The sequence below is a fragment of the Aquarana catesbeiana genome, linkage group LG10 (assembly GCF_042186555.1).
Source record: "Aquarana catesbeiana isolate 2022-GZ linkage group LG10, ASM4218655v1, whole genome shotgun sequence".
NCBI lineage: Eukaryota > Metazoa > Chordata > Amphibia > Anura > Ranidae > Aquarana > Aquarana catesbeiana.
This window is the reverse complement of record NC_133333.1, coordinates 208,009,951-208,081,557: the sequence shown is the minus strand read 5'-3', so window position 1 is coordinate 208,081,557 and position 71,607 is coordinate 208,009,951. Positions and strand designations below refer to the sequence as shown.

The 71,607-nt window shown below is 43.1% G+C and overlaps 3 protein-coding genes and 1 long non-coding RNA gene across 4 annotated transcripts; all 4 read left to right on the top strand.

Annotated features, from left to right (window-relative positions):
• The first annotated feature begins 31,656 nt into the window (after positions 1-31,656).
• On the top strand, positions 31,657-32,724 carry LOC141110141 (uncharacterized). The gene is made up of 3 exons (XR_012236245.1): positions 31,657-31,737; positions 31,827-31,953; positions 32,621-32,724. It is a non-coding gene; the product is annotated as an uncharacterized lncRNA (long non-coding RNA).
• A 3,943-nt stretch (positions 32,725-36,667) lies between these two features.
• Positions 36,668-44,167, top strand: LOC141109881 (sortilin-related receptor-like). Its single transcript, XM_073601137.1, has 6 exons — positions 36,668-36,847; positions 37,173-37,302; positions 38,811-38,945; positions 40,613-40,762; positions 41,446-41,592; positions 44,038-44,167. Exons 1-5 carry the CDS (start codon positions 36,668-36,670, stop codon positions 41,535-41,537), a joined length of 687 nt encoding a protein of 228 aa, XP_073457238.1. The 3' UTR covers positions 41,538-41,592; positions 44,038-44,167.
• An 82-nt stretch (positions 44,168-44,249) lies between these two features.
• On the top strand, positions 44,250-59,377 carry LOC141110139 (sortilin-related receptor-like). The gene is made up of 8 exons (XM_073601356.1): positions 44,250-44,382; positions 44,899-45,068; positions 45,289-45,409; positions 49,930-50,034; positions 53,099-53,171; positions 54,665-54,747; positions 54,848-54,944; positions 59,153-59,377. The coding sequence occupies exons 4-8, from the start codon at positions 50,029-50,031 to the stop codon at positions 59,341-59,343; spliced, it is 450 nt and encodes a 149-aa protein (XP_073457457.1). The 5' UTR covers positions 44,250-44,382; positions 44,899-45,068; positions 45,289-45,409; positions 49,930-50,028; the 3' UTR covers positions 59,344-59,377.
• A 1,507-nt stretch (positions 59,378-60,884) lies between these two features.
• On the top strand, positions 60,885-65,326 carry LOC141109880 (sortilin-related receptor-like). The gene is made up of 3 exons (XM_073601136.1): positions 60,885-61,025; positions 63,263-63,427; positions 65,126-65,326. Exons 1-3 carry the CDS (start codon positions 60,885-60,887, stop codon positions 65,324-65,326), a joined length of 507 nt encoding a protein of 168 aa, XP_073457237.1.
• The last annotated feature ends 6,281 nt before the right edge of the window (positions 65,327-71,607 follow it).

Here is a 71,607-nt window from a genome sequence, read left to right as displayed (position 1 = left end):
TGATAAGAAACATGGAGAACAATAACAATATGTGACCAATAGAACTCCCCATCGTAATATTTGATTCTGACAGTGACATATTTCAGCTTTCTTAATTTTGCTTGTAAACCTGCCACTATGTTATGATTGGATCGGGTTGTAGCATGGTACCTGGTATAGTACATGCTCAGGGGGACTATAAGTGAAGGCAGATCCTTCCACTAAGCAGTCAGTGTGATAAAAGTATTGCTATGACCCACATGAATGTGTGGTGGAAAGAATGTAGAGTTGTGTGTTCTGAACTCCTAACAAGGTCTGTATAACCTGGAAAGAGTTTTGTCTGTAAAGAGAAGGCAAAGCTGTGTATACTCACCATATCTATGAGATCCTTGAGGTGAACATCCTTGTCCTTTGGACGAATCCGGTGCAAAGGAAGGCCTGGCGTGGTCCCCTGGGTTTTCTTCATCTCTCTGATTTCATGCACGCTAACGGACATCTGATTCACTATCACTCCCAAGGAGTAATAGTCCACTGTGGTGTTGTATGGGTGCCCTTTTAGGATCTATAGAAACATAAGGAGAGAAAAAAGGATGAGAACATTCCTATTCCAGGCAAAGGATAGACGGGACTCCATGCTAACATATATGATGTATGAAGCCTCCCAGGAGTCCTAAAATTTTGCTCAAAATACATCAAACTAAGGCGGAGCTTGTGAATGTTGGCGGTGGGGCTTACCAATTATATATAGTCAAAACTTTTGTTTTATATTTTTTGTATAGAGTACAGAAGGGCTGAGACCCCTGCCAGTTTATTTTTGCTGTCTGTGTGCCATTGGGAGAATTTCCCTTCACTTCCTGTCCCCGGGATTCAAGAGGAAGTCGAAGGAATTCTCCCAAAGTGAGAGAAACTCTAATGCCGCGTACACATGGTCGGATTTTCTGATGGGAAATGTTTGGATGTGAGCTTGTTGTCGGAAAGATCAGACTGTGTGTATGCTCCATCGGACATTTGCTGTTGGACTTTCCGCCAACAAATGTTTGATAGCAGGTTCTCAAATTTTCCGCCAACAAAACGTTGTTGTCGGAAAGTCAGATTGTGTGTACACAAGTCCATCGCACAAAAGTTCACACATGCTCGGAATCAAGCAGAAGGAGCCGCACTGGCTATTGAACTTCCTTTTTCTCGGCTCGTCATACGTCTTGTAAGTCACCGCGTTCCCACATTTGTAATTGTTGGCCAACAATTGTGTGACCGTGTGTATGCAAGACAAGTTTGAGCCAACAAGCTTCGAACAAAAATCCACGGTTTTGTTGGCGGAAAGTTTCATCATGTGTACGCGGCATTGGGATCTTGTCCCCAAACAGGTGTCACCACTGGAAGACTTTCCTCTATTCCTGTTCTGGGGACAGCTGTAAACATTTTGCATCCTGTTGTATTTTCTTTCTCGCTAACAATGGTCACCAGTACACATAAAGAGTGTGACTTCCCTTATGAGGACACCAATAAAAACCTGCGAGAGGGTCTAACCCTAGCCTTTTAGTCTGCATTCATACATTGGCCTTTTTTTGCTGCACATCTTGTGAAGGTTGTCGCCCCCCAAAAAAAGTTCAGGAGCTTCTTTTAGGCAGCATGCTTCAAGCAATGCGGTTTACCACAATTGCAGCGCAGTTGATCACGTGACAATCGCGGAAGAACCGCACCGCGTTTTTAGGTGGGATTCAAATAAATGGCATCCTAAATGTACATTGTGCGATTTGTCATTCACACCTGGGTATTTGGAAGTCAAGATTCAAAATGTCCATGTGTGAATGTGGCCTTAATGAAAGGGGAGCCCCTTTATCTCTTCTCTATATTCCGTAGTAAATATTACAATTCAGTCTAATATCCGGAATCTTACCTCTGGGGCCATGTAACCGTGTGTCCCCACACATCCTTCGATCTTAACGTTCTTAGTGACTCCGGCCACTGAGAGACCAAAATCACTGATCCTGATGTGACCGTTGCGGTGCAGTAGAATGTTCATGGGTTTGATATCTCTGTGAAGAAAAGAAGTGAACCGTTAGCTCTGCATATCCCACATTATAATAAAGAAAGAAAAGATACAAATATACATGTATACAAAGAAGAATGAAGATTGATGGGTGGACATTGGCTTCTCTTATATCCGCCTACAAGGAAGATCTCTGTCCCGGAGTTCCCAGCTCCGCCCACCTGCTATATTCATCATGAGGAGGTCTCACTCCTCTTGCTGGATTTGATATGAATCCTCCATTAAGCAGAATATGGCATGAGCAGGGAGAATTGTACAGCAGATGGAAGGAGACAGCGCAACTGGGAAGTCTTCCTGATTTAATAAAACATACCAGAAGCCAAGGGGTGATTGTTAGTAAAGGAGGGGGGAGGGGGGAATATGGGAAAATGGGACTTTATATGAAACACAACACTTGGGGAGATCGAATCACTCAATGATCGTAAATAAAATATTTATTAATGACACAATTGAGTGCAATAGATAACATGATTGGTAGAAAAATAGATGACACAAAATAAGGATAAAAATAATCACGTTTATCTTTATTTTGTATCATCTATTTTTCTACCAATCATGTTATCTATTGCACTCAATTGTGTCATTAATAAGTATTTTATTTACTATCATTGAGTGATTCGATCTCCCCAAGTGTTGTGTTTCATATAAAGTCCCATTTTCCCATATTCCCCCCTCCCCCCTCCTGTACTAACCAATAGGGATGGAGACCTGTGTACTGGATAGTCATGGTCTCATATAAAGTCCCAACATTTCATCTTTCTATTTTAAGGGGTGATTGTTAGTCAGCTAATTTAATACTTACCTATGGACGATCCCACGAGCATGGAGGAATTGCAGGCCACAAATAATCTCGGCAGTGAGACATCTGAAGGAGAAGGAAAAATGTGAATTAGTATTCAAAAATATCACAGAGCAATAAAAGGTAAAGATGAAGAGACTTCCCCCTATAGTACATAGGGGTGTGGATGGACGGGGCTCAGTGGGAGTGGCCTGGTTGTGTCACTGCCTGTTCTCAGTGGTCAGCCACCCCCCCCCCGACTCCATCACAACGCCGTCATTGGACTTACCTTATGATGTTGTCCTCAAATGGAGCTAAAGTTAATATCAGTTCAAATAAAGACCCGCCACTCAGGTATTCCATGACAAAGAACAGATAATCCTGTGTGAAAAGAAGAGATAAAGGTTACATTAGAGACAAGTAAGATTTCACTTTGTGGAGGAATATAGGAAGGCAGGGGGTAAAGTACAGGAATAGGATAAAAAAAGCCTGGGAGATAAAAAGACTTACCTCTGTTTGGAATGTTGTAAATAGACGAGTGATATATGGCTGGTTCCTGCACTGTTCCAGTATGTTACACTCTTCATTGTCATCGGCGGATTCACATCCTTCCAGTTTAATCATCTTTATCGCCACCTTCAGTCGAATGGAGGGATGGGAGGCCAACATCACCTTCCCAAAGCCCCCTTCTCCAAGTTTTTTATGGATGGTAAAATCTTTCCATGTCCTCTTCTTCACGCTTTCCTCATCCTCGGTGTCATTGGTGGTTGGGTCATTGTTTGCTTCTGGGGAGAGTAAAAAAAAATATATATATTATTTCTTTTCCTGCTATTTGAGGTTTACAAGTCTATAGGGGACAGATGGCTGCAGATAAACGGGTACAATTTATGTAGGAGGATTTGTTTAATCTCTGTGTATCACCTGAGGCCAGTCACTTCACTGGGTATATGGAGGGTGTCCAATCACTTTAAATGCGTTTCCTTTTACATAAGTGAATGTGATTGGTGTTGTTGGAAATGATCTGGTGTCACTCGTCTCTCTTTATGGGAATTCTATACATGGACAATGTGGGGGTTCTGCGCTCCCCCCCCCACCCCCCCGGAGTCCATTCTCAGTGCTCAGCTTTCTGTGCCAGGACTAGTGTAAGTGCTTCTAATTCACCCCGAATAACCAGATTTCTACTTTGTGGTCACCAAGAGATGGAAATCCTAATGTGACCTCTGACTGTGCTGAGATCTTGGTGATAAAGACCACCGATCTGCTACATTCCATACACAGGCTGTGCTTCCTGCTTAGTATGCCTGTGATTTTCTCTTCCTCCCTCTCATTGCAATCCCATCATTCTGCTTATCCTAATTATTAATCATTCCAATATTCTATATTGGTTTTATCTTAGCCGTTGTACAACAAGGGGGGCTACCTGAACTCTAGTGATGATCTATAGACAGAAATATATATATATATATATATACTGCACTTATTAAAATGGTATAATTAACCACTTCACTACCCGCCCATAGTCATATGACGTCCACAGATGGGATCTCCCATCCTGGGTGGACGTCATATGACGTCCTGGGATTCCCGGCCGTCTAGGGGGCGCGCGCCCGCCGCCGGGAGCGCGCGCGCCCGCCGCGTTCCTCGGGACCCGGTGCGTGTGCCCGGCGGCCGCGATGTCCGCCGGGCACCCGCGATTGCCCGTTAACCGGGCCGGCATGTGGATCTGTGTGTGTAAACACACAGATCCACAGCCTGTCAGCTCTGAGGAGAGCGATCTGTGTTCCCAGAACGGAGGAACACTGATCGGTCTCCTCCCCTAGTGCGTCCCCTCCCCCTTCAGTTAGAATCATTCCCTAGGAAACATTCTTAACCCCTCCCCGCCCCCTAGTGGTTAACCCCTTCACTGCCTGTCACATTTACACAGTAATCAATGCAATTTTATAGTATTGATCGCTGTATAAATGTGATTGGTTCCAAAAATGTGTCAAAAGTGTCTGATGTGTCCGCCATAATGTCGCAGTCACCAAAAAAAATCGCAATCGCCGCTAAAAAAATAAAAAAATATTTAAAAAAAAAAATGCCATAAATCTATCCCGTATTTTGTAGACGTTATAACTTTTGCGCAAACCAATCAATATACGCTTATTGCGATTTTTTTTTACCAAAAATATGTAGAAGAATACGTATCGGCCAAAACTGAGGAAAAAATGTGTTTTTAAAAAAAAAAATTTGGGATATTTATTATAGCAAAAAGTAAAAAATATTGTTTTTTTCAAAATTGACGCTCTTCTTTTGTTTATAGCGTAAAAAATAAAAACCGCAGAGGCGATCAAATACCACCAAAAAAAAGCTCTATTTGTGGTGAAAAAAGGACGTCAATTTTTTTTGGGTACAACGTCGCACGACCGCGCAATTGACGTTTAAAGTGCGACAGCGCTGAAAACTAAAAATTGGCCTGGGAAGGAAGGGGGTGAAATTGCCCGGTATTGAACCGGTTAAACAATAGAGAGTGGTGTGTCTGCAGGAGCAGGGGGGCGAGTCCTGTTATGGACACTATAATAGAAGGAAACCTTTTTTTTTTTTTTTTGCTCCTGCAGCCCCCCCATACAGAGCCCAGAACACGACTGTCCACATGACTACCAGTGACCATGATGGGAATGGCAGTGATGGGGGCAGCCGCTCTGTCAGCCTGCCATGTGCAATCATTTAGTTTACAGTTGGGCTGTCTGTCAGGTCTGTGCATCTCCTTCACATCCGATACCAGTCAGCTCACACCTGTCACCTTCAAATCTGATTGGCTGCCCAACGGTCAACTGAAGAGTCGGCCAACTGACAAATGCTGCTGTTAATTGCATTGTCTCAGTATTTCCTGCTACAGGAAGGGTCCCGATGGAAAGATTTCCCTTCATTATCTGTTCTGTATACACAGCAAGACTTGGGAAGAAATATCTCAGTCCCCTCCTAGACCGTTGTCACCGAAAGCCGTGTCCCCATCAGAAGATTTCCCCCTCTATTCCTGTCCTGGTGGATCTTCCATCACTTTCCCTCCTGGTGTCATTGGTGATCATGAATCTCCCTAATGGAGACCTGACAGGGCTTCTAACACTTCCCTACTCTATGCAGTGACCCTTCTAGGTGTATATAGCAGTGACCCCCAGTGTATATAGTATATATGTAGGAGACATACATTATATTACTCTACAGTGCTTGCATTATTTTGTCTAGTATAATACTTACCAATGACCTCATCTTTTGTGAATTTTGGTTCAGGAATGGGCTGAAGTCCGTCTTCAGCTTCCTCGCCCCCCCGCCCATTTGCCCTCCCCTCACCCCTTGGAGGGGTGGTATCCTCAGGTGGGCGGTCCTCTGTTATGGGGTTCACACTGAGAAGTACGTTTTCCTCTTTGTTGGTGATCAGAGGATTCGTCACATTGTGTCTTCCCTTCTTCTTCTTCAATAGCTGTCTAATTGCCCAACACCCACCCTTCTGGGGGGTAGGTATTATAGGCTGGGTGGTAGGTGGGTGATCCTCTGTTATGGGGTTCACACTGAGAAGTACAACGTTTTCCTCTTTGGTGGTGATCAGAGGATTCGTCACATTGTATCTTCCCTTCTTCTTCTTAAATAGCTGTCTAATTGCCCAACACCCACCCTTCTGGGGGGTAGGTATTATAGGCTGGGTGGTAGGTGGGTGATCCTCTGTTAAAGGTCCCACTTTCAGTAATAAAACAGATTCCTCTGTGATGGTTTTCAGGGAATCCTGCAACTGATACTTTTTATTTCTCCCAAAAAGCCGCATCATTTTCAAATAATGAGCAACAACGCAGAGAAATTCAGAATCGCCTCCTTCTCCTTCAGACACTAGACTCTGACTGAGCTCCAACTGCCACAAACTGGTTTATCTTAAGGTTCTGCTGTGTTGCCATGACAATAACTGCCAATATGCAAATGAGGTCACATGGCTCTGCCCACTGCTGTGTTGCCATGACAATAACTGCCAATATGCAAATGAGGTCACATGGCTCTGCCCACTGCTGTGTTGCCATGACAATAACTGCCAATATGTAAATGAGGTCACTCCCAACTGGTAAACGACACATTTTTTCTTTGGTAAACAAATTAAATTTTTTTTTTTCTAATAAAAATACATTTGGGACATCTGTGGTGTATTTAAATCTGCTTTCTTTCATGTTTAACCAGCCTTGTTTTGGATTTTAGGTGTTTACATGTTTAAAACAGTTTTTTTTGCTAGAAAATTACTTAGAACCTCCAAACATTATATATGTTTTTTTTTTCTAACACCCTAGAGAATAAAATGGCGGTTGTTGCGATACTTTTTTTTGCACCATATTTGCGCAGCGGTCTTATAAGCGCACTTTTTTTGGAAAAAATTCACTTTTTTTAATAAAAAAATAAGACAACAGTAAAGTTAGCCCATTTTTTTTTTTTATATTGTGAGTTATAATGTTACGCCAAGTAAATTGATACTGAACATGTTACGCTTCAAAATTGCGCCCGCTCGTGGAATGGCGTCAAACTATTACCCTCAAAAATCTCCATAGGCATCGTTTAAAAAATTCTACAGGTTGCATGTTTTGCGTTACAGAGGAGGTCTAGGGCTAGAATTATTGCTCTCGCTCTTCCGGTCGCGGCGATACCTCACATGTTTGGTTTGACCACCGTTTTCATATGCGGGCGCTACTCGTGTATGCGTTCGCTTCTGCGCACGAGCTTGTCAGGACGGGGTTTTTTTAAAAAAAATTACCTCCTCTGTAACGCAAAACATGCAACCTGTACAATTTTTTAAACGTCGCCTATGGAGATTTTTGAGGGTAAAAGTTTGACGCCATTCCACAAGCGGGCGCAATTTTGAAGCGTGACGTGTTGGGTATCAATTTACTTGGCGTAACATTATATCTCACAATATAAAAAAAAATTGCACTGTTGTCTTATTTTTTTATTCAAAAAAGTCATTTTTTTCCAAAAAAGGTGCGCTTGTAAGACCGCTGCGCAAATACGGTGCAAAAAAAGGTATTGCAACAACTGCCATTTTACACTGTTCAAAAAAAAAAAAAAATCGTGTCACTTTTATTCCTATTACAAGGAATGTAAACATCCCTTGTAATAGAAAAAAGCGTGACAGGACCTCTTAAATATGAGATCTGGAGACCTCCGATGTCATATTTACACTAAAATGCAATAAAAAAAAAAAAAAAGTCATTTAAAAAAATGACATTTAAATAAATATGCCTTTAAGAGGCGTGGGCGGAAGTGATGTTTTGACATTGCTTCAGCCCAGCAGTGTCATGGAGACGAGTGGGCGCCATCTTAGCCTCACTCGTCTCCAGGCACAGGACAGAGATGGATGCGATCGCCTCTGCCGCTACCGACGGCTCCGGTAAGTGGCGGAGGGCACTGGATCGCGGCGGGAGGGGGGCCCTCTCCCGCCACTGATAAAAGTGATCTCGCGGCGCATCCGCCGCAGGGACCACTTTTATCAGAAAGCCGGCCGCCGCCGGCGGTCCGGAAGTGGTTTATACCTCCAGAGCATCATAAAATCATTTTATTCCTGTTTGTAGACTCCATTCTCAAAGCTGTTACACCAGCATGAGCTGTTCTGTTTTTAGCTCAGTGACCTTTCAAAGCTGCTGGCCGTTTACTGAAAAATAACTGACACTTTTTTTTTTTTTTTAAACCACTTGGCACCCAGGCCAATTCTGACATTTCTCTCCTACATGTAAAAATCATCATTTTTTTGCTAGAAAATTACACAGAACCCCCAAACATTATATATGTTTTTTTTAGCAGACACCCTAGAGAATAAAATGGCGATCGTTGCAACTTTTTATCTCGCACAGTATTTGCGCAGCAATTTTTCAAACGCATTTTTTGGGAAAAAAAAAAACAGTATCTAGTTAGCCCAAACTTTTTGTATAATGTGAAAGATGACGTTACGCTGAGTAAATAGATACCTAAAATGTCACGCTTCAGTCAGGCTTTCCAATACTTTTGGTAATATAGTGTATGACAACAGAAGGCCTCTGTAGAAGTGATTAGTAATTGTTTATTTTTCTTTTCCTCTTCAGTCGTATCACAGCGGCCATTTTTACTTCTGGAACATGTGACAGGAAGTTCTCAGGATACATCCATGATCCCGGGGTGACAACACTGGAAATACCAGTAAACTTAACGACGCCCCCAAAAGCAGGTCGCAGAAAGCAGTGCGTTTCGCTAAAATCGGATCCCATGGGTACAAACTCCCATGGGACCTGATTCCAGTGCGGATGCAGTGCGATTTGAGCCATGTGAAATGATGGGCTCAAATCGCACTGCACATAATCACATGTGATATGCACAGGAATGCGGTGCGATTCCTGTGCGAATTACATAGGATGTGACGTGTCCCATCAGTGTGAACCCGACCTATAGCCGACCTAAACTCATCCATTTAACTTTCCCAAAGCAGCTACATTTAGATCTGGTTCACACCGGGACCGCACAGGAACTCATGCTGCATTCCCGTTCTGATTCCTGCGCACTCCCATGTGGTGAGATTTTTCAGGTGCAAATCTTATTGGGATGTGGAAAAAGTAGCACAGGGACTAACTATTAAAAAGAAAGCTGGTCATCAAATCGCATCGGTATCATGGTGCCTGCAATGTCACAGAACTGGCCTTTCCTGCAGCACATTGTGGTGTGTCGGCCTTTAGCCGGGTTCACATTGAGAGCTGAACTTCAGCTGAACTCGCACCATTTCAACCCGGCAATGCAGTCCGACTTTAGGGGCGATTTGACAGACATCTGTGCGGGTTCATACACAAATGTCTATTCAAATCGCCCCCCGAAGTCGCCAGAAGTAGTACAGGATCTACTTTTGGGAATCGGTGAGGCGCCGCACCAATTCGGATGGTGCCATTGCCGGCAGTAACCACCGATTTGTCATGTGATGTGACATGTCAATTTGGATGCCAAATCGGCCCGATGTGAACGTGGGATTAAGACATCTGGTGATTGATAACTGGCACATGATTGATAAATGTCTGGTGTCATCTCCATGGCATCTGAAGGTTGGTTAGAAGCTAAGATGGCCACTTCTTTGACAGTAGGTGATAGGAAGGTTTAGTACAGGCATGTTCAAAGTCTGGCCGCGTTCCGGTTTAATGCGGCCCCGCTGGTAATTTGAATATATATATCTGTTGTGACCCCCAAGGAATCGACTCATTGGGGGGGCCACAAGAGATATATACCGTATTTATCGTTCTGGCAGCCTGGGAGGGGACAGGGAAGGGGGCGGGACGAGCGCTGTCAGATTACATACAGGAGAATCTCCTGTTTGCTCGGCAGCCTCTGTAATAGGAAGTCCCGTCTCCTGGGCTGGCATTGGATGACTGTTCTGTCTATCATAGAAGGCGGGACTTTGTATTAAAGAGGCCGCCGAGTGAACAGGAGATTCTCCTGTATGTAATATGTTGGCGCTCGTCGCGCCCCCCTCCCTGTCCTCTCCGAGGCTGCAGATGGGCATCTATCAGGCTGCACTGATGGCAATGGTGAGATCCCAGCAGAAGATAGTGAGAGACTGATGGATCCAGCCTTTTATGTCGTGCCCCTGAGGGCTTTCACACCGAGGCGATGTGCTGGCAGGACGTTAAAAAAACTCCTGCAAGCAGCATCTTTGATACACCGCTCCTTCACCGCTCCTCCCCATTGAAATGAATGGGCAGTGCGGCCAAACCGTCGGCAAAGCGCGGCTACGGCCGCGCTTTGCGGGTGGTTTTAACCCTTTTCCGTCCGCTAGCGGGGGTTAAAAGCGCCCCGCTAGTGGCCGAATACCTCCGCAAAAACTACGGTAAAGCGCCGCTAAAAATAGCGGCGCTTCACCGCCGACGCCCCAGTGTGAAAGTAGCCTTAAAGAGGTTGTAAACCTCCCTGTATTATTTGTATCCGTAAGTAGAACAAAGCTTACCTGTAGGTATTGTAAATATCTCCTAAATGTGCGCTGTTTAGGAGATATTTACTGTATACTGCGCCGATGATGTCATCGGCGCAAGCTCCCTGAAGGAACGGTCGCCCGCGCTGTTTCCTCAGAAGCGCATGCCGCATGCCCTTGAAGGAAGACGGGTGAAGGTGGATGTGTAAAAGGGGGCTGTGATATAAAGAAGGGGGCACTGTGATATAAGGGGGACTGCACTATAAAGGGGCACTGTAATGATTACAATGCAGTCCCGTTTTATTACAGTGCAATCACAGCCTCCTCCATCACAATCCCCCCCCCCCCTTCCTCTCTAACTTGACACTTCCCTGTTCTAATGTCTGCCTCCCCTGCACAGGACTCGTACCTTTGGTAGGGCAGAGGGTGTGACCAGTCCCTGCATCCTCTTCTGGCCCCCCTGCCCACCAGACAACGTCATCCTATCAGCAGGGCAGGGGGTGGGAGGAGTTCCCTATTCCGATCTGCAGCTCCTCCCACCCCCTGTCCTGCTGATTGGATGACATCGCTGGCCTGGTGGGCACAGGAGCTGGGAGAGGACAAACAGGCATGGGTTGGGGACCCCTAGTTTAGTGGATGTGGTCTCTCGGATAACTGCGCAAAGATCAACCGTACTTGCGGTGCTTCAGTTTTTACTCTGTGTGACCATCTACATATTGCAATAAGGCCCTTTAACACGGAGTAGACTCCAATTAGATCAGCGGAGGATCTGTCTGCTGATCCCCTGCTAATTAGAGCAGAGCAAGAGGATGACAGGTCTGTGTCCGCTCAGTTTATGCAGAGGGGACACAAACAGAACCCCCTCTGCTCTATGGCGGGTGTAAACACACTCCGCCATCTGTTTACACCCTGCGGCCATCTGACCCACCTAGACGAAGGGGGACTGATCCCCTTCCATTTATTTTAGCAGGCCAGATCAGATTGGAGATAGGTGGGTGTAAACGGACACAAGTCTGTTCACACTGAATGCGACTGTTTCTGGGATGGGAGAAGCACTATAATAGTACAGGAGTCGCATATTGCCAATAAATTTCACACTGCGACAGAGCAAACTGTCGCAATAGATGCACCAATATTGATAAATGTCCCCCATTGTTCTAAAATGTAGTCCCTGCAACAAGGATAAAGACGTGACTGAAAACATGACAAAAGTTCTAACCCTTCCACACGCAATTCAAACTGAATACTACTGTGTATATTAAAGTGAACCTGTGGCAAGATGGTGCCAGGTCCATAATGCAGAGCAGGCCAGGTTTCTTGCAACAGGTAGACTTCCTGGCCAATAGAAAAGCAGAGAAGAGAAGGCGGGCCAGTGGTTGACTAGGTAAGTACTATGACTTTTTTAAAAGGTAAAATAAATGGTCAATTTCAACCTCTGCAGCATAATACTTATGTTTTCTTTATTGCGAAGAGACATCCTTGTCTGTTCAGTATCTGCAAAGCTGTCCGTTTACACCCAACTACCATCTAAATGGAAGAGAACAGAGACCTCTCTCCCGTTTTTTTTCTTTTTCAATAGATTTTTATTGGATTTTCACATGATCAAATAGATAACATTTTTTTTTTTTTTTAGCGGGCCTGGTCGGACCCAGAGGTAGGAAAGTGTAAATGGATATCTGAGTCCGTTTACTCTCAGTACCCCATAGAGCAGGATGGGCTCTGCATGTGTCCACTTTGCAGATACTGAGCAGACATGGATGTGTCTTAGGCCCCCCTCTGCTCCGATTTCACCCGCTTGTTCATAGGAATGAATGGACTTCCCCATCAGGTCCGCCTGAAAAACCGACAGACGGACCTGATTGGAACTCCTATGTAAAAGGAGCCTTAGAAATGACTGAAGCCACAAAAAGCTGAAGTCAGCAGTGGCCCCCTATGCTTCCTCATTAATTGTTTCCTTTTAAACCAAACCTCTATTTTACCCATCAATCCATGAAGTAAATTAGCTGGCAACCTAGTAAATTCCAAGTTTCAAATACTTTATTAGGTTACATTTAAAAGCAGCACAATACAGCCAACATGTTTCGGCCATGCAGCCTTCTTCAAAGATGCTTTGAAGAAGGCCGTATAGCCGAAACATGTTAGCTGTATTGTGCCACTTTTAAATGTAACCTAATAAAGTATTTGGAACTTGGAATGTACCATGTTGCCATGTAATTTTCTTCATGGATTGATGCCTTCTAAGTACACACTCCAGCCATGAGCACCAGCCCTCAGCAATTTATGAGAAAAAAAAAACAGTTGAGCGTTGGCAACGTTTTTTAGTCTATTTTACCCATGCAGGTCAGGGCAGCAGGTTCACTTTGATGCCCTCACTCCCTGTAGCACAAACTCACTCTTCCTTTGCTCTCCTGCTGCTCTGTTCAGCTGTTCAGAGGTGCTTCCAGGTATGATAAAGGCATGTGACAGCACAGGGCCAATCACTGAGCACTAGTGATATCACATGGGGAGGACTCACAGCTCAGTGTGACCTATGATATCAGCAACTCACGGTCATTTTTACACCTTGTGAGAGATCAAAGAAAAGTTGACCATGTGATGCTGCAAAGTTGGTGCACTGGTTGCTTTCTCCTACATGGGCAAAGCACATGTTCACATTAAACTCCTATGCACCAGTGCAGTAACCAATGATGTCCAAACAAAGGCCACGCAAGCCAGTTTTGCACACAGTTTGCGCATGATTAGCACATATCTGTATTATATTGAATGCAACAGCAAATTTCTTTTCACAGAAGAAAAAGAGCTTCAAGCCAACCAAATCCAGCAACCGAGGAAGCCTCCAGAGATACCAATCTCTATATGAATGTTACGGTCAGTATGTGTGTTTTAAATAATTATGACTTTTTTCAGTTTTTTTTTCCATTTTTTAATTGAAGGCTGGGTTCACACTATGGGGTTGATTTACTAAAGGCTAATTGGCTGTGCACTTTTGAAAGTGCAGCTGCACTCTGCATGTGCAGTTGCTCCAGGGCTTGGTAAATGAGGTAAAGCTTCACTTTACAAAGAACAACCAATCACATGCAAGGAATCTAAAAACAGCATTTTTGCTTGCACATGATTGGATGATGAAAGCCAGCATAGCTCTCCCTCATTTACTAAGCTCTGGAGAAACTGTACTTTCAAACAGGCACAGTAAATGTGACTTTAGTAAATCAATCCCTATGCATGGCGCAGGGCATGGCAGGGGGTCCGGTGCGTCCCTGTTCACAGGTTCAGGTCCGAATTTTTGCCTGAATTCGGACCTGAAATGGAGCCAGTTATGCACAGGACCCTTCAGCTGTGCGCTCCGCGGCCGCCCCGGAGATGTGGGAACCGGCTCCATTGAGAGCCGGCCACACTCTCCTATCATGCGATTTGGATGCGGGGAAACCCACATCTTATTCACATAAGTATGAACCCAGCCTAAAAGTCCTTATACAATTAAAATTCTGGTTGTCTAGAAAGTATAGCTAATGTTCAAACTTTTTTTTTTTTTTTTAAGAGTAGGTAATGGATAAATGCCTCTTTTTTTTTAATCTACACTATATTGCCTAAAGCAGTGATGGCGAACCTTGGCACTCCAGGTGTTTTGGAACTACATTTCCCATGATGCTCATGCACTCTGCAGTATTGTTGAGCATCATGGTGTAGTATGGGTCTATATTCATATTATAACTTTAGTTATTGAATTACAAGAAACTTAGTAATAGTTTTATAAGTAATAACTTCTATCTATATACAACATGTTTAATGCATGAGACATCTGCTTCATTATGCTATGGGAAGTTGGGAACCTTTGACGTTTTCTTTATTACACATGGGAAATGTAGTTCCAAAACATCTGGATTGCCAAGGTTCACCATCACTGGCCTGAAGTATTGGGACACCCCTCCAAATCATTTGATTCAGGTGTTCCAATCACCTCCATGGCCACAGGTGTATAAAATCAAGCACCTAGGCATACAGACTGCTTCTACAAACATTTGTGAAAGACAGGGTCACTTTCAGGAGCTCAGTGAATTCAAGCGTGGTACCGTGATGGGTTGCCACTTATGCAATAAGTCCATCCGTGAAATCTCCTTGCAACTAAATATTCCACGCTCAACTGTTAGTGGTATTATAACAAAGTGGAAGCAACTGGGAACAAGAGCAACTCAGCCATGAAGTGGTAGGCCACGTAAAATGACAGAGCGGGGTCAGTGCATGCTGAAGTGCACAGAAGTCGCCAACTGTCTGTAGAGTCAATACACTTTATGTGGCCTTCAGATCAGCACAACAACAGCGCAAAGAGAGCTTCATGGAATGGGTTTGCATGGTCAAGCAGCTACATCCAAGCCTTACATCACCAAGTGCAATGCAAAGTGTCGGGTGCAGTGGTGTAAATCATGAAGTGATGAATCACACCTCTCTAACTGGCAATCTGATGGACGTGTTTGGGTTTGGTGGTTGCCAAGAGATCGGTACTTCTAACCCATCATTACTTCAAAAATAAAGAAAAAACAAAAACCCTTGGCTTTAGATACACTTTAACCAACCACTAGTGATACTGCAGCTATCCCCAAAGTGGTTCTAAAGCCAAAGGGTTCTTTACCTAATGCATGCTCTGTATTAAGGTAAAACCTTTCAATAGCAGCTCTCCCAGACTCCCCCCTCAATAAACTAACATGAGTCTCCTGTAGGAGCATGCCCACCTGATTGCCCTCATAGAAAGCGGCTTTCTATGGTGACACTTAGAGAAGAGGTGCTGAGAGCTCAGGGGGATTGAGGGGGGAGGTTTGAGGTTGGAATCCCTGACCCCCGAAGAGGAGGTAGGGGGCTGCTCTGTGCAATACCATTTAGGCTCCGTTCACACCTAGGTGTTTTTGGGCGTTTTTCTGCTGTAAGCCTCAGCTCTAAAAACTCCCAACAAGACAAATCCCATTCATTTCAATAGCCCCTGTTCACATCTGAGCGTTCTGTCGCCTGAAGCAAAAAAGGACAGGAGCTTCCTTTTAGGCAGATTACAGGCGTTTTTCTGCTTTTTATGTTGGTGACCTTTTGACCTGTACAAGATCACGGCAAAAATTGCGGCAAAATCGTGCGATTTTCTGCCTGAAAACAATACGCTCAGGTCTGAATGCAGCCTTAAGAGAGGCCTCAATTATGCATTGGTACCTACTGTAGGCACTATTGCTAAGCCATATGATCAATATTGGATAATGGTATAAAGGTGGCATAAAGCCCTTGTGTTTTCTTTTTGTTTTTTTTTTTAATAACGAGATACAGTCTTTACATAGGCTGACCAAGCATCAAGGGTACATCAAGGGTTCATAGAACTCCATCAGGTTACACTTCTGGTAGCTCCTTTCATAGATTCTGGGACATCTCCAACTAGCAGTAGGACGACAGCTAAGTGTAGTATTTTATTGAAAAAAACCCAATAAAAAAGACAAGTGGAGAAGTGTGGTTCAAATTTTTTTTTAATAAACTTTATTTTTAATACTACACTTCCTTGGAGCCCTTTGGTGTTTGCTTTTCGTACTGAATCACTTCCTGTACTGTTGCATGTATTTTGAATCTTGAGGGCAGAGCCAAAAATGACTAATTGATAGCTGGCCGTACCTTTGCAGTCTAATAATAACTGTACCCCAAAATTTGTAGGTGCCCCATAATCCAAAACCTGTTGTTGAAAGTCCTTATGCAGCATTGCAGACAGACAACAGATGTCTGGACTATGAACAACTCCAGGTAACAAACTTCCTAACAGCTCCAATTCTTGTACTTATATTGTTCAAAGAGACCCTGTCACTAACCCATGCCTATTTAAAGGAACATGTCTAGTTAAATAACTCAAATGAGGTTTATTTGTTTGCCCTTGGTGTGCTGAAGCAGATCATTTATTTTTGAATCCCCTCTGAAGCTACAGAGTCTTTCAGCTCCAGATCCATGGAACTGCTCCCTGTTCCCCGGTCCTGATGTTGGTCAAGGTCCTGGCAGGGTCTGGAGAGGCCCCACACAATTTCCACATAGTGTTAATGCAGTTATTAGTCATAAACTAGTTTTCCGATCGCCCTATAGCAGCTTTACTGCTGCAGGGCGGCCGCTCTGCGCAGGATCACGCACAGTGGCGGAACTATAGGGGTCGCTGCAGTCGCACTTGTGACTGGGCCCTGCCATTCTGCCGCTGTGGGGGGGCCCAAGACCCGGCATCTCCCCCTGCACCTCTGGCTTGCCGTTTAGAATGCAGTGGGGGGAGGTGGGAGGCAGCGATCGGCAGCTCTATTGTGCCTGTGGGCGGTGGGATCTCCCTGGAGCTTGTAGTTCTCTTCCCGAGTGTCAGTGTATACAGTGGAGAGAAGAGGAGAGGGGCCTCTGACCCGGGCAGGTATCAGTTTCACTTTCAGTGAGTCGCTCTGCTTGTACACTGCTGCTGATACATGCCCGGGTCAGAGGCCCCTCCCCTCTCCACTGTATACACTCGGGAGAAGAACTACAAGCCTCATGGAGATTCTCTGCCTGTGGACACCATAGAGCTGCCGATCGCCGCCTCCCACCTCCACCAGCCAGGTACATGGGGAACCTCTTGAAGGAGGGGGGGGTCAGCTGTCTGGGGACCCTGATGTAGGGGGGGGCTTTCTGGGGACATTAATGTAAGGAAGGGGCCCTTGATGTAAGGAGGGGCTCTCTGGGGACCCTGATGTATGGGGGGGCTCTCTGGGGACCCTGATGTATGGGGGGGCTCTCTGGGGCTCCTGATATATGGGGGGGGGCTCTCTGGGGACCCTGATGTATGGGGGGGCTCTCTGGGGACCCTGATGTAAGGAGGGGCTCTCTGGGGACCCTGATGTAAGGGGGGCTCTCTGGGGAGCCTGATGTAAGGGGGCTCTCTGGGGATCCTGATGTAAGGAGGGGCTCTCTGGGGACCCTGATGTAAGGAGGGGCTCTCTGGGGACCCTGATGTATGGGGGGGCTCTCTGGGGACCCTGATGTATGGGGGGGCTCTCTGGGGACCCTGATGTATGGGGGGGCTCTCTGGGGACCCTGATGTATGGGGGGCTCTCTGGGGATCCTGATGTATGGGGGGGGGGCTCTCTGGGGACCCTGATGTATGGGGGGCTCTCTGGGGACCCTGATGTATGGGGGGGCTCTCTGGGGACCCTGATGTATGGGGGGGTGCTGCTGTCCTGCTGCTCTATCCCTCACAATTTCTGATTCCCTGCTGTCAAAATGACAGCCAGGGATTGCTGTGTAAATAAACAACAATTGAGGAAAAGAGGGGGGGTTTTAGGGACTTTTAGGAAGCCATGATCTGGTGAGATCATGTATTTCCATCCCTAGGGACTTTATATGATGTCATGACCTGGTAAGGACATAGACATCCATCCCATTTATATTTGAAGGAAAAAGGGGTATATAACCATATACCAGGGGTTTGGGACTTTGTATGAAGCATATGACAGCCCAGAGAATAATAGGGTGAATAATGGAATTTTATTGCACATTGCATTATACATACATATTCAAAATAGCCCAGGTAATATTGACATACAAAAGTAATGAGACTATTGAGCACAGTTCATAATACATATGCTGATAGCAATAAAAGTATGCATGAATCACAATGATGATTCTACATTGGTAATAACTTGGTCATATCAAATGGTAAAAATATTTGGTGGAAATATTTAAAATTCCCATGTTCACCACAGAATAAAGGTGTATGCCATTGATAAGAAAGGATATAGTCTGCAGGACCTATGGTCTCACTAGCCTGTGGGGGTACAAAATACATAATAACTTGAGGTTCTTGTAACACTAGTGGAAACACGACAATCAGATGCTCTACGCGTTTCGTGGCTTCTGCCACTCCTCAGGAGCAGAAGCGTGTAGTTTCTATAAAGTTGAGAAATTTAAAAAATTTTTTTGAAAAAATGGAAACCAGTAAACATATAAGAGCAAGGTTTAGGGGTACAATTGGAACCACCATAACCAAGACCTACTTACTCAGGTAGGGCCTGTTGAAGGAGTAATGGCGAGGCCCCACAGACAGTCTGGGAAACAACCCCCCACCGGGAGCTGAGGTGGGCAGCCACGCGGGTAGGGAACGGGCGGCACTCACGGCAGGCACGGCAACCGAGGACGGGGGGGGAAGAGGGGAGAATGTGACGAGGAGGGGGGGGAAAGAACAAGGGGGGGAAACAGGAGGGGGAGGGAGATGTGAAGATAAGGAAGGAGGTGAATGGGCAGAGAGGGGTGATGGAGTGTAGGTGAGTGAATAAGGTGAAGCCGAAAAAGTAGTGATGAAAACATTGGGAAGTGCCAATTACCTTGTGTAATAGGAGGAACCCAATGAAGGGAACCAGAGTAACCATTGAAAAAACCAATCCATGTTTCCTGTCCCCCCCCCTTGTTCTTTCCCCCCCTCTTCCTCGTCACATTCCCCCCTTTTTCCCCCCTCCCCCCCCCCTATTTTTTCCCCCCCTCTTCTCTCTGGAAGTTCTTCCTTTCTCTTTTTCTCCCTCTTTTGCTTCCCTCTCCCCCCTTCCCTCCTCCCCCCTGTTCCCTTACCATCATTTACCCAACAGATGTACAGGTGTTCTATGCATCCCTGTGGAGGCAGTCCTATACTTTTTAATATGGGGTACAGCTGCTGCACACACAGCTGTGCTGTAGCTAGTTTGACATTCATGCAAAGCAGGGATAAGAAACAAAGATCTTTAGTAAAAATCAGCACACAATACACATTGTTAGGCACACATTTAACCCCTTGATTATTCAAAAGGGAGATATTGGGGGTCTGTTTAGAATTTGTAATAAATATTTAAAAGGTTACATTGTAAAAATATAAAAAATAAAATAAACAGACCCCCCCCAAAAAAAAGGCATTGTAAAAAATAAGAAAAAATATAAATTGTAAAAAATGATAAAAAAATAAAAATAATCTACTGATAGTCCACACCTCATCAATGCTGCATATTCGTACCGCTGTCACATGACGTTAAAAAAAAAAAAAAAAAATCTGTATCGATGAGTTTTTGAAAAAAAAAAATCGGCACTTGTACTCGGTCTTAGTGGTATCGGTGTAACCCTAGTTTGTACTGTAGACTCTCTAACTTTCACGCAAACCAACTATGTCAGGAAGTGCAAAGAAATAATTTGCTGGATGTATACTTTAAATTGGAGTCACTGTTGTAAGTTGAAATACATGACAACATGCACAGGAATATTTTATAGTTTAGAGAGTAAGTCTCCTAATTGTTATGCCACAATTGCCACATAACACCCCCCCCCCCACCTCCACATCCACCCTTAATTTAGTGTATGTAGCCCCAACATAAATCACTTTGATGACTCCTCTCTTGTGTCTCCAGCTGTCTCCCATACCTGTGAGCCATCCAGCTTTCAATGCCATGATAGCCACTGCATCCCTCAGAGGTGGGTGTGTGACGGCGACTCTGACTGCCAGGACGGCTCTGATGAAGATCACAGTATCTGCGGTACGTGTAGGGGATCCTGTGAGTTGTGCAGCTCACAGCACTCACATCTCTGTCCTCCACTGTCTGTTTCCTGATCTCTGTTTTGTGAGCTGTAGATCTGAAATTTTTTTAGGGGTTCCCTGAGATCTCAAACTTTTTGTCAAGGGTTTTGCCAGGGTAAAAGGTTTGAGAAACCTTGGTCTAGGAGGAGAGGATAGCTACTTACTGACATACAGCAGGACCATAGAGAGATGTAATTATCCTTCAAGTCAGCAGTGCACACTTATGCAACCATATCATTTTATTTTTCTTTCCCTCCACATAAAAGATTTCAGTTTGTTCAACAAAAACAAAACAGAAACCTGACATTTTAACAGGGGTGTGTAGACTTTTTATATTCACTGTATGTGTGTATGTATGTGTGTGTGTGTGTATGTATTATTAAGTGTGTTAGGCTGAGGGTTTCAGGTGAAGGTAGAATTCAGATTTGACATTGGCTTTAGTGTTGGGCATGATGTTTAGGGATAAGGTTAGAATAATGGGTTAGGGTGAGTGTTCTGGTTTAGTTTAGGGGTTAGGATGAGGGTCATGTTAACGGAAACCAGAATTGGGGTAGTAGGGGCAGTATTTGGGGTTTGATGTTTAGGGTGAGGGGTTAGACAGGAGTTGAGGCATATTTGAGGATTAGGGGTTAAGTTGTGGTTAAAGGTTATGTATTGGAATGAAATAGTTAGGTTTTCTGGTATGGTTGTTGCTACACAAAACATTAACTAAATATGTCAATGCAGAATACATGTTGATGATGAAAATGGGTGCTGCATTTTATGTGTTTTTCCAGAAAATTATAGTGATGAAAGCGCCCTTACAGTGATACTGCAGAAGGGTTGGTGTATGGGTCACGGCGTATGGAGCAGATGGAAATAGTTTGAGTCTTCTTATGCCTAAAAACATCCCATTGTTCCTTTTCTGGACAAAATAAGCTAAATAAATTGTGACTTTAAGTGAGATAGTAACAGTCTGGTCTCCTTCCAGAGAAGAAGTGTAATGGTTTCCACTGCAGCAATGGGACGTGTATCCCTCTGGGTAAACACTGCAATGGTGTGAAGGATTGCCCTGGAGGCGAGGATGAGCAAACCTGCGGCAAGTAAAAGCTTATATCTATCCTGGTTTTTCATGGGTACTACAGTTATTAGAGGAGCTTGGTTCCCAGGTGCCCTCTTCTGGCAGGAAACCTTACCTTTCTGTCTGGCTTAAAGAAGAAGCCCATTTTTCCTCTCGCTTCAGAATATTAGTTTGGGCCAGCTTGGTTGAAATTATATTAGGTAATGTTGTGTATGCTGAAATACGGTACAGCAAACTTATGGTGCATACAGTAAGCCTGGCTGTCAGTGGCAGCTGGTGGTAATTTTTTGGGGGGTGAGGGGTTGTTTGGCAAACAGTGCACCCACAGTCCCAGACCCGATTCCTGATTGGCGGGGAGGAGATTCAGTGTGAAAATAGTGGATATTCATTCTCTATTGCCACACAACTGGATGGACTCCGTTTGCAGTGCTCTGCGCCCCGAGCCCACCCTCTTTTGAAGCCTATTGGAGCCATAGTCCAGCGTCCTGTATGGGGACCAGGTGCATGGACAGGGTGGTTGGTGCTGTGCTCCCTTAATGGATGGGCCGCCCCTGCTTGCTGTGTTCCCTGCCTGTGTGCTGCACACTTTTTTCTGTGGCCAGAAAGAAACCGAGTCAGTCGGCATCTCCGCCATTCTGGATTGGCCTTATACATAAATCAATGAATACAAGACAATTGACAGAGGTGGAGAGATGTAATGGGGTTGATTTACTAAAACTGGAGAGTGCAAAATCTGGTGCAGCTCTGCATAGAAACCAATCCACTTCCAACTTCAGCTTTTTTAATAAAACTTTAACAAACCTGAAAGCTGATTGGTTTCTATGCAGAGCTATGCCAGATTTTGGACTCTCCAGTTTTAGTAAATCCACTCCATTATGTGTTTATATAATTAAACACACACACTGTACAGTATATTTAGCGGTTTGCCTGGCATTCAGTTTTAATTTTACTTGCTAGTTTCTATTTTTATTCTCCTGTATCATAACACTCATCACCATATAACATCTGTCATTTAGAGCCCCTGTGTACACGCTACACGGATTTTGTGTGCAAGAACCGTCAGCAATGCTTGTTCCACGCCATGGTATGTGACGGAGAGACAGTGTCGTGACGGGTCTGATGAGGATCCTGCATACGCTGGATGTTGTAAGTAAAATACAGTTCTGATCATTTCTCCACTGTGCTGTCAGTTAATCTGATGTAACGCAGAAGGCGGGCCTTCACAGGGCATCTGTGTTCGAAAAGTCGGAATGGCTGCTTTGTCAGCTTTACCTCTTCATAAAGATGTTCAGTTCTTTCCATGTTCTTCCTTTTTTTTTTTTTTCCTTTCTAATTTGTGTTTCACCAAATTCTGTTCAACTCGCCTATGACAGAACAAGCCTAGAGCTAAGCAACAATAATGGTGAAAGATCTGAGAGATTAAACATATCAGAAAGTCTGCAGGAAAGTCTGCAGGAGCCGAATATGTACAGTCTTGACAAAATAAGGGAAAGGGGGGGAAATGTTTGAAACCTTTATACATTGTAAAGAACTCATCCAGACAAGATGCAAAAGTTACTTAAATAAGGATTAAGCTTTCCTTATATTTATAAATCTTTATTACATTTTTTAATCTCCATTTCCCTTGCAAATGTGCACCTGCTTTGTGCCTGTGCATTATATAAAAGAACACATCCATAGCATCCTATTAGACATCCATGTTCCTCCCTACTGGCCACTGGGTGTTGCAGACATTAGCTGTACAATCTACTAAACCGTTGCTTGATATACACTCTCAGACCTAGTTCTAGAATATATTTGCACAGCTAAAGTCTGCACTACCCAGCAGCAAGGAGGGAGGAACCTGCACTACTAAAGGGATTACTGGTGATGTGTCCTTTAGCTTAGGTTCAGAGCTTTGTCACATGTGGAATTTTCACACGACTGTTGGACAATGAGGTACATGGACTACGTGACTGCAAGATAAGAGCCAAAAAAATGATTTGCGCTTAGTAAGGTTAAGTTTATGGAAGTTTATAATTATACTGCTCTTATACAATAAGTCGTTTTTGTGGGCTTACATACACTTCAAGGCTTAGACTAGTTCTGGAGAGCAGTATTTACAATATGAATCTAACATTAAAAACAGACACAACCCCAAACAGGTAGAACGTTCAGAACTAACCTTAGAAAGTATCATTTTAGTGCACGTGTTTGGGTGGGAGGCTGTAAGGAGAGATGGCTGAGCTGCAGTTTTTCCACCACCTGACTACCCCCCCCCCCCTTAAACTTCAATGGTGGCTGAACAGGGTTGCAATACCTTGTGACAGAAATGATACTCTGTCACGATCAGTGGGCTGTACTAATGCCAACCATGACCCATTACGGTGAATGGGACTGCACTGCAGCCATGAATCAAATGATAGGCTTGCTGTTGTAATATTCCTATTCAGAATCCCCAAGCATTCAGGAGGCAGCAGTATCCTAAATGGCTGACAACCACTTCTGTACCATTCACTGAAAATAATTTCCCCACGGATCGCGAGAGGTCCTTAGAGAAGTTGATGTTTGTAACAGATCTCCAGCACAGGTGGTAAGCCAGGCAATAAGTGAATTTAAGCTTATAAAGCCATCTAAAAGCCTCAAAAATATTTTAAAAAAAGGGTTAATCCTTAGAGGATTCCATAAAACAAATGTCCAGATTGGTTCTGTCTGCGAATGTGCAGAATTCTGTGGCTGAAATGCTGGTCACAAGAGTTTCTTTGCAAGAAACAGCTGGAACTGTTGCCCTTTGAGGGGGAAAGACTGTTTGGAATATCCTTGGAAGTCTTCATTCAGAAGGTCACTGTGGGTAAAGGTTCCGATAATGGCCCACAAATCATATTTAAATTCATGATAGTAATTAAAAAGTTGAATATAATACAATTCTATATAAAAATATCTTTTTTTTTTTTTTTTTAAGACTGTAATTTTTAGGTTTTGGCACCAAAATTTCGATTTTTGGTGGACGGCTAATATTTTCCAAGCTATTATTGATTGTTATCCACCATATTACCAGCATTCTTTGACCCAAACATTGTTGGGGTTTACATACACTTTCTAATTATTAGCAGTAAACGAACAATGAATCTTTCAGCAGGGTACAATGGATGCTTCAAAAGCCAGTTTCTGTCCTACCTTTGTAAACCTTTAATTTGTGTCTTCTCGCCTGCCAGCACGAGGTCCAGAATTTAAAGAGTTGTGATCCTCAGAGCTTCTCATGTCTGAATGGTGTCTGTATTAGCCTGGAGTGGAAGTGTGACGGGATGGACGACTGTGGAGACTATTCGGACGAAGCAAACTGCAGTAACTCTCCATATACCTCTTCAAATAGGCCTTTATTTAACCACTTCAATACCAGGCACTTTCACCCCCTTCCTGCCCTGGTCAATTTTCAGCTTTCGGCGCTGTCACACTTTGACAATTGTGCGGTCATGCAACACTAAACCCATATGAAATATGTATATTTTTTTTTCATACAAATAGAGCTTTCTTTTGGTGGTATTTAATCACCATGTTTTTTATGTTTTGCTAAATAAACGAAAAAAGACAATTTTGAAAAAAACAAAATTTTTTCTTCGTTTCTGTTATAAAATTTTTCAAATAAATTATCTTTCTTAATAAATTTTGGCCAAAGTGTATTCTGCTACATTTCTTTGCTGAAAATAACCCAAATCCGTGTATTATATTTAGTCTATGGGAAAGTTAGTCCATGAACTGTGATACAGGGGGTCCCCTAGTTACAAACATCCGACTTACAAACGACTCCTACTTACAAACGAAGGGAGACAACAGGAAGTGAGAAGAAATCTACCCCTAGGAGAGGAAATTCATTTCTGTAAGAGTTATTATGAGAAAAAGGTACCTCTACTGATGCTTTAACACCAAGGCTTGTTTCCACAACAACCCAAAATTTTCAAAATCCAATTGTCATTGGGACAGAAAGTGAGGTGAAATCTTCTGAACAGGGGCACAGACAGCAAAACAAATGTTACAGGGGTAATAACCCTTCCCTATGTTATCCAAAAAGCTTAAAAATAGTTTTTTTGGCTGGAGCTACACTTAAAAAATGTACCTGTTCTGACTTACAAACAGATTCAACTTAAGAACAAACCTACAGTCCCTAACTTGTTTGTAACCCGGGGACCCCCTGTATATAAATCTGAAAATTGATCAGTCCTGATGTACCAAAAGCCTATCATTTCTTGAGGCCCGAAAATGCCAGGACAGTACAAATACCCACAAATGTCCTCTTATTGGAAAGTAGACATTGCAAGGTATGGCAAAGATGTAATTTTTGTCACCATTGTTTGTAAAATTAGGAAATTTTAGTTTTTTTCACAATATTTTTTCTTGTATGGCGGTGTTTAGGGACACTGGTGACAGTATGTTAAAAAAAACAACCTTTTCTCTTTTTATTTATTTATTTATTTTTTTAAGCACACTGTGACCAGAGCAATAGTGTTACCATGTGGAAGTGATCCAGATTTTTTTTTTATTAACACATAATTGCTTATACCAGTGAATTTCACTGTTATAAGCAACCATTTTTACTGAATGAAATATATTCAGAATAGATGGTACAAGTGGGTTGTCAATGGCCCTGTCTGTGCCATGTGATCACTGTGACCAATCGGAGATCAAAACAATGAATGGCATGAATCAAAGCCATTCATTGTGTACAACTGTTATGTGATCTGCTGTAACTGATCATTGATCACATGGTACCGGCTGCTGGTAAACTGATCGAAATCCACCAGACACAGTGGATGACAGTTTGCGCTGAAGCCCGGCCTGTGGCGTGTTTTGGGAAGACATATGACGTCTACCTGGAATGACGAATGTCCCGGCCACCATTTGACTATAGGCCGGGCGGGAACTAGATAAACAATGTTACCACAACATTTCATATTCCTGTTGTGTCTGTTGTACCATGTACTTGTGTTAAAAAGTATCCTGTTCGCTTTGTATTGCTTCCTTTGTGTGATCCTGCCAGTCCCCCCATTTTCCTATTTAAAAACTGACCATGCTAGGCATGAGAACACATTCTTCCCAGCATGCCTGTTCTCAAATGGTCAAGATTTGTGCTGACACACCTTTTGTCTTTCACTATCCTGTGTTGCAGTGGAATGTGGATAATATGGGAAAATATAATAATAATGTTGCACATGTGTTGGGTTCTGCTATGGATAAACTCTGCAGCCTCTCATGGATATCCTGTTTCCCACTGTCTACTCCAGAGAACCCTACAGATACCCCTGCCTGCGCCCGCCTCTACCAGTTCCAGTGTGAGAACAGGCACTGTATTCCTACAGGATGGAAATGTGACGGGGAGGACGACTGTGGGGACTGGTCAAATGAGAAGGACTGCGGGGGTAAGTGTTGTCTGGTGCCTCCAATTTTAGCAAAAACTGAAAGATTTTGGAACAGGGGGAGCCGCAGCACCCCACAGAGGGGTGGGAAAACATAGGTGGCTGGGTACTCTGCCACAAAGACTGCTGTTCCCGAGGCCTGGAGACAGCTAGTTACTCATCCTGATACAGAGGGGAACAGAAGAATCGCATGCACCCCCACCATCACCACCATTTTTTTAAAATAATCACATTTTGTTTCTTTGCCGCCTGAAATGAAGACCGTTTTTTATCCAGCTGTATTTAATAGTGCAAGTTATAACATCCAAGTGAAAGCAATAACACCAACATGCCAGAATAAAAAAATCAAAACCAGATTTACTGAGTTGGAAAATGGACCACCACCTTTTGCTTTATTTACAGCCTTCAGGATATTACCACCTCCATGCTTTACTGTAGGAATGGTGTTATTTGGATGGTGAGCTGTGTTGGATTTCCACCAGACATTGTTTGGTGTTGAGGCCAAATAATTTAATTTTAGTCTCATCTGACCACATTATATGCACCTTGAAGATTCTAAGGCCACATGGAAAAAGGTGAGATGGTCAGATGAGGCAAAAATTGTATTTGGCTTCAACACCAAACGATATGTCTGGCGGAAATCCAATACAGCTCACCATCCAAATAACACCATTCCTAAAGTAAAGCATGGAGGTGGTAATATCCTGTTATGGGGGGTTTCTCTGCCGCAGGGACTGGAGCACTAGTCAGGATAGAGGGAAAAATGGATGGGTCAAAATACCGTCAAATTCTTGAGTAAAATCTGCTCCCCTCTGCCAGAAAGTTGTCAACGGGAAGAAGGTTTACCTTCCAACATGACAATGACCCAAAGCACACAGCGAAAATGACCACACAGTGATTGAAGGAGAAAAAGATGAATGTCCTTGCATGGCCTAGTCAGAGCCCAGACCTAAACCTCATTGAAAATCTGTGGAATGACTTGAAGACTGCAGTCCACAAACGGTCACTATCAAATTGAACTGAACTTGAGCAATTCTGCAAAGAGTGGGCAAATAATGCAATGTCTAGATGTGCAAAGTTAGTAGAGACATATCCCAACAGACTAAAGGCTGGAATTTGAGGAAAAGGTTCAACAAAATACTGATATAAGGGGGTGATCCTTTTTTCAACTCAGTTATTTCTGTTTTTGATTTTTTTTTTTTAAACATTTTTTTCCCTGACATGCTGGTGTTATACCGTTTAGATTGATGTTATAAGTTGCACTAGTAAACACAGCTGGATAAAACAAACGGTGTCTGCTTTAATTTCAGGCAGCAAAATGTAATTATTTAAAAAAAAGGGGGGGGGGTGATTCTTTTCTATACCCACTGTGTGTATGTATATGTGTATATATATATATATGTATGTATATATATATATATATATATATATATATATATATATATATATATATATATATATATATATATATATATACTCTGAATTTGCTCTCTTTTTCATGTAACGTCCTATAGGTTTCCAGGGCAGCATTACTAAAATTTGTCTTTCTTTTACTTTTCACTCATGCTTTCACCTTACACTGTGTTAATTGTATTCTTCCAAAGATTTTTCATCATGCAGAAGCACCACATTCCATCCACATACAAACGTATAAGTATCTGTATATCTTGATGTGTAAATGTTTTGTGTTTTTTTATAGAGAGTATTCCACAGACCACTGTGAGACCTTCCACGTGTCCTGCCAACCATTTCCGCTGCGACAATGGGGTCTGCATCATGAACACCTGGGTGTGTGATGGCTACAAGGATTGTATCCATGGCTCTGATGAGGAAGGTTGCCCCACAACTGGTATAATTTCTATTAATGAAGTAATGTAATCATAATGTGTATGATTGTCTTTAAATGCAATTAAGAAAATCAAGCAAATTTTCAAAGAAGAACTTTTCTTTTCTCCGTTCAGTCCAGACTCTGCTCTATAGTAGACCAAGTTAAATTCAGAAACTCGCACTGCTTGCATTTAAAAAGAAAATAATTTTAATGAAATATTAATGAATGCAGATCTGCATTTTTATTTGTCTCTCTTATATCGGCTATGCAATCAGATTTAATTTGTTGCCCTTCTTCTGCTGTTGCTTTTCTTCCCTCCCCATCCATTCCAGTTAAGGTTTACAACCACCAACATTCTGACACCATGAAAAGAATTGCCCATCCAAACCTGGTTTCTGGTGCCGTGGGCTGCAAATAATGTAGTCTGGTGCAGTTTTTAAGTGGAGTACTACAGAAATAGGTGCAGCCAGATTCCATCCAGTGTTTTCTATGCCCACTTTTCAGCATGGCAATTCTCTAATAGACATGGCATGAAACCTCACAGGAAGCTGCAGGAAAATGTTAATTTTCAGGCATCACAAAGAAAATGGTTTGGGTTGGGCTGAGGGAGGTGCTTCTGTTGGTTCTAGAATTCTGCTTGTTGATCTCTTAATAACGTATATGTAATATCAAGGCTGATGTATATCCTTGCTCCATCAAATAGTGAACTCCACAGTACCCACCACCACATCACATGGCCGCTGCAACCTCTTTGAGTTTGAGTGCCAGAAGTCAAAGTACTGTATACCCAAGTAGAAGCAATGTCACGGCTTCAGAGATTGCCAAGATGGAACAGATGAGCTTCGCTGCCGTAAGTCTCCCACCACTGCATGAACCCACAGCCTCAAAGTGTACTTGTCATTTGTGGACTTGTTGCTATGTTTTTGAACAAAATCAGAATATTGGTTGCCTTTTTTGGGGAGTTTATTGTAAGCCACACTGCTCCACCATGGTGCCTCTATAGTTATGTACTAATCTCTGAGTACCAGAACTTGGAAGTATATAGCAATGGTGAAAATGCGGCTTTCCCCATTAATGGCACATGATAAATTCCTGCTTAGCAGTGCTATACGACAGCTGTGCCTTGCTGATCATCTTGTCTCACTGCAAGGGTCTCCATGGTTGAGAAGAGTGCTTCCTGCAGCCTTTAATGACAGGAAGCACCCACAGAAACCATCCTTGCCCTAAGACTTTGGTTTGAGCAACTTTTTTTGTAATTCATGGAAATAATTTTAAAGGTACTTTCTCTTCTGTTTATTGAAGGACACAGCTGGATATTTAGGACCTGATATTAAGCCACCTGCAGAACTGGGATGCTAGGTGCAGCAACACAAGAAGTCCCCCTAGGGTTGCCCCTGCTGGTGGCCACACCTCCCATCTGCAACTCACAACTAGCCTAGCTCTTAAGTTAGGTCAAAAAAAGCCAAGGAAAATTCCCAGGAAAATTCTAAGCTCTACTTACCAACTAGCCTGCGACCAACCAAATTGACCTGTCTAAGAGTATGCATTAAAAACAGAGCCTCTTAAAAGTTAGAGGTAGGGACCACAAGTAACAGAGTGCCTTGATGGGGATTAAAGCTTACACATGTATTTGAAAATGTGTGCAGACTAAACCCCTGTTTTTAATGCGTACTGTTAGACAGGTCAGTGTGGTTGGTTGCAGGCTGGTAGGTAATTAGAGATTGGAATTTTCCTTGGCCTTTTTTTAACATATGTTGCCCTCCAATGCTCCTTGCTGCAAAGGCCAATTATAGGTAGGGGCAGTGGCTAACTTTTTGTTCTTGGGAATTGGGACCTGGAAATTTTTGCTGCTTATTTCCAGGTTTTTTATTTTTTTATTTCCATCTATGGATTTTTGTTTTCATTCTCCTGCAGAGCAACAGCTGGAGGCCCCAGGTTGCCTACCCCTGGAACTGTACCTTTTTAATTAATGTGAAGTTTGCATGACAGTCCACTTAAGACTGATCCATTCAGCAACTCGTGCTGCTGTTCCACAAGTCTAAAGTAGCCAATAGATGCTTTTGGGTGATAAGGGGACAAAGAGGGGTGGCTCGTAGGGCCTTGGAAATTCATACTGGGTGTTTCGGCAACAATTAATAATCAACTATAGATTTTTCATATAATCTTTTGCTCAACAAAAAAAAAAAAATAGCACATAAAGTTAAAAAAAATTTAGCACATACCTTTTCAGTTAGTGGTTGGCTAATGCAGTCAATAAAAGCAATCATTAAAACAAACAATTGTGATGCTACTTGTGTGGCCAACATTACACCTTCTGTGCATCTGTGATCACTCTAACACTTTTCCTTTCTCATCATCTAGAGAAAGCATTTATGTGTGTATTGTCAATAGACAGGTAAGCAGAGATTTCATATGAGACCAGTGTGTATTGGGTCAAAGGACATAGAGGCAAAAAGGACATCATAAAAGGCCTGTGTTTTTTATGTTGGCTGTCGATGTGTATGTGTGTGATTTTGGTTAAGCTGCAGGGTGTGTGTGTGTGAATCTGTTAGGTCAAGGTGCGCAGAGGACGTCATATGGGGCCAGTGTGTGTGTGTGTGTGTGTGTGTGTGTGTGTGTGTGTGTTGTGTCAAGGTACAGGGAAGCAGAGAGGACGACATATTGGACTAGAGTATGTGTACGATGGGTCAAGATACAGGAAGGCAGGGAGGGTGTTCTATGGGGCTAGCATGGCATGCTGGGCAAAGGTACAGGAAGGCAGTGAGGACATTCTCTGGAAACAGTATGTGCGGTCAAAGGACAGGGAGGCAGAGAGGACATGCTCTGGGGACAGTGTGTGCGGTCAAAGGACAAGGAGGCAGAGAACATCCTCTAGGGACAGAGTGTGTGATAAAAGGACAAGGAGAGGTACAGAGGACATAATTTTGGGACCAGTGTGTGTTGTCGAGAGGGAGGGTGTCATCTGGAGTGTATGTCAGCAAGAATCTGGAAGGGAGAAAGGAGGGCCGCTACATTTTCTTAATTACGTAATTTTTATTGGCAGCCACTCACAGACCTTCTGCCTGCATTAACGGAACACTGTGTGAAGACAGCGAGGCCTGCTTACCTCTGTCGGACCGCTGTGACGGCTTCCTAGACTGTTCTGATAGTAGCGATGAAAATAACTGTACCGGTATGCAGATGTTCCTTTTCTCTTCATTAGTTGCAGGCGGTCGTGGGGTGAAGAGACAAAATGGCTGACCTTGCATTTCTCCTGTACAGATGACAGCGTAGTATACAAGGTACAGAACCTACAGTGGACGGCTGATTTCACTGGAAACATAACCCTAACCTGGGCTCGACCAAAGAAGATGCCTCTGGCATCCTGCGTTTATTCTGTCTCTTACAGGTAATACAGGCAAGAAAGCTTGCAAAGTCTAACTACCAAGGCTGGATAGTGTTGGCCGAAGATTAGCTTGAGTGGTGATTGGGAGTATATAGAATGGATTAAATGTACAGCACAGCATATTGAGGAATAGGATGTTTAGCACAGTAAATTGAGTGAAGGAGTGTGTAGTATAGTGAAAAGATTGTACAGGACAGTATGAAGAGTGCAGTTCTTTTGGTGTATGCAAAACTATGAGATGCAGAGTATAGAAGATGCAGCAAAGTGAAGATTTGTGGAGTATGAAGACTGTAATAGGAGAAGTGAGGGGTTTGGTCTAAGGAAGTCCATAAGAAGTAAAAGAAGGGGTCTCAAACTGGTGGCCCTCCAGCTGTTGCAAAACTACAAGTCCCATCATGTCTCTGCCTGTGGGAGTCATGCTTGTTACTGTCAGCCTTGCAATGCCTCGTGGGACTTGTAGTTTCGCAACAGCTGGAGGGCCTCCAGTTTGAGATCCCTGCCATAGAAGATTGTGGCCACCAGACAACGCCAATTACTGAAAGTTCGGTTTCGACTAGACTGGCATCTTAAGAGAGCTTTCTTTCTTACTCCAAGATTGCGATGTATGCTGCAAGTTAGCTAGTCATTGATCAGTTTTATCTATTTCAGTTTTTCGCTTTCCTATCTGCAGGGTTATAGGGGAGAGTACATGGAAGACGGTGGACACACACAGCAACAAGACAGCCTTTGTGTTAAAGATCCCGAAGCCGGACACTACCTATCAGGTCAAAGTACAAGTACAGTGCCTGAGCAAAATACACAACAGCTATGACTTCATTACCCTAATGCCGCGTACACACGGTCGGACTTTTCGTCTACAAAAGTCCGACAGCCTGTCCGACAGACTTCCGGCGGACTTTCGGCGGACTTGCAGCAGACTTTCTAACGAACGGACTTGCCTACACACGACCACACAAAAGTCCGACGGATTCGTACGTGATGACGTACACCGGACTAAAATAAGGAAGTTCATAGCCAGTAGCCAATAGCTGCCCTAGCATGGGTTTTTGTCCGTCGGACTAGCACACAGACGAGCGGATTTCGGGGTCCGTCGTAGTTACGACGTAAAGATTTGAAGCATGTTTCAAATCTAAAGTCCGTCGGATTTGAGGCTGAAAAAGTCTGCTGAAAGTCCGGAGAAGCCCACACACGATCGGATTACCAGCCAGCTTTAGTCCGTCGGCGTCCGTTGGACTTTTGTAGACGAAAAGTCCGACCGTGTGTACGCGGCATAAGGACTCCTGAAGGGTGTAAGTACACACAGTGAACACCATAAATTCTAATAACTAAGTATTGACAGCCACCTCCACATTGTCACATTGATGTCAGAGCTGAGCAGATAGAACAACTGCCAGCGAGTTGATAATCTCATGCTATCAATGGATTAAAAATGTATTAAGCCCACTTTTAATTTAGGCTAATTTTTCTTTTGCAGCAGAATGTGATTTTTTTTATTTATTTATTTTTTTTGTAATCTAGTCCCTGATGCACCTCAGCACCTCAACCTTGTGTTGAATAAAAATATTCCATTCACCATCACTGGCTGCTGGTCTCCCCCTGCAAACACTCATGGGCTCATCCGAGAGTATGTGGTAAGTACTTATATGAACAGAACTATCTTTGTAGAGAACTAAAGTGGGGTGGGAGGGCATGATTGTCTCAGTCTTTACTGACAACTGCAGAGCTGTAGGATGTTAGGAGAGCTCTGAGCAGAGTTGAGAAGTTGCATCTGAATACCCTAAAATGCCATTTTTATTTTTGCATTCATTAAATATATGACCATGTTCACGTGGTGTTTGCAATGCTTGCATCCCAAGAAGAAATAGAGTGCCTTGAAAAAGTATGCATACCTCCTTGAAGTTTTACACATTTTGTCATGTTACAACCAAAAACTTAACTATTTTATTGTAATTTCATGTGATAGACCAACACATAATTGTGATGTGAAAAGAAAATGATAAATGGTTTTCAAAAATGTTTACAAATATGTGAAAAGTGTGGCGTGCATTTGTATTCAGCCCCACTGAGTCAATACTTTGTAGAACCTCCTTTCGCTGCAATTACAGCTGCAAGTCTTTTTGGGGATGTCTCTACCAGCTTTGCACATCTAGAGTGAAATTTTTGCCCATTCTTCTTTGCAAAATAGCTCAAGCGCTGTCAGATTGGATGGAGAGCATATGTGAACAGCAATTTTAAAGTCTTGCCACAGATTCAATTGGATTTAGGTCTAGACTTTGACTGGGCCATTCTAACACATGAATATGCTTTTGATCTAAATCATTCCATTGTAGCTCTGGCTGTATTTTTAGGGTCGTCATGCTGGAAGGTGAACCTCCGCCCCAGTCAAGTCTTTTTTTGCAGACCCTAACAGGATTTCTTCTCAGATTGCTCTGTATTTGTCTCCTACCATCTTTTCATCAACTCTGACCAGCTTCCCTGTCCCTGCTGAAGAAAGGCATCCTCACAACACGATGCTGCCACCACCATGTTTCACGGTGGGGATGGTGTGTTCAGGGTGATGTGCAGTGTTCGTTTTCTGCCACACATAACGTTTTGCTTTCAGGCCAAAATTCAATTTTGGTCCCATCTGACCAGAGCACCTTCTTCCACATGTTTGCTGTGTCCCCCACATGGCTTCTCACAAACTGCAAACGGGACTTCTTATGGCTTTCTTTCATTAATGGTTTTCTTCTTGCCACTCTTCCATAAAGGCCAGATTTGTGGAGTGCACAACTAATAATTGTCCTGTGGACAGATTCTCCCCCCATTGAGCTGTGGATCTTTGCAGCTCCTCCAGAATTACCATGGGCCTCTTGGCTGCTTCTCTGATTAATGCTCTCCTTGCCCGGCCTGTCAGTTTAGGTGGATGATCATGTCTTGGTAGGTTTGCAGTTGTGCCATACTCTTTCCATTTTTGGATGACGGATTGAACAGTGCTCCAAGAGATTTTCAAAGCTTGGGATATTTTTTTAAAACCTAACGCTGCTTTAAACTTCTCCACAACTTTATCCCTGACCTGTCTGGTGTGTTCCTTGGCCTTCATGAAGCTGTTTGAGGGCTTCAGAGAACAGCTGTATTTATACTGAGATTATAATTACTATTTACTAATTAGGTGACTTCTGAAGGCAATTGGTTCCACATCCTGGCGGGCTCTGCACGTGGGCTGTGCGAACATGCCAGAGCGCATCCTTAATAAATGCTGCAATATGTTTACTCTCATCTATTGAGGGACACAGAATTAGACAAAACAATTGGGTTATACTGCCAGCTACAAGATTATTGGTCACTAGAAAAGTTTTTAGTTTTGGGGCCTCAGCCTTCCTTCTTACCTAAAGTGACCAACTTTTCCAATTGTCTGTTGAGGGACACAGGAATTTAGGAACAGTTGGGTTATACTGCCACCTAAAGGAGGTTGGTACACTGGCAAACAAAGTTTTAAGGCCTCCTCATAAAACCCCGCTCTGCCCAACATGCCATCGTTTTTTGCTAGTGTTCTAAGAGGTTGGATGCTTCCCCATTAAAGCTGTTTAAACAAATGTCTAATAAAAAAAAATTCTATTTTTTTTTTTTTTTTTTTTAACTCTGAATTTTTTTCAGAGCCTTCAATTAAGATCCATACACTGCTCCTCGAGCTGGTCTCTACATAGCTACCCTGTTTCCCCGAAAATAAGACCTAGCGTGATTGTCAGTGATGGCTGCAATATAAGCCCTACCCCCCAAATAAGCCCTACCCTGTTTCCCCTAATTCTAGACCTAGTTCTAGAATATATTTGCACAGCTAAAGTCTGCACTACCCAGCAGCAAGGAGGGAGGAACCTGCACTACTAAAGGGATTACTGGTGATGTGTCCTTTAGCTTAGGTTCAGAGCTTTGTCACATGTGGAAACTAATTTTCACCCGATTGTTGGACAATGAGGTACATGGACTACGTGACTGCAAGATAAGAGCCAAAAAAATGATTTGCACTTAGTAAGGTTAAGTTTATGGAAGTTTATAATTATACTGCTCTTATACAATAAGTCGTTTTTGTGGGTTTACATACTTTAAGGCTTAGACTAGTTCTGGAGAGCAGTATTTACAATATGAATCTAACATTAAAAACAGACACAACCCCAAACAGGTAGAACGTTCAGAACTAACCTTAGAAAGTACCATTTTAGTGCATATGCACGTGTTTGGGTGGGAGGCTGTAAGGAGAGATGGCTGAGCTGCAGTTTTTCCACCACCTGACTACCCCCCCCTTAAACTTCAATGGTGGCTGAACAGGGTTGCAATACCTTGTGACAGAAATGATACTCTGTCACGATCAGTGGGCTGTACTAATGCCAACCATGACCCATTACGGTGAATGGGACTGCACTGCAGCCATGAATCAAATGATAGGCTTGCTGTTGTAATATTCCTATTCAGAATCCCCAAGCATTCAGGAGGCAGTAGTATCCTAAATGGCTGACAACCACTTCTGTACCATTCACTGAAAATAATTTCCCCACGGATCGCGAGAGGTCCTTAGAGAAGTTGATGTTTGTAACAGATCTCCAGCACAGGTGGTAAGCCAGGCAATAGGTGAATTTAAGCTTATAAAGCCATCTAAAAACCTCAAAAATATTTTTTAAAAAGGGTTAATCCTTAGAGGATTCCATAAAACAAATGTCCAGATTGGTTCTAATGTCTGCGAATGTGCAGAATTCTGTGGCTGAAATGCTGGTCACAAGAGTTTCTTTGCAAGAAACAGCTGGAACTGTTGCCCTTTGAGGGGGAAAGGCTGTTTGGAATATCCTTGGAAGTCTTCATTCAGAAGGTCACTGTGGGTAAAGGTTCCAATAATGGCCCACAAATCATATTTAAATTCATGATAGTAATTAAAAAGTTGAATATAATACAATTCTATATAAAAATATCTTTTTTTTTTTTTTTTTTTTTTTTTAACACTGTCATTTTTAGGTTTTGGCACCAAAATTTCCATTTTTGGTGGACGGCTAATATTTTTCAAGCTATTATTGATTGTTATCCACCATATTACCAGCATTCTTTGACCCAAACATTGTTGGGGTTTACATACACTTTCTAATTATTAGCAGTAAACGAACAATGAATCTTTCAGCAGGTTACAATGGATGCTTCAAAAGCCAGTTTCTGTCCTACCTTTGTAAACCTTTAATTTGTGTCTTCTCGCCTGCCAGCACGAGGTCCAGAATTTAAAGAGTTGTGATCCTCAGAGCTTCTCATGTCTGAATGGTGTCTGTATTAGCCTGGAATGGAAGTGTGACGGGATGGACGACTGTGGAGACTATTCGGACGAAGCAAACTGCGGTAACTCTCCATACACCTCTTCAAATAGGCCTTTATTTAACCACTTCAATACCAGGCACTTTCACCCCCTTCCTGCCCAGGTCAATTTTCAGCTTTCGGCGCTGTCACACTTTGACAATTGTGCGGTCATGCAACACTGAACCCATATGAAATATGTATATTTTTTTTCGTACAAATAGAGCTTTCTTTTGGTGGTATTTAATCACCATGTTTTTTATGTTTTGCTAAATAAACGAAAAAAGACAATTTTGAAAAAAAACAAAATTTTTTCTTCGTTTCTGTTATAAAATTTTGCAAATAAATTATCTTTCTTAATAAATTTGGGCCAAAGTGTATTCTGCTACATTTCTTTGCTGAAAATAACCCAAATCCGTGTATATTATTTAGTCTATGGGAAAGTTAGTCCATGAACTGTGGTATATAAATCTGAAAATTGATCAGTCCTGATGTACCAAAAGCCTATCATTTCTTGAGGCCCGAAAATGCCAGGACAGTACAAATACCCACAAATGTCCTCTTATTGGAAAGTAGACATTGCAAGGTATGGCAAAGATGTAATTTTTGTCACCATTGTTTGTAAAATTAGGAAATTTTAGTTTTTTTCACAATATTTTTTCTTGTATGGCGGTGTTTAGGGACACTGGTGACAGTATGTTAAAAAAAAACAACCTTTTCTCTTTTTATTTTATTTATTTTTTTTTTTTTAGCACACTGTGACCAGAGCAATAGTGTTACCATGTGGAAGTGATCCGGATTTTTCTTTTTTTAACACATAATTGCTTATACCAGTGAATTTCACTGTTATAAGCAACCATTTTTACTGAATGAAATAGATTCAGAATAGATGGTACAAGTGGGTTGTCAATGGCCCTGTCTGTGCCATGTGATCACTGTGACCAATCGGAGATCAAAACAATGAATGGCATGAATCAAAGCCATTCATTGTGTACAACTGTCATGTGATCTGCTGTAACTGATCATTGATCACATGGTACCGGCTGCTGGTAAACTGATCGAAATCCACCAGACACAGTGGATGACAGTTTGCGCTGAAGCCCGGCCTGTGGCGTGTTTCGGGAAGACACATGACGTCTACCTGGAATGAAGAATGTCCCGGCCACCATTTGACTATAGGCCGGGCGGGAACTAGATAAACAATGTTACCACAACATTTCATATTCCTGTTGTGTCTGTTGTACCATGTACTTGTGTTAAAAAGTATCCTGTTCGCTTTGTATTGCTTCCTTTGTGTGATCCTGCTAGTCCCCCATTTTCCTATTTAAAAACTGACCATGCTGGGCATGAGAACACATTCTTCCCAGCATGCCTGTTCTCAAATGGCCAAGATTTGTGCTGACACGCCTTTCGTCTTTTTTACTATCCTGTGTTGCAGTGGAATGTGGATAATATGGGAAAATATAATAATAATGTTGCACATGTGTTGGGTTCTGCTATGGATAAACTCTGCAGCCTCTCATGGATATCCTGTTTCCCACTGTCTACTCCAGAGAACCCTACAGATACCCCTGCCTGCGCCCGCCTCTACCAGTTCCAGTGTGAGAACAGGCACTGTATTCCTACACGATGGAAATGTGACGGGGAGGACGACTGTGGGGACTGGTCAGATGAGAAGGACTGCGGGGGTAAGTGTTGTCCGGTGCCTCTGATTTTAGCAAAAACTGAAAGATTTTGGAATAGGGGGAGCCGCAGCACCCCACAGAGGGGTGGGAAAACATAGGTGGCTGGGTACTCTGCCACAAAGACTGCTGTTCCCGAGGCCTGGAGACAGCTAGTTACTCATCCTGATACAGAGGGGAACAGAAGAATCGCATGCACCCCCACCACCACCACCATTTTTTTTAAATAATCACATTTTGTTTCTTTGCCGCCTGAAATGAAGACCGTTTTTTATCCAGCTGTATTTAATAGTGCAAGTTATAACATCCAAGTGAAAGCAATAACACCAACATGCCAGAATAAAAAAATCAAAACCAGATTTACTGAGTTGGAAAATGGACCACCACCTTTTGCTTTATTTACAGCCTTCAGGATATTACCACCTCCATGCTTTACTGTAGGAATGGTGTTATTTGGATGGTGAGCTGTGTTGGATTTCCACCAGACATTGTTTGGTGTTGAGGCCAAATAATTTAATTTTAGTCTCATCTGACCACATTATATGCACCTTGAAGATTCTAAGGCCACATGGAAAAAGGTGAGATGGTCAGATGAGACAAAAATTGTATTTGGCTTCAACACCAAACGATATGTCTGGCGGAAATCCAATACAGCTCACCATCCAAATAACACCATTCCTAAAGTAAAGCATGGAGGTGGTAATATCCTGTTATGGGGGGTTTCTCTGCCGCAGGGACTGGAGCACTAGTCAGGATAGAGGGAAAAATGGATGGGTCAAAATACCGTCAAATTCTTGAGTAAAATCTGCTCCCCTCTGCCAGAAAGTTGTCAACGGGAAGAAGGTTTACCTTCCAACATGACAATGACCCAAAGCACACAGCGAAAATGACCACACAGTGATTGAAGGAGAAAAAGATGAATGTCCTTGCATGGCCTAGTCAGAGCCCAGACCTAAACCTCATTGAAAATCTGTGGAATGACTTGAAGACTGCAGTCCATAAACGGTCACTATCAAATTGAACTGAACTTGAGCAATTCTGCAAAGAGTGGGCAAATAATGCAATGTCTAGATGTGCAAAGTTAGTAGAGACATATCCCAACAGACTAAAGGCTGGAATTTGAGGAAAAGGTTCAACAAAATACTGACATAAGGGGGTGATCCTTTTTTCAACTCAGTTATTTCTGTTTTTGATTTTTTTTTTTTAAACATTTTTTTCCCTGACATGCTGGTGTTATACCGTTTAGATTGATGTTATAAGTTGCACTAGTAAACACAGCTGGATAAAACAAACGGTGTCTGCTTTAATTTCAGGCAGCAAAATGTAATTATTTAAAAAAAGGGGGGGGGGGGTGATTCTTTTCTATACCCACTGTGTGTATGTATATGTGTATATGTGTATATATATATATATATATATATATATATATATATATATGTATATATATATACTCTGAATTTGCTCTCTTTTTCATGTAACGTCCTATAGGTTTCCAGGGCAGCATTACTAAAATTTGTCTTTCTTTTACTTTTCACTCATGCTTTCACCTTACACTGTGTTAATTGTATTCTTCCAAAGATTTTTCATCATGCAGAAGCACCACATTCCATCCACATACAAACGTATAAGTATCTGTATATCTTGATGTGTAAATGTTTTGTGTTTTTTTATAGAGAGTATTCCACAGACCACTGTGAGACCTTCCACGTGTCCTGCCAACCATTTCCGCTGCGACAATGGGGTCTGCATCATGAACACCTGGGTGTGTGATGGCTACAAGGATTGTATCCATGGCTCTGATGAGGAAGGTTGCCCCACAACTGGTATAATTTCTATTAATGAAGTAATGTAATCATAATGTGTATGATTGTCTTTAAATACAATTAAGAAAATCAAGCAAATTTTCAAAGAAGAACTTTTCTTTTCTCCGTTCAGTCCAGACTCTGCTCTATAGTAGACCAAGTTAAATTCAGAAACTCGCACTGCTTGCATTTAAGAAGAAAATAATTTTAATGAAATATTAATGAATGCAGATCTGCATTTTTATTTGTCTCTCTTATATCGGCTATGCAATCAGATTTAATTTGTTGCCCTTCTTCTGCTGTTGCTTTTCTTCCCTCCCCATCCATTCCAGTTAAGGTTTACAACCACCAACATTCTGACACCATGAAAAGAATTGCCCATCCAAACCTGGTTTCTGGTGTCTGTGGGCTGCAAATAATGTAGTCTGGTGCAGTTTTTAAGTGGAGTACTACAGAAATAGGTGCAGCCAGATTCCATCCAGTGTTTTCTATGCCCACTTTTCAGCATGGCAATTCTCTAATAGACATGGCATGAAACCTCACAGGAAGCTGCAGGAAAATATTAATTTTCAGGCATCACAAAGAAAATGGTTTGGGTTGGGCTGAGGGAGGTGCTTCTGTTGGTTCTAGAATTCTGCTTGTTGATCTCTTAATAACGTATATGTAATATCAAGGCTGATGTATATCCTTGCTCCATCAAATAGTGAACTCCACAGTACCCACCACCACATCACATGGCCGCTGCAACCTCTTTGAGTTTGAGTGCCAGAAGTCAAAGTACTGTATACCCAAGTAGAAGCAATGTGACGGCTTCAGAGATTGTCAAGATGGAACAGATGAGCTTCGCTGCCGTAAGTCTCCCACCACTGCATGAACCCGCAGCCTCAAAGTGTACTTGTCATTTGTGGACTTGTTGCTATGTTTTTGAACAAAATCAGAATATTGGTTGCCTTTTTTGGGGAGTTTATTGTAAGCCACACTGCTCCACCATGGTGCCTCTATAGTTCTGTACTAATCTCTGAGTACCAGAACTTGGAAGTATATAGCAATGGTGAAAATGCGGCTTTCCCCATTAATAGCACATGATAAATTCCTGCTTAGCAGTGCTACACGACAGCTGTGCCTTGCTGATCATCTTGTCTCACTGCAAAGGTCTCCATGGTTGAGAAGAGTGCTTCCTGCAGCCTTTAATGACAGGAAGCACCCACAGTAACCATCCTTGCCCTAAGACTTTGGTTTGAGCAACTTTTTTTGTAATTCATGGAAATAATTTTAAAGGTACTTTCTCTTCTGTTCATTGAAGGACACAGCTGGATATTTAGGACCTGATATTAAGCCACCTGCAGAACTGGGATACTAGGTGCAGAAACACAAGAAGTCCCCCTAGGGGTTGCCCCTGCTGGTGGCCAAACCTCCCATCTGCAACTCACAACTAGCCTAGCTCTTAAGAGTTAGGTCAAAAAAAGCCAAGGAAAATTCCCAGGAAAATTCTAAGCTCTACTTACCAACTAGCCTGCGACCAACCAAATTGACCTGTTTAAGAGTATGCATTAAAAACAGAGCCTCTTAAAATTTAGAGGTAGGGACCACAAGTAACAGAGTGCCTTGATGGGGATTAAAGCTTACGCATGTATTTGAAAATGTGTGCAGACTAAACCCCTGTTTTTAATGCGTACTGTTAGACAGGTCAGTGTGGTTGGTTGCAGGCTGGTCGGTAATTAGAGATTGGAATTTTCCTTGGCCTTTTTTAACATATGTTGCCCTCCAATGCTCCTTGCTGCAAAGGCTAATTATAGGTAGGGGCAGTGGCTAACTTTTTGTTCTTGGGAATTGGGACCTAGAAATTTTTGCTGCTTATTTCCAGGTTTTTTATTTTTTTATTTCCATCTATGGATTTTTGTTTTCATTCTCCTGCGGCGCAACAGCTGGAGGCCCCAGGTTGCCTACCCCTGGAACTGTACCTTTTTAATTAATGTGAAGTTTGCATGACAGTCCACTTAAGACTGATCCATTCAGCAACTCGTGCTGATGTTCCATAAGTCTAAAGTAGCCAATAGATGCTTTTGGGTGATAAGGGGACAAAGAGGGGTGGCTCGTAGGGCCTTGGAAATTCATACTGGGTATTTAGGCAACAATTAATAATCAACTATAGATTTTTCATATAATCTTTTGCTTAACAAAAAAACAAAAAAATAGCACAAAGTTAAAAAAAAAAAAAAAAAAAATTTAGTACATACCTTTTCAATTAGTGGTTGGCTAATGCAGTCAATAAAAGCAATCATTAAATCAAACAATTGTGATGCTACTTGTGTGGCCAACATTACACCTTCTGTGCATCTGTGATCACTCTAACACTTTTCCTTTCTCATCATCTGGAGAAAGCATTTATGTGTGTATTGTCAATAGACAGGTAAGCAGAGATTTCATATGAGACCAGTGTGTATTGGGTCAAAGGACAAAGAGGCAAAAAGGACATCATAAAAGGCCTGTGTGTTTATTATGTTGGCTGTCGATGTGTATGTGTGTGATTTTGGTTACGCTGCAGGGAGGGTGTGTGGGTGTGTGGGTGTGTGTGTGTGTGTGTGTGTTCAAGGCAGAAACTGTCATATGGGGCCAGCTCAGGTGCAACGGGTCAAGTTGCAGAGAGAATATAAGAAGTCAGCATTAGTGTTGGGTCAAGATACAGGAAACCAGGACATCCTATGGGGCTAGAGTGTGTCTGTGGTGTCACGGAACTGAGAAGAAAAAATGTAATTTGGGCTCAATGTGTGTTAGGTCAAGGTGCACAGAGGACGTCATATGGGGGCCAGTGTGTGTGTGTGTGTGTGTTGTGTCAAGGTACAGGGAAGCAGAGAGGGCGACATATTGGACTAGAGTACGTGTATGTTGGGTCAAGATACAGGAAGGCAGGGAGGGTGTTCTATGGGGCTAGCATGGCATGCTGGGCAAAGGTACAGGAAGGCAGTGAGGACATTCTCTGGAAACAGTATGTGCGGTCAAAGGACAGGGAGGCAGTGAGGACATTCTCTGGAAACAGTATGTGCGGTCAAAGGACAGGGAGGCAGAGAGGACATGCTCTGGGGACAGTGTGTGCGGTCAAAGGACAAAGAGGCAGAGAACATCCTCTAGGGACAGAGTGTGTGATAAAAGGACAAGGAGAGGTACAGAGGACATAATTTGGGACCAGTGTGTGTTGTCGAGAGGGAGGGTGTCATCTGGAGTGTATGTCAGCAAGAATCCGGAAGGGAGAAAGGAGTGCCGCTACATTTTCTTAATTACGTAATGTTTATTGGCAGCCACTCACAGACCTTCTGCCTGCATTAACGGGACACTGTGTGAAGACGGCGAGGCCTGCTTACCTCTGTCGGACCGCTGTGATGGCTTCCTAGACTGTTCTGATAGTAGCGATGAAAATAACTGTACTGGTATGCAGATGTTCCTTTTCTCTTCATTAGTTGCAGGCGGTCGTGGGGTGAAGAGACAAAATGGCTGACCTTGCATTTCTCCTGTACAGATGACAGCGTAGTATACAAGGTACAGAACCTACAGTGGACGGCTGATTTCACTGGAAACATAACCCTAACCTGGGCTCGACCAAAGAAGATGCCTCTGGCATCCTGCGTTTATTCTGTCTCTTACAGGTAATACAGGCAAGAAAGCTTGCAAAGTCTAACTACCAAGGCTGGATAGTATTGGCCGAAGAATAGCTTGAGTGGTGATTGGGAGTATATAGAATGGATTAAATGTACTGCACAGCATATTGAGGAATAGAATGTTTAGCACAGTGAATTGAGTGAAGGAGTGTGTGGTATAGTGAAAAGATTGTACAGGACAGTATGAAGAGTACAGTTCTTTTGGTGTATGCAAAACTATGAGATGCAGAGTATAGAAGATGCAGCAAAGTGAAGATTTGTGGAGTATGAAGACTGTAATAGGAGAAGTGAGGGGATTGGTCTAAGGAAGTCCATAAGAAGTAAAAGAAGGCCTTAGAAGATTGTGGCCACCAGACAACGCCAATTACTGAAAGTTCGGTTTCGACTAGACTGGCATCTTAAGAGAGCTTTCTTTCTTACTCTAAGATTGCGATGTATGCTGCAAGTTAGCTAGTCATTGATCAGTTTTATCCATTTCAGTTCTTCGCTTTTCTATCTGTGCAGGGTTATAGGGGAGAGTACATGGAAGACGGTGGACACACACAGCAACAAGACAGCTTTTGTGTTAAAGATCCTAAAGCCGGACACTACCTATCAGGTCAAAGTACAAGTACAGTGCCTGCGCAAAATACACAACAGCTACAACTTCATCACCCTAAGGACTCCTGAAGGGTGTAAGTACACACAGTGAACACCATAAATGCTAGTAACTAAGTATTGGCAGCCACCTCCACATTGTCACATTGATGTCAGAGCTGAGCAGATAGAACAACTGCCAGCGAGTTGATAATCTCATGCTACCAATGGATTAAAAATGTATTAAACCCACTTTTAATTTAGGCTAACTTTTCTTTTGCAGCAGAATGTGATTTTTTTTTTTTTTTTGTAATCTAGTCCCTGATGCACCTCAGCACCTCAGCACCTCAACCTTGTGTTGAATAAAAATATTCCATTCACCATCACTGGCTGCTGGTCTCCCCCTGCAAACACTCATGGGCTCATCCGAGAGTATGTGGTAAGTAGTTATATGAACAGAACTATCTTTGTAGAGAACTAAAGTGGGGTGGGAGGGCATGATTGTCTCAGTCTTTACTGACAACTGCAGAGCTGTAGGATTTTAGGAGAGCTCTGAGCAGAGTTGAGAAGTTGCATCTGAATACCATAAAATGCCTTTTTTATTTTTGCATTCATTAAATATATGACCATGTTCACGTGGTGTTTGCAATGCCTGCATCCCAAGAAGAAATGGAGTGCCTTGAAAAAGTATGCATACCTCCTTGAAGTTTTCCACATTTTGTCATGTTACAACCAAAAACGTAACTATTTTATTGTAATTTCATGTGATAGACCAACACATAATTGTGATGTGAAAAGAAAATGATAAATGGTTTTCAAAAATGTTTACAAATATGTGAAAAGTGTGGCCTGCATTTGTATTCAGCCCCGCTGAGTCAATACTTTGTAGAACCACCTTTCACTGCAATTACAGTTGCAAGTCTTTTTGGGGATGTCTCTACAAGATTTGCACATCTAGAGTGAAATTTTTGCCCATTCTTCTTTGCAAAATAGCTCAAGCTCTGTCAGATTGGATGGAGAGCGTCTGTGAACAGCAATTTTAAGTCTCGCCACAGATTCAATTGGATTTAGGTCTGGACTTTGACTGGGCAATTCTAACACATGAATATGCTTTTGATCTAAATCATTCCATTGTAGCTCTGGCTGTATTTTTAGGGTCGTCATGCTGGAAGGTGAACCTCCGCCCCAGTCAAGCCCCAGTCAAGTCTTTTTGCGGACCCTAACAGGTTTTCTTCTCAGATTGCTCTGTATTTGTCTCCTACCATCTTTTCAGCAACTCTGACCAACTTCCCTGTCCCTGCTGAAGAAAGGCATCCTCACAACATGATACTGCCACCACCATGTTTCACGGTGGGGATGGTGTGTTCAGGGTGATGTGCAGTGTTCGTTTTCTGCCACACATATCGTTTTGCTTTTAGGCCAAAATTCAATTTTGGTCCCATCTGACCAGAGCACCTTCTCTTCCACATGTTTGCTGTGTCCCCACATGGCTTCTCACAAACTGCAAACGGGACTTCTTATGGCTTTCTTTCATGAATGGTTTTCTTCTTGCCACTCTTCCATAAAGGCCAGATTTGTGGAGTGCACGACTAATAATTGTCCTGTGGATAGATTCTCCCCCCAGCTGTGGATCTTTGCAGCTCCTCCAGAGTTACCATGAGCCTCTTGGCTGCTTCTCTGATGCTCTCCTTGCCCGGCCTGTCCGTTTAGGTGGATGGCCATGTCTTCGTAGGTTTGCAGTTGTGCCATACGCTTTCCATTTTCGGATGATGGATTGAACAGTGCTCCAAGAGATGTTCAAAGCTTGGGATACTTTTTAAAACCTAACTCTGCTTTAAACTTCTCCACAACTTTATCCCTGACCTGTCTGGTGTGTTCTTTGGCCTTTATGAAGCTGTTTGAGGGCTTCAGAGAACAGCTGTATTTATACTGAGATTATAATTACTATTTACTAATTAGGTGACTTCTGAAGGCAATTGGTTCCACTAGATTTTAGTTAGGGTTATCGGAGTAAAGGGGGCTGAATACAAATGCACCTCACACTTTTCAGATATTTATTTGTTAAAAAATTTGAAAACCATTTATAGTTTTCATTACACTTGACAATTATGTACAACTTTGTTGTTGGTCTCTCATAAAATCCCAATAAAATACATTTGTTTTTGGTTGTAACATGACAAAATGTGGAAAATTTGAAGGGGTATAAATACTTTTTCAAGGCGCACTGTATATGCTTAACTAAACCACAAAAGACCACCGCTGAGTTATTCTGCAGCCTGTGATCTCCTCTACTACTTGATTTTGTTTTTAAACCTACCTGGAAAAAGCCAGTGCCCTTGCTTGGCTAGGAAGTAGTTAATATTAATTACATGTACTATTTAATATTTACCTGATAAATACTAAAGATGAGCTCCGGCGTGTTAGCACACTCCACGTGCAGAGCCAGACAAGAAGTCGGCGCTGCGCTAATCACAGGCAGTGAGACATTTCCCGATCTCTGCAGCCGCACATCGGGAAAACATCTCGCTGCCTGTGATTAGCGCAGCGCCGTGCCGACTTCCTGGCGGGCTCTGCACGTGGGCTGTGCGAACACGCCAGAGCGCATCCTTAATAAATGCTGCAATATGTTTACTCTCATCTATTGAGGGACACAGAATTAGACAAAACAATTGGGTTATACTGCCAGCTACAAGATAATTGGTCACTAGAAAAAACTGATGATCATGGTTAGTTTTGGGGCCTCAGCCTTCCTTCTTGCCTAAAGTGACCAACTTTTCCAATTATCTGTTGAGGGACACAGGAATTTAGGAACAGTTGGGCTATACTGCCATCTAAAGGAGGTTGGTACACTGGCAAACAAAGTTTTAAGACCTCCTCATAAAACCCCACTCTAACCAACATGCCGTCGTTTTTTGCTAGTGTTCTAAGAGGTTGGATGCTTCCCCATTAAAGCTGTTGAAGCAAATGTCTAATAAAAAAAAATTTCTATTTTTTTTTTTTTAACTCTGAATTTTTTTCAGGGCCTTCAATTTTTTCAGGGCCTTCAGGGCCATACACTGCTCCTCGAGCTGGTCTCTACATAGCTATCAAGATCAATGTTTCCTCAGCAAAAGCTTTTGAGGCCCTGTCTGGCCCCCGCTGGACTGAAATGTGACCTTTGGGCATTGGGCTGTGCATTTTGGTGCTTTCCGGAACTTTGTGTACGGTGTTAGTTAGCCACAGAGCGTTTTTCAGATCCAGAGCCGTGGCACTGCCCAAGGTGTGACTATGCCTCTGCAGACTCACTTAGTGTGTAAGGCTGGTTGGGCTGAAGCACATGGAGCTAACGCATAGGGTGCCTTTTCAGGTTTCCCACGGCCAATGTTTTTTCTGCAGTAGGGGTTAAAGTTGAGGGATTGAGTGGTTCTAGGGAATTTACCGGATATCCCAAGAAGGAACTGATGCCTGTAATCTCAAACCTGGGACTCCTGTTGTAGGATTGTCATCAGTGTCTCTTGAAGCTTCACTGGGTAGGGCTGAAGCCTCTCCCATGTCAGGGACCTCCCATGTCCTCTGGACTTTCTTTCTGTTCCAGTTACTGGAGCCACCTACTGAAAGACTGTTTAATTCTTTCCATAGATTCCAGTTTCAATTAACTGGTTTGGCACTCTGTCCTGTGTTAAGCTGGCCATAGATTGTATAAATTTTTTTCAAAATTCTATCCAACATTCTCTGAATATTCTCAGAACATGTTTGAAGGATTTTGTTTCTACTTGACTTTTAGTGGAATAATTGGACTTTACCTAACAAAAACCACATACACTGTTGAAAAATGTTTCATAAACAAATTTCTATCTTGCTCCGTCATATCTTCATGTCACTTCCCTCCAAAACGAATGTCTATTTGACACACTAATGATTAGGAAAATGAATAAACTTAAAGTTTTTTGTTCGCGACTCTACCCATCTATAGCCAGCTTTAGTGATAACCCTGATTTGTATAAACTGCGTTAGAATGCGGGATAAGGCATGTGCGTAGTCTCCTTTTGTGGACCTGTTTTAGTCATGTTTCCCTCTGGGGGACCTGTTCTTCTTCTGGTTTTGACCCACTTTTTTATTTGTCGACTGTTACCTTGTTAGTCTATTCTTTTTATCAAGCAGAAGCCTTGATCCACCTGTTTTGGTTGTGATTTTGTTCACAGCTCATGCTGGTATGGACTCATTTGGGTAGTGAATTCCCCTGTTCTGGTCTGCACACCAGGTTGCTCCTCTGTAATCTCCTTGGTTATTGTCAGATTTCCCCACATTTATAGGGGAATGTTATCTCCATCTTGTTTTGGTCTTTGTCTTCCTGGTGGGCCTGAGTTGCAGATTTTTCCTGGTCCCTCCTGTTGTCATTTGTTGTTCCCTACCCCTCATCTAGACAGCTGTGGATGTTCTAGCTGTTTGAGTTCCTTTTTCCCCCCTCAGTGGATGATGGAGAAAATAAGATCATTGTACTTACCATAAAATCTCTTTCTTCAAGTCCGTTAACGGATACTGGTCCCTCTGTCTTTTACTAGCCCTTGTACTGCTTGAGGCATGCTGGGTAGAGAAGGGGTTTTACATGGGGTTGGCTTACAACTTTCTGCTTGTTTCTATCCCAACCTGTAGGCAGCAGCATAACCCAACTGTTAATGTATTCTTGTGTCCCTCAATGGGCTTGGCAGAAGTAGATTTTACGCTAAGAGAAAAATCTTATTTATAACCTCAGTAAGGCTATTGTCTTGAGTCTTTTCCTGAGTCTTCTTTACTCCAATGTCTGCTATAAAAACTGTGTGTTGACCTACTGCGGCTTATTTCTGACCTGCACTGCTGATAGACATAATCTGTTCTTGCGGAAGATCAGACATTCATATTTCAGACTTGTTTTCCTGCTACAGTATAATCTGTTCACAAATCTTGGAGTGTGGTCAAGTGACAGTCTGTCTCTCTCTTTAGGTAGAGTACAGTGTAAACTCAACCAAGGTTTGGACATCCTACAGTACACAGAGCCTTTGCTATGATATCAAGTTCCAGGAGTCCAGCTCCGTCTACCTGATGAAGGTGAGTATTGATTTTACTTTAATGTGGAAGGGTGTATCACAGTTTTTGTCTCTTTCCATGTCTGTGCCACCTCTTCTGTTTATCCATTAGCTGTGACCTCTGAGGGTGGAAGAATCAGTCTAGCCAAAACCAGAGCTTTCGGTTTTGGCGAATTGCTGGAAAGGTAAAACCCCCAATGGATTGTAAAGCTGGGTACACACTGGCCAAAATCAGATGGTTCAGCAGGAACAGGCTGACTTTTGGTCAGTGTGTACAGCTGTCTAACAACTGGCTTCTGTCAAAGGGACATGCTGGAAAATCTACATCCAATCAGTGCTTGAGGCCAAAGGCTGCAAACTCTGATTACTGTATTCTGGTGGAGGCGGGAGGTCATGTGATATAATATATATGTTCTCAGTGCCAGTTTTCTTCTGCCCACAGCAAGGGCAGACTTCACCCTTCAGCAGCTGTCAGCCCCTGCTCCTTCTGACAGGAGTGACACTACAGTCACTCCTGTCAGTGAGGCTCCGGAGAAACTCTCAATACCCCCCTAGCCCAGGGGCTTTGCTAGGATTTTAAAAGATCTAGGGTACCTTTGGGCACCCCAAAGAGTAAAAATGCGGTGCACTGTGCAAGCCGCAAAGAACGGGTGTGGCCAAACTTAAAAGTGGGAGTGGCTTTAAGAGGCATGGTTACATAAAACTTTAGCCTCCTTGTAGCCAAAAAAAATATGCTTTGATTGCTATGCCACAAGCAAGAGTTTCACAAACTCATTAAAGGCCGGGTTCATATATGTGCGGCCACGGTTCCCGGCATGGGGTCCAGTGCGTTTCTGTTCACCGGTTCAGGTGAACCGGACCCAGAAATGCACAGGACCCTTTTGGACTTCGCACCGTGGCCGCCCTGGACATGTGTTAGCCGGCTCTATTGAGAGCTGGTCACACTTGCGTGTCATGCGAATTGGATGCTGTAAAAACCGAATCCAATTCGCACATATGTGAACCCGGCCTAAATCTCTATACAATTATTAAAAAAACACTTCTATTACATATGATTTTGTGTACACTGAAATAGACAGAGATCATTGGGGTTGATTTTACTAAAACTGAAGAGTGCAAAAACTCATGAAACCAATCAGCTTCCAGGTTTTTTTTTGCCAAAGCTTAATTGAACAAATTGAAGTTAGAACCTGATTGGCTGCACCAGTTTTTGCACTTTCCAGTTTTACAAAATCCCGTTGTCTGACTCTACCTAAAAAAAGAACTTCATTAACCACTTGCTGCCCACCGCCAAATGACGGAGGAGCGGTGTGGCTCTCGTTTTGGAACAACATCCTTTGATGGTGTCCCAGAACGGCCGCTCTCCTGCGCCATGTTGCTAGGACACGGTGCGATCCCGATCTCTGTAAAGGGCCCAATCACAGCCAGTCACATGTAAACACGGAGATGTTGGTAATCGTCGCTCCTCGCCTCACACTGACAGAGTGTGTGGCGAGGAGAGCCGATCAGTGACTTCTGCTCGCGGGAGACATGCCCTGATTACAATAGCGCCACTAGTGCCAGCAATCAGTGCCCACAAGTGTCACCAGTCAGTACCCATTAGTGATGCCAGTCAATGCTGGCCATCAGTGCCACCCATCAGTGCCGCCTCATCAGCGCACATCAAGGAGAAAAATTACTTATTTACAAAATTTACTGACAAACTAAAAAAAATTTTCCAAAAACTATTTTTTTTTTTGTAGAAAATAAACCCAGCAGTGTTTTAAATACCACCAAAAGAAAGCTCTATTTGTGTGAAGAAAATGATTAAAATTTCACATAGTTACAGTATAGCATGACCGCGCAATTGTCATTCAAATTGTGACAGCGCTGAAAGCTGAAAAATGGCCTGGGCAGGAACGGGGTGGGGTGTAAGTGCCCTCTATTGAGGTGGTTAAAATAGTCAATGCCTGCTTATCAACCAGCAACTGTTGAAACGATGAGCAATTTGGTGAAAATTAGGTAATCTACAAAGTAGTGTATGTAGTGCAGCATTATACAAGGCAGAGTGCAGGAGTCGGGAGTACATAATGCAGCCTGTATTTGAATACAAAACAAGAGTCAGGCTGGGTTCACACCTATGCGAATTGGATGCGGGGAAAATTTGCATAGCAGGAGAATGTGACCAGCTCTCTATGGAGCCGGTTCACATATCTCCGGGGCGGCTGCGGAGCTCACTGCACAGAAACGCTGTGCGTCTTTAGCTCCGTTTTTTCAGGGCTGAATTCAGGCAAAGATTTTGCCCGGATTCGTCCCTAAATCAGAGAATGGGGACGCACAGCATTCCTGTGCGATTCACAGCCGGTTCCAGTGTGAACCACGCCTCAGGTGTGTGTAAAGCACAGTGTAGGGGTCAGGAAAGTGCAAAATTCTTCTCAAGCAATACTCTCTCCCACTTTTCCCTTTCAGAAAACAAATCGCCCCCCCCCCCAAAAAAAAACTTCAGCAATAATCTGCGTGCTCACCCCTTCAATCTTTACCGGCACAAAAATCCCCTCCCCCTCCAAAAAAATTTCCGCTTCTAGTACAAATACTCTTCCCTTCCAAATCCACTTCCATACCCCAATTTACCCTTCTACAAATACTATTCCCCTACAAGTGCCACCCTCACCCCTCCAAGCTCAAATTCACCCCCCCCCAAAAAAAAAAAAAAATTCCATCTTCTCCTTCTAGCACAAATCTCCCTTCATTCCTCCTTCCAGCATGAATTATCTCTCCCCCCTCTCAGCACCCCACAAAAAATCCCCCTTTTGTAATATCTTATCCCCTCAAATCCCCCAGCACAAATCCTTTTCCACCACCTCCTATTTCCCATCTTCCTCCCAAAATGAATTCCTCCAATTCCCCAGCCCACAATCCATCCTGGTACAAATCTGGCACTGGGGACCCCCTGATCTACATAACAGTGAGTCTGGGGCACATTCCACTTCTTCTGGGCCCTTGATACTTACCGCAGGAGACTGAGAGCCTCCCAGACTCTGCCTACAACAGAAATTTCACATTGGTCACGGCACAATGGTTACAGTGTTCTTGTGCCTTGTTTACAGGTTGCTGCCATTACCAGCAGAGGGATGGGGGAATGGAGCGATACCAAGACTATCACCACTGACTGGAAAAAAGGTAATTTCTCAGATTTTCAGCAACGGGATCCTTTAGTGTGTGTTCAGCAAGTGCGTTACCTGGAATAGATACTTGATGTGCTTGATATTTATGCCTCATATTGGGCACCAAGGGTCTAAAGCAGGGGTAGGCAACCTTTGAGAGGTGGAGATCTACCTGAACAACATAAAGAGCAAAGATCAGCGGTGTTCGGCACCACTTAGTTTTTCTTGCTAGTTAAAAAAAAAAAAAAAACTATAAAAGATATAATAAAACAAATGTCTCAGTAAAATTAAAAACTTAGCCTACCTAAAAAGTGTCTGGTGTCAGTAGGGCAGGTAATAGTGGCAGTGGCTGGTGATCATAGGGCAGTGGATGGTACCCCTTTCACATAACCCCTTCCCCCACAGTAGGGCCCTCTCCCCTCCCCCCCATAGCAATGGGCTCACTAACACACAGCAGTGTAGATGTCGGTACAGCACAACACTGGTGTACACAGAACAGAATCGGGACACATCACCGCTCTGGGCAGAGGGTGTTAGCCAGAGATGCTGGAGATAACTTTACATATTAACAAGCTGGTGATTGGTTGTTAGGACCGCCTAGCAAGCAGTCACCTGCCGGTTAGCTTGAAAAGTTACCGCTCCTGCCCACCAGTCTGAGCTGTGCTGTCTCCCGATTTCTGCTGTGTGGAGATATACGCGCAGTGGAGGAGGCTGAAGGGAAGGCTGACAACGAGTTGCGGGGTCGGCAAAGCAGAGGAGTGCTGACGATCTACCCATCACCCACGTGCGATCGATGGGTTGCCGACCCCCGGTCTAAAGGGTCTAGATGCTGTCTGTCTGAAAAGTTTATTTTAAACCCTTACCAAGTCTCAGCTGAAACAGGATAGGTTACTCTACTGTCCATGGATGATGAGTTTGTCTCCTGGTTCATCCACTTTTTTAAGGCCTCATGCACACTGCACATTTGAATTTCTCCTCTGAACGCCTTTAACTTCTGGCAGAAAAAAGCGTGCCTAAAGTTGCATATTGCAAACCATTTAGGCACATGAAGTGTTATGAGCATTTATGAATTCCATTTGCCAGAATAGTAATTTATTCTGACCATCGGCATGAACGAAAGCTCAAGCGCTAAACATGTCTAGTGTTTAAGCGCGTTTATGTGTGTTAAGCGTTTTTTTTTTTGTTTGTTTTTTTTTTTTGCCCCAAAAGCTCTTCTCCTGAATAGATCTGGTGGTGATTTTCTTTTTTTCAGCCTGTAAACGCTCCTAATACCTGTAAACTCCTATGTGTGCAGTGAGACATAGGCTAAAATAGAGGTGTTTTTACGGGCTGAGAAAGAAAATCAAACACCTTGAAAAGAGGCGTTTTGTAAGCCGGTGTGCATGAGCCCTAAGAAGTGCAATCCTCTCTAACCCCTGCATTACAGAACCATTGGGTTGTAGGGAGGCTTCATTTTGGTCCAAAGCAGCCATTCTAATTTACCATATTTGAATCCACTGTTTCTCTTAGTTGTGCCACAGCCCACCATAAAGATCCAGAATGTCGGTGAAGACTCAGTGGAAATCACAGTGAAAGAAGACTCTGATATTCCGGTACGTTTGCAATGCCATACATTTCCCTTTAAAACGGGTCTGAACAAAATAATATACAAATGTGGGGGGATATAATTACTTTACACTGGCGGTTTTGCAGATAAAGGTCTATACAGTGTCTTTATCATGGGAATTTGACAAACATGTGCGGGAGAAGAAGACTTTGGAGATTGCCGGACAGTCTGTGACCCAAAAAGGTAACAATGACTTTTTATAGTGACCCCCCCCCTTCTGCTAACAGGGAAGTGATCTCCTTATTAAATGCTGCAGATAAAAGAAAGTTTATTGAATTTACAATTAAGTCTTCATTCAGGTCTCTTCTACGCTTGATTCGTTGTCCAGTTTTGTCAGCTCCAGGATTGGTGATCTAAATCTGGATCCTACATTATTGTGGCTGTATGATCAACATGCACTAAAAAATACACAGTAGCTTGTTTCCTGTGTACAAGGCCTTACAGTGAACCTGAGCTCTATGTGATTCTTCCCCAGCAGCATATACTTCCAGGAGTGATGAGAAAAAAGCATGAATTCTGAGATTGTGGGAGTATGTGACTTACTCTCCTTCCTTCGACGTGTACTGGTGCTTGGTAATTAGTACTTGGTAATTAGTCCAGTACTGTCACCTGGAGGCAGGGAGAATGTACTCCATATGGGCTTCTGGTGGAGACTGCAAACGGCTTTGCTGACACTCATCAAACAGGCATGGTCCAGTGGTGTCACTTTCAGAAAAACACTAGAAATGCCTTGCATCACTGGAGTGCTTGTAGGCAGGTAGTGGCTGCAAAGAAACTGCAAGGAGATCAGCAGCACAAAGATTGAAAAAAGTAAATTAAATAAACATGTGTTTAAAAAAATAACAATTGTTTCCAATTCCATAAAAGTTGGGACACTGTAAAGTTTAAAAACAGAATGCAACGATTTGCAAATCTCATAATCCCATATTTTATTCACAGTAGAGAATCGAAAACATTAAAACATTAAACTGAGAATTTACCATTTTAAGAAAACAAAAGATAATTTTGAAATTGGCAGCAGCTTGTATTAAAGTTGGGGCAGGGCCATGGTTACCACGATTTAGCATCCCCCTCTTCTTTCAACACCACTCTGTAAATGTCTGGTAACTGAGGAGACTAGTTGCTGGAGTTTTGGGGGAGGAATGTTGTCCTATTTTCGCCTGATATAGGAATCCAACTGCTTAAGGCCCCTTTCACACGGGCTTGTCCTTGTAGGGATCGATCCGCTGAGGAGGTGGATAACAGGTCCGTCTCCGCTCACTGCGCAAGGACAAACTTGTCAGAGCCCCGCTGTCCTCTTTGGAGATCGGATAAAAACGAACCACCTGTCCGTTTTCACCCGATTCTCCAGTGGGATGGAAAATAGGGTTTCCATCTGTCTGGATTTCACGGACAGGATCGGTTCGAATACCGGCAGATGTCAGCAGACGTGTCACCGCTGACATCCACCGCTCCATAGAGGTTCATGGAGCATCCGATCAGGTCCACCTGTCAGTTTTTAGTGGCCTAATAGTCCTCGGTCGTCTTTGTTGTATTTTTTCGTTGGATGATGCACCAAATATTTTCAATTAGTGAAAGGTCTGGACTGCAGACAGGCCAGTTAAGCTTCCGGACCCTTCTAATACAAAGCCATGCTGTTGTCATAGATGTGGTATGCGGTTTAGCATTGTCCTGCTGAAATACTGTATGCAAGGCCTTCCCTGAAAAAGATGTCATCTGGATGGAAGCAAATGCTGCTCTAAAACCTGGATATATCTTTCAACATTGGCGCCTTTCCAGATGTGCAAACTGCCCATTCCATATGCATTAATGAACCCCCATACCATCAGAGATGCAGACTTTTGAACTGAGCGCTGATAAGCTGGAAGATGCCTCTCCTCTTTAGTCCAGAGGACGTGGCACCCATGGTTACCAAAATCAATCTCAAATTTCAGGTTGTCTGACCACAGATCAGTTTTCCACTTTGCAACAGACCATTTTAAATGAGCTTTGGCCCAAATAAGATGGTGGCATTTCTTGATCATGTTCAGATATTATTATTATTATTATTATACAGTATTTATATAGCGCCAACAGTTTACGTAGCGCTTTACAACTTGAGGGTAGACAGTACAAGTACAATACAATTTGATACAGTAGGAATCAGAGGGCCCTGCTCCTTAGAGCTTACAATCTAAGAGATGGCTTCTTCTTTGCATGATGGAGCTTTACCTTGTATTTTTGGATGGCATAGCAAACTGTGTTCACAGTAATTTTTGGATGTGTTCCTGAGCCCATGCAGTAATGTCCATCACAAAATCATGCCTGCTTTTTATACGGTGCTCTTTGAGGGCCCTAAGATCACAGCATCCAATGTTGATTTTTCAGCCTTGTTCCTCTTCAGATTCTTGGAATCTTTTTATATGTACTGTAGATTATATATTTAAAGCGATTGTAACGTCTTGTTTGTTATTTTAGTAAAAAAAAAAAAAAACATGTTATACTTTACCTGCTCTGTGCAGTTGTTTTGCACAGGGCCGCCCAGATCCTCTGCTTTTCTTTGGTCCCTGGTTGTAGCCCCTGGCCCCTCCCTCCTATTGAGTGCCCCCACAGCAAACAGCTTGCTATGAGGGCAGCCGAGCTGCAGCTCCATGTGTCCATTAAGACATGGTGCAGTGGTTTGGCCCCCTCTCTCTTGATTGGCTAACTGAGTTTGACGGGAGCCACTTGCGCCGCTGCTGTGTCTCAGCCAATCAGGAGGGAGAGTCCCGGACCGACAAGGCACTCATGGAAATCGCTGGATAGAGATGGGGCTCAGGTAAGTATGAGGGGGGCTGCTGCACACAGAACACTTTTTATCTTAATGTATAGAATGCATCAAGATAAAAAAAACTTTCTGCCTTTACAATCACTTTAAAGTCTTTGCAATTTTACATTAAAGAACATAATTCTCAAATTGACAATTTTTAGATGCAGCTTTTCACAAATTTCTGGACCTCTGCCCATCTTTACTTCTGAGACACTTTGAGTCTTTAAAGTTATTGTAAGGTCTTGTTTAAAAAAATAAAATAAATATGTTCGACTTACCTGATCTGTGCAGTGGTTTTGCACAGAGCAGCCTGGATCCTTCTCTTTTCGGGTTACTCTTCGCTCCTCTTGGCCCCTCCCTCCTGTTGAGTGCCCCCACAGCAAGCAGCTTGCTATGGGGGCACCAGAGCCGAGTCACAGCTCCCTGATTCCATTCAGACATGGTGCTGCCGTTCGACCCCACCCCCTCTTTCTCCTGATTGGCTCCCATGGCTGTCAAAGTCGGCCAGTAGTGCTGCTGCTGTGTGTCAGCCAATCAGAGGGGAGACTTGTGGACATCGCTGGACAGAGATGGGTTCATGTAAGTATTAGGGGGGTTGCTGCACACAGAAGGCTTTTTATCTTAATGTATAGAATGCATTAGGATAAAAAAAAAACACCTGCCTTTTACAATCACTTTAAGATGCCCCTTTTATACCCAGTCATGTTACTGACCTGTTGCCAGTTAACATAATTAGTTGCAAACTGTTCTTCCTTGGTAGTACCACTTTGCCATCTTTTTGTTGCTTTGTTACAACTTTTTTGAGATGTGTTGCTGCCACCTTTTTTTGGTACGTTTTCTCAGGACACGGGTTGGATATTTACAGTCCCGGGTTATATAGGCTTGTACCTTCAGGACTATGGGACACTGGCAAAGCTGTTAGACACGCCCCTTGGGCTTCCTATTACCTTACCACACTCCATGAGTTTTTTGCAAATGTCCTAAGGAGATGAACCTCTTCTCACTTAGAGAAATCAGTTTTAGCTTAACTGGTTTATAATTTTACTGCGCATTCTTCAATCATTTCCTTAAGGTTTTCTAATACAGCAGTTAAAGCAGTGTGCCTGGATTCATGCAAACTTTGGTAGCTGTAGCCAGGCCCCACGGGGGTGAAATTGGTGTTAAAGCTCTTTAACAGCAAACCAAATGCCCTAATTTTATGCTAATAAATAACATTGTAATCCTTTATACCCTCATGGTTTCCTGATAGGGCCCAAATGCCTCCACTTCTGTTCTTGTTTTGTCTGTTTCTCTTGGTCACATCCTGCAGTTCCTGTAGAGTCCAGCAGCATCAATTACTGCATCCCTGATAGTAGGAGAAGGCTGATCATAAACTGAGCACAAAATTCCCTGCTGACCTGGCCAAATTGAAGTCAATCATTTGATCGGCTTCTGTCAAAGGGACATGCTGGAAAACCTTTTATGATCAGCGGCTGCAGCTGCCTTCCTCCATCCACCTCGTTTATGAATGGAAGAATGGATCTGAAAAAAAGTCTAGCTTGAGATCTTAGCAATGTTTTCCATGAGAGGAATAAGCCTGTAACCTCTTCTCTATCCCTTTTAGTGGGCAATCTAACGGCACAGACGGAATACGAGATCTCAGCCTGGGCCAAGTCGGAGTTTGGAGAGAGCACTGTGGCCTTCGAGCATTTCAACACCACGGGCATCAGACCGTCAGCGCCAAGCCTTAAGGTGAAAGCGACCAATCAGACAGCAGTGGAGTGCAGTTGGGTTGGAGTGAAGAATGTGGTATGAGTTATTCTCTTGTGCATTTCCATTTATTTATTCAAGTTAGACTCCAACCAACTTTTTTTTTTTTTTTTTTTCATTTAGTTTTGTATAGACTGTGTAAAAGTGTTGATAGTTTTATTCTGGTTTGTGTCCCTGCTGGAGAGATTTCGTCTTTTTATATAGTTATTCACTATAATGATAGTTTGGTCGGCCTTCTGTTGTAACGATTGTGGATGACTCTCGGAATTTCTACCATCAGATGACTGCTTTGTACAGTCTCTAACTTTCTACTGCCATTAATTTTTATAGCTTTTGAGGGGACAGTAGCTGGTTAATTGTGTTGTGTAGCAATGCTCCCGTTGTACTTTGCACCTGCCCCCCCTTCATATATCGTTGCTGCAGATGTAATATGCAACAGTGCTGGTGTTATGTCTCAGCGCCGCTGTATGCGTGGCCATTCGAGGTCACTGCATCAAAGGTTGCGTTTTGTGAATGGCTAAGTGTAAATGTAAGCACAACACCAGTGCTGGTGTCATACTTGCGTACTATGTCACAAGGGTTGGGGGAGCGGTGTACAATCTGCAGCTCTGTGTTAATACAGCATTGAATACAATTTTTAGTACTAAGTGTAAGTACCTGGATTTGTATCAATTTTTATATCTGATCAGTTTTTTGGAGGTTTTTTTTTTTTTTTTTTTTGCTCAATCGCTTTACAGAAGAGCTTAGACTGGTAGAGTGGGGGATACAGCATGAAGGATCTACCAGTTGTGCTGCAGTGCCTGTGTGCTAACAAGAGGACATGCTGAGAGGAGGAGAAAGCCGTGTGATAGGGCAATGAGCTCATGTGCTGCTTCTCCTCTCACGGCCCAGGCTGTGGGATGAGCAAAACCTGTAATTGTAACTGAACTGTAGCGGAGAAAAATTGGACTGTGTGGACAGAAACTCAAAATTATACAAGTTACTGGTGGGTAAAACTGCTTCATTATATGCATTTCATCTGTTTAGCTGTTTTTGCTTTTAAAAAAAAAAAAACCTAACACTCGCACACTAATACTCGATGCTGCATCTGTGCTCACTGGAAGGCTGGGCTGTGGAGGGGGCGGGAGGGGCTGGTTTAGGCTCTCGGCAGATCTCTGAAAGGCTCAGCCAGGTGCTGGTCCAGGCATGTGGGTGGATCCCGACGCTGGGCCGGCTGAGTGATGTCAGCCAACAGTGGACTTTAGCCTGGTATCGCCTGATAAGTCACAGGACTGCAGAAAAACGATACTTCTGTGACATACAGGAGAAGTAAAGCCATAATAGCTTTGAGATAGCTTTTTAAGACCTGCTGAAATGACCTACAAATATATTGACTGTAAGACCACTTTAGTATGGCCTAAATCACAATAAAGTGTTCCTAATGTTTATTAATGTTAAATCAAGTCAAAGTCTTTGTGAATCGTAATATTCTGTCCCAGTCAAATCACACAATACATGGATAAGATTGGGAAGGGGCACCCTCTGATTTTCAATATTGTGGTTCAGTGACTGGTAAATTTTAGCAGTTATGATTGTTATGTAACATTATGTATCTTCTCCGTATGCAGACATATGGATTGTTCTATGCCACGTCTTTCCTCGAGTTGTACCGCAACCCTCAGAACATCACAACAATGCTACACAACGTCACAGTCATCGTGAACAGAGATGAGCAGTACTTATTCCTGGTAAGGGGTTTTGTGTCACCCAGGAACAGGGTGGGTTTGATTTAAATCAAGTCGATTTCAAATCCTAATTTTTAAAGAGCAGCTGTCATCTCTGTCCTTCAGCAGCTCCTCCTCTGACCCTCTGTTGGCTCACCGACAGTCCCATTCACTTTAATGGGACGTCTGGTGATGCTGCAGTGATACAACAAGGTGAGGGACGTGGTGGCAACAGGTAAGTGGATGCCCGCTAACAGGCGCTGCCATGATGGATCTGAAATGACAGGTGCTCTTTAAATGTAAATTTAAACTTGTTCTTGCTGGTAGTTAGAATCTTTAATATGTGAAAACATGAAGGTTTTCTATTTAGAATAATAAGCTGTCAGGTTAGTAAAACAGCGATATCAGAACCGATTCAATCATACAATTTGTAGTGTACATAGATTTGCAAAACAATGGAATAAAGGAATATTCCTGAACTTTGTTTTATCTCGTGGTTGCTGTGTAATTGTGTGAATGCAACAATGCAGTGCATGTTATCTCAGCTTGGATTCATTGAATGAGTTTACCAAAAATGTAAATATTGCAGAATATACAGCCTGATGCTACATAACTAAGCTCCATTTCATGCTGAATAAACTAAATTATTTAATGTATCTTAAATAGAAAACTATCTTTAGATTTTTACTCCAAAAGCATTTTATTAAAATAAATTTGATAAAAATAAAAAAAAAACTTTAACTCATTGATTTTTATCCACCCTGCCCAGAAATAAACTACCTCAGCTGATTGAGAGTTTTTTAGCTTGATACAGAGAATGCATTAAAGTATAACTGAAGGCAAAACTTTTTTTTTTTACTTTTGGACAAAGTGAATATGGATTAGAACACATGTCAGTTTTTATTGCTGTCTGTGCCCCTGTTACAGAGATTCCCCCTCTCTGTTTGTCCGGTTTACCATTCTCATTGGAAGTGAAAGTAAAAAAAAAAATCCCAAATTTTGGGTTGTCCCCAGGAAAGTAATACAGGTGAAAACTTCCAATGGGGACACTAGATTCCCTTAATTTGCTGGGATTTCCTCTCACTTCCTGTTTTGCTGTGGGACAGGAAGTGAAGGTGAATCTCCCCAATGGGACACAGATGGCAAAAATACACCTTACAGTGGTTGTAAACCTCCCTTATTCTATCTAAGATGGGGACAAGAAACATTTTGCCTATAGTTCTACTTTAAGGTAAAAAACACCTTTTATCTTTACAACCATTTTAACACAGATATTAAAGTAGTATTAAACTCAGATAAATAACAGGTAGGTTATGGCAGAAGAGACCCTAATGGTCCCTTTTTGTCATAAATGCTTCCCCCTGCCTGTCTATGGTAATGTACACCGAGCCGCACATTCGCAGGCTTTGTGCCCTGATGAAGTGTGCGGGAGTGACATCGAAGTGGCCGAATGGAGCGAATCCAAGGGCCCAGGTGAAGATGGAAGCGCTCAAGCATTGACCGCCTAGTACTGGAGGGCATCATTTCACAATAACGAAATTAAAACAAAGCGAAAAACCCCAAATTTTCATCTAAATCTGTGGTCACATAACACTCTGGGTTCCGAGTCTTTATCCTCCTTCATCAGGTGTCCACAGTGATGCCTAGGTGACTTGGGCAATTCTTATTGGCTGTCCAGCAGTTGGACACTTAGGCCTCATTCATACGAGGTGGATCCGCTCAGCAGAGTCCACCAGCTCAGCAGGAGATCTCTCCGTTGATCTCCGCTGAGTCGGCGGATGACAGGTCCGTCTCTGCTCACTGAGCAGGGAGGGGCCTATCAAAGCGCCGCTGATTCCTATGGAGGGATCAGATCTCATCCATACCGCGAGGACGGATGCAAACGTACGCTATACGTCCGATTTTAGCTCCATAGACCTGCATGGAATGTTCATTCAGGTCCGCCTAAAAAACTGACAGGCGGATCTGAACGGTTCATCTGTGTGAAAGGGGCCTAAGTCTCTTGAAACCTGCACAGCACCATGACATTACAAATAGGCGACTGTTCAACACGGGCAGATTGCAGAACTGGATCTTCAGTCTTCACATCTGGAAATGGTGCTGGTAAAGGACATGGATAGCTGATTCAGGTGAAGAAAAACATTTTCAGGGTGCTTTTTATTTTTTGGGGGCGGGTGGGGGGGTGTTTGCGTATGCCTGAAGATGGACATTAAATGGAATCTCAGTTCTCACCAGATTCCCATGCTTTTGTCATGTTTTAGGTCCGCGTTATGTGCCTTTATCAGGGCCCCCCATCCAACTACGTTGTGGTCAAAATGATTCCCGATAATCGCTTACCGCCTCGTGACCTGCATGCCGTGATCACGGAAAAAGCATTTGTTATAATGAAGTGGGAGTCTCCATATGATTCGCCGGACAGTGAATTGGTGAGTTGGTATGAAAAAAACTAAGTATAAACTGGAGACAACTCCAGCAACCTACTTACTATATCTCTCATATATATATATATATATATATATATATATATCTACACCCCCCCCTATACCATGGTAGCACTACTGCCAAATCTCCCCACTGCAAAACGTCATGCATCCTTTCCAGAGACAATGAACAGTCATTTGCAAGCTTTGTTTTTGTTTTATTGGGGGTACAACTTGAATAGGGATATGGGATGCCCATAGAATTAATCATTGCCATCATATTTACGTATTTCAGTATACTTTTATCATAGTTAGAGCCTGAAGATTGAATGTGCATACTTGACTAAGTAGAAATCTTCTCCTGCAGCTCCCTGCAGACTGCTGTTCCTAAGAGTTCTCCATCCGTCACCATGTGAGGGACAAAGGTCACTTTTGACCATGTAAAAGCAATGGTCTTGGTTCTCTTCACCTCCTGCCCAAACTTGCTTCCTCTTGCATAACTGGTTTCCTCCTGCACAACTTGTAATTACGTTTAAGGTATAACACATCCTCTTCTAATGGGTATGAAGAACTCACTCTGAATAAGCCCCTCTACTGGCTCTGGTGACTCTCTGCTACTAGGCCTGAGGCCTGCAGAACCTCTCCCCGGAGGTCTAGTAGGTTAAAGTCTAATTGGAAATGAACTACTGCTCTCAGCCAGTCCAACTTGCAAAACATGTGCCAGCTGGCCACACTGGTTTGACACATATCCCTACAGTCTCCTCTCTGATCCAGGACTCTTCACCATCCACCGTGTGCATGATAAAGACTCTGCTAGTGACCGTGTAGAAGCAGAGTTCCCTCCCAGTTCTCCCAGGCCTCCTCCTGCGATCGCTACCTCGCCCCCCAGACGGGGGTGTGATCCTGCGGCTGTCTAGCACTCCATTCCTCACATCACCCAGCCGACTACACCTCCCCAGCAGCATGTCACCTCAGCATATATAGGAGGCCCGCCCCCTGCCAATGCCAGTTAGGGATTGGTCAAGGCTCCCACATGTGCTGCCTGCCACTCCAGCTCTAGGCCCAGCCGCCTCTTCCAGAACATTCTCCCTGGAAGCAGGGGAGGTTCCTCAGAACTAGAGCACAGGTGGCACACCCACTGCTACTCTAACCACTCCCAGCCCCCAGATGAAAACAGACAGGCCTACCTTGCAGCATAGTCCTGCTGAAATTTGCCTGTGCTGAACAACCTAGTAAGACAACCATTACTAGCACCTATCTTCTGATAGAGGGTTATAGATATATTACATACATATATATACACACACACTTTGAATGGCATGCATTTTTATCCTGCTGTCTGCCTGGTAATCGCGTTTTGCCTGGTATTAGGCTTCCTCAGGACCCAGACAGGGAAATGGCAAGCTACCTAGAACAATATAGTGTTAGTAACACAATACAATGAAGCAGTTAAAACAACAATATAATGTGTATATCATTTCTGAGTCTAGATCTGTGCATTCATACTGGCAATCGCGGTAGCCAAACATCCGCCCGATTAACGCCTAGGGCAGGCACAGGGGCGCAAATAGCAAGCAAGCCCCTGATGAGTTGGTATACCCCTGCGTTTATCTACTAAAGGCTTTAACTTGAATTGCATATAGTATAATCTCCTAAAATCTGGCCTTCAATCTCATAAGACCTCATCTCACACCTCTTTTGTAGTACTACATTGTGTCTGTGAAGGATCTGATCACAAAGACAGAGAGGACCTTCAAAGTGATTACTCAGAACAGCACGATAGAGTACAGGATCGGAAATCTGGAGCCAGGTGGCAAATACAATGTCATCATCCAACTGCGAAACATGAGCAAAGAAGCCAGCATTAAAGTGAACACAGGTAAGTACAACTTCCAGACCACGTAACAGCACTGAGTGCAGGTCAAACCCATGACACCTAGATCACATGATGCATCACTGAGACTATAAAGCCTAGATCATATGACAACTGTAAGTACAGGTGCCCCTTATAGTACTGAGCTTGAGGCCTTGACACCTTGGTCACATGACCCAGTATGGCACATAGGTGGTGCCATGACTCTTGGGTCACATGATGCACTATTGAGCACCGGGTGAGGCTACGCTATCCAGGACATGTACAGCACGAAGTATAGGTATACCCATGTCACCCATGTCAGGTGATGCACTACTGATCACAGGTAAGACTGTTATCCAGGTCATGTGACACAGCATTGATTGCAGTTAAGTCCATAAAACTCAGGTAACATGATGCACTGCCGAGCACAAGTAACACCATAAAACCCAGGTCAAGTGACAGTTCTAAGTGTATGTAAGCCCTGACACCGGGGTAATTTAACACTTAAGCCCAAGTGAAGTCTTTACAATCACATAACAGTAGTGAGCTCATGGCTTTGACACCCCGGTCACATGACCCAGTAAGGAAGCTGATCCATAAAATCTGCATCATGTGATTCCCAACACTGACCAAATCTTGGCACGTAACTATAAAGTACAGTCTAGGTTGTATAAAATAATACTGAATATTCTCTGGAGAATGGGAGTCCCTTTAACGGCTCTGTTTATTCACAGTTCCTCTCCAGGCGCCAGAAGGTCTGAAGCTTATCTATGAGAGAGATCACATTCTGCTGTTCTGGAAGAGCCTGGCCCTGCGAGAAAAATTCTTTAATGAGTCCAGAGTGAGTATAGATTTTTATTTGTCATCCTACCCAGTTCATTAGATTAGCAGATCTAGTCATTAAGAGTCTCTGTATTGTGCACATGGCCCATAATTCTTTGCTTGCAGCGAGTGAAGCAGCCGGAGAGGAAGGTATGAACTGCTGCAAGGGTCAACAATTTCTTTGCATGGTCAGACTTTTCACACCTACAAAACCTGCAAAAGTTTTAGGATTTGGTATGTTATTTAATACCTCCTTATGCCTTCCCAGGGCTATGACATTCACATGTATGACAGCTCTAATAATGTATCCACCTACCTTGGAAATACCAGCGACAACTACTTTCGAATCTCCAACCTGAAGCCGGGCCACAACTACACCTTTACTGTGCAGGCGCGATGTCTTTATGGTGGTCAGCTCTGTGGAGAGCCAGCACTGCTCCTCTATGATCAGCTCGGGACTGGTAGGTCTATAGCCCATCAAGAGCCACCTGTCTTTTGGGATAAGATATCTTGACAGCAAATACATGAGCTTGTCTTTAGGCACAAAGCTTCTTGATCACTTAGAAAAGCAATGTTCCAAAACCATGCAGGAACCCTTCATTCACATCCCTGATGAAGGCTCCCTGCGTGGTCTCAAAACATTGCTTAACTATGGGACCATACAATAAAGAAGCTTTGCTCTGAAAGACAAAGTTGTGAGTGTGCTGATGAAATATCGGTGTTCTTTGCTGTAACAGTGGGGAGTCATTACAACACCATGTTAATCATAGTGTCCATTCCAGTACGATGTGTGAGAGGAATATACTTTGTGTCTGGTTTAAGAGTACCCTGCAAAGTAGTGGGTTGAAGTGCTATTCCTTTTAAGAAAGTTTTTAGTGTAATTGCCTCATATCTTGTACCTTCATATTACAAGCCAGTTGACAACCAGCGGAGGAAAAAATGCAATACAGACCTGGAGGAAAAGAAACAGCAATACAGAGACATATGATGTTGCAAAGCCTTTAAAGTGGTTGTAAACCCTTACACACCACTTTTACCTACAGGTAAGCCTATAAGGCTTACCTGTAGGTACTGGAAATATCTCCTAAACCTGCACAGTTTAGGAGATATTTACCATATACGCTCGCACTGATGTCATTGGCGCATGCGCACTGAAGAAAGGGCACGATCGTGCTGTTTCTAAAGGGGTGGTGCCGTGATCGTCATGCCAGTCAGACCCGGAGTCCACAGCCCTGTAAGGAAGAGGGGTGGAGATGGACGTGGCCACCAGCAGGGACATCACAGGCTTCGTTTGCAGGTAAGTGGCACATAATGGGCTAGTATGCGATGCACACTAGACCATTATGCTTTTACTTTTACTTTGCAGGGTTTATTTCCTCTTTAAATAAAAGGCCAAGGGGTAATCATCAGCATTCTAATACAAGGAATGCCAAACGAAAAGTATGAGCGCAATCAGGACAGCTAAAAATAGACCATGAGAGACATATAGAGGAGAGTAACCCCCCCCCCAGTCATTTTTAATCTATTAATAGTAAGAAAGCGAGGTCAGAGCAAACTGACCCAGTACAGGATGATTGGGGGTAGTTGGTTACAAATGACAAGGAGAAGGGAACTGTATTAATGCATTGTTGGAGGAAAAGTGGTTTAATCTTAAACTACGTAAGTGGTTCTTTACTGCCAGAGCAGTAAGGATGTGGACTTCATTCCAAAATTGGTGGTGTCTGTGGGGAGCGTGGAAAAAAAAAAAAACTTAGATTGCATCTTATCAAACCCAATATACGGGTATATGGGAAATGGTAGTAACATAAACACACAAACACCCACACAGGTTGGACTGGTGTCTTTATTAAACCTTACCATCCATTATCTTGTATCTAGTTTTTCTGGCTGTTTCCTTATTACCATTAACCTCTCAAAACACAAACCTTATAAAGTTAGCTTTAAAGAAAAAAAAATTGGTCATAAACTGCCTCTGTTTTGTATAGGTGATTTTGAACTTTTTACAAAAAAATATAAGGACACTTGTCATGTATTTTCCTATCAGGTATGGACTCCCAGCCCTCCACCAGTGTCCAGTCCACGGATGTTGCAGCGGTCGTTGTCCCAGTTCTATTCTTGCTGCTAGTGGCTACTGGCTGTGGTTTTGTCATACTGTATATGTGACACCGGCGGCTACAGAACAGCTTCACAGCGTTTGCGAACAGTCACTACAGCTCACGTTTGGGGGCTGCCATCTTCTCCTACGGGGACGATATAGGTAAGGGGACTCCAATGCCAGTTCAGACAGCCCAAATCAAAACGGTGATATTTTGTGTTATTCCTGCAGAATATATTGATTATTTTATAGGACTAATAAGCTACTTCTGCTCTCAGGTGAAAAAAAACAAATGAAATGTAATTTGTGGGTAACTTTGCTAGACTTTAAGTGCTTACTGCTGATAATTTAAAGCAAACCTCCCCCCCCATCCCCTCCTTTCTCAGAGCCGGACTTTTTTTTTTTAATTTACAGTAAAACCTTGGTTTGAGAGCGTTTTGCAAGACAAGCAAAATGTTTTAATAAATTTTGCCTTGGTATACAAGCGATGTCTTGATATAAGAGTAGCGTCATGTCACAACTGAGTATAAAAAAGGAGAGGAGCCTCTAAGTGTAGCAATACGGTTACATTTAATGAAGGTACAACATTTAGCAACTTATTGCTACACTTAGAGGTGCCTTTCTACTCTTTTATACCCTGTAAAAAAAATGCTTTGATATACAAGTGCTTTGGATTACAAGCATGTTTCTGGAACGAATTATTCTCACAAACCAAGGTTTTACTGTGTTACCTTTTTCGGGGAATCCTTCCTGCAGTTTCGCCTAGGGTATGTATGATGTACGTAGTAGCCCTCAGCCCCCTGGGGTACCCACATTTTTCAGGCCACTTTCCTGAACATGTGCCGCAGCCGGTCCTTAAGGGGCTAGCTGCAGGAACTGAAAGATAGTCAACTCATGATGAAGTCCGAGAAGAAAATGGCAGTGTGGGATTGGGTGAAAAGCAGCAGAACTTCAGATCCCCACAAAACACCACTGGATTGCTGGATGCGTGAGTATATTTTTCTCGTAACTGTATATCACGGGGCACTTCATATTTAGGACAACTTGAGTTATGTTGCCACTTTCAGGTGAATGGACACTGGCCAAAAAACCTCCAGCTAAGGCTCAGTTTTTGCTAGTGTCCTTAAGTGATGGATGTGCCTGTAATGCCTCTCTGAAAATTCTTTCCAATGGGCATTAGTCCTTTAGTTTCCTGGCCTATTTTGCACATCCCTACTGGGGAAGGCTACGGCTTCATTAAGATTGGTTGTCTACAGCCCCAAGGCCAAGATGGATGGTACCTGGACCCCGCATGTAAGAGCAGGGACAGCCTTTATTGTTGCTGTTTGGCACTGGATTCTGCAAGCAGCGATTACCGGGGTAGCCAGTATCCGGTGACCTCAGTGGCACTTACCATGATGGGTGAAGTTTGGGCCTCTGGCCCTACAACCTGTAGTGGTGAGTGCTTCTGTATTTGGAACATGTTGCAGTCCCCCTATGCTCCCTGGTGTTTGGGGCTATGGGTGAAAATGCTGGAGCAATACACCACCATAGTGGTAGTCAAAATGCGACGACATGGAATGCATGTTCGATTGTCATTGTGTGTCTGCATATGCGCCATTTTGGGTTCCTCTGGTGGCAACAAGCGCTATTGGCAACTCAGCGGTAGATAGGTCCATCACACCTACAGCACTATAGCACCGGTGCCTCTGGTATTTGAACCCTCAGCAAGCCATGTTACGTAGGCATTGGGGGGGGAATGAAAATGGGGTCAGCCCCCAAATCCCTGTGTCAGGTAGTGAGAACCCCATAGTTCGCCTTGTATTGGCTCTCCTAAGGGTCAACTCTGCTCTAAATTCCCACCCTTATCTGTTATTTTCACTATTTAAGGGAACAGTCCTCCAGTTCCTTTTTTTCTTGGGAGGAATTTCAGCAGCCATCTTTGGTTTGCATGACCTCAGAGGTCCTCGCTGGTTTTAGAATCACTGGGAGGCAAACATGGGGTCTACCCAAACACACATCCTTCCATTATGTGAGAAGGATTTTTCTGAGGTAATTTCTACAGGAGGAAGAATCTGTGGAGAATCCTGCCTGGATGAATCCTCTCAATGGGAGTCTCAAGGTCTGGGGCTGTGTCAGTAGCAGAAGACCATGATGGGCTTTCTTGGCAGGCACGGTGCGCATAAGTTTAAAGTTGCCACTGCCAGAGTCCTCTTCTCCCAAAATCAATTAAATTGAGGCCTGGTGGGCACCTAAGAGTAAAAAGCATCCTCATCCTGAGACATTAAGACAAAAAATTGCAGATCTATCCACAAATGTTAATGTAACGCTGTTATCCAGTCTCACTAGGGTGGGGTATGTAAAAGAGTAATATATTCAAAATACTTTCCTGGTGAAAATGCTTCTGTCAGCTCCTTTCAGTGCTTGTGCCATGTCTGAAGGCCTGGATACAAGTTGATGTGTTCACTGGGGGAATATTAAAATCAAATTGGCTTATCTTCCACTTCAGCATGGATAAAGTGACCTTGGCGTTTGTTTGAGACCAGCAGGAGAGGGAGTCTAGAGCAGTAATTTATCCCTTCTGTTGATCTTGACTTTTGCATACCAGTGGGCCTAATATGTTGGAATTGCGTATAACATGAGTTGGAGGTCTACTTTAATTTGGAACTCCAGGCTTAATACACAATACAGGTGTAAATTGTCTTACCTGCTAAGGGATTTGTAACACTTTTTAGCTAGTCAAATGATCCAGGCACCCCTTCCTGACAGCACTGCCAGATGTTGTACTCCCCTACAGGTAAACCATAAATGCCCCCCCCCCCCTTATCCACCCTTCCTTTAAATTCTGCTTTACAGAACCGGTGGGGGGGGGAAATAGGTTTTGTAATGAACGTAGCAACCCAAATCTTGCAAGATGAATATGAAGCACCATGCAAGATCCTCATCTTGCAAGATATGGACTACTGAACACTGTTATCTGACCTGAAGGAGGTCGTTGCCCTCGCTGCTGGAGAAAGTGTGGGAAAGAGGGAGTATATTATTTTACCCCCCAGGTTATTTATTTACTTTTATTTTTTAAAGCATGGTCAGTTAGTTAGTCGTGCCTACACTAGACCCAAATGATCTGAAGGTGCCACATCCTAAACAATAATTGCAAAAGACAGTTTACATGGGGGGAAAAGGTTTTTAATGCACCACAATATGACAAAAAGTAAAAATTAAAAAATTGCAAAGCGCTTATTGGTGTATGGACATCCTATCCATTGGTGGTTTCTATTGTTTATATGCATATCATGATGTTTAGACCTGTTGGGTCTTTCTTTTGATGTCCATACACCAATAAGCTTTGTCCTACTTTTTTTTTTTTTAATTTGTCCTATTGTAGTGCCTTCAAATGCTCTTCCCATGTAAACAGTTTTTTGCATGTTCATTTAG

What these genes read in the sequence shown, in the direction of transcription:
- LOC141109881 (XM_073601137.1), top strand. Translation starts at nt 36,668, where the DNA reads ATGTGCAGAATTCTGTGGCTGAAATGCTGGTCACAAGAGTTTCTTTGC. An exon ending in TCATATTTAAATTCATGATA is followed by an intron (nt 36,848 to 37,172) that starts GTAATTAAAAAG and finishes CTCGCCTGCCAG; the next exon opens with CACGAGGTCCAGAATTTAAA. An exon ending in AGATGAGAAGGACTGCGGGG is followed by an intron (nt 38,946 to 40,612) that starts GTAAGTGTTGTC and finishes GTTTTTTTATAG; the next exon opens with AGAGTATTCCACAGACCACT.
- LOC141110139 (XM_073601356.1), top strand. An exon ending in AAGAAGACTCTGATATTCCG is followed by an intron (nt 54,748 to 54,847) that starts GTACGTTTGCAA and finishes GCGGTTTTGCAG; the next exon opens with ATAAAGGTCTATACAGTGTC. An exon ending in ACAGTCTGTGACCCAAAAAG is followed by an intron (nt 54,945 to 59,152) that starts GTAACAATGACT and finishes TATCCCTTTTAG; the next exon opens with TGGGCAATCTAACGGCACAG.
- LOC141109880 (XM_073601136.1), top strand. Translation starts at nt 60,885, where the DNA reads ATGTATCTTCTCCGTATGCAGACATATGGATTGTTCTATGCCACGTCT. An exon ending in ATGAGCAGTACTTATTCCTG is followed by an intron (nt 61,026 to 63,262) that starts GTAAGGGGTTTT and finishes GTCATGTTTTAG; the next exon opens with GTCCGCGTTATGTGCCTTTA. An exon ending in ATTCGCCGGACAGTGAATTG is followed by an intron (nt 63,428 to 65,125) that starts GTGAGTTGGTAT and finishes CCTCTTTTGTAG; the next exon opens with TACTACATTGTGTCTGTGAA.